The sequence below is a fragment of the Conger conger genome, chromosome 14 (assembly GCF_963514075.1).
Source record: "Conger conger chromosome 14, fConCon1.1, whole genome shotgun sequence".
NCBI classification, from domain to species: domain Eukaryota; kingdom Metazoa; phylum Chordata; class Actinopteri; order Anguilliformes; family Congridae; genus Conger; species Conger conger.
The window spans coordinates 9,043,066-9,115,154 of NC_083773.1; the positions used below are offsets into that span (position 1 = coordinate 9,043,066).

Below are 72,089 nucleotides of genomic sequence, written 5' to 3' on the forward strand. Positions count from 1 at the left end.
TGAGTTTGGCAGTGCAAGATTGCTTCAAAGACATGAATACATAATGGTTTTGAAAATTGCGCACAGACTTCTGAGATTAGCGCCAAAGTGGTTTAAAAAAACTGTAATAGGGAGCAGAGTCCCGGAAGTGTCGTTCCTGAAATATCTGCTTTACCTCCCTATGGAACAGGCAGGTTAAGGACATTCACAAGAAAATTCTAATTGGACTTTTTTAAACATGCTTTCTTGATACACTCATCCACAGCCCTCTATAAGTGTTTCAGAGAGAGGAGACAGCACAGAAGAGTGCTGGTGGGCACCAGAGTTAACATCAGCTCAGAGCTAAAATACACATTTCAGAGATCACATAACATTACCCAATTGAATGAATGTAAAACCTTTCGTTTCAGAGAAGATGCATGAGTTTCTGAATGAATGCTACAGTGCACTGCGCACCATATTAACTAGCTAGCAACCCCTCGCGCTTCCCGCCTCTCCAGTTCATTCCATTTGAAAAAACGGTCACCAGCTTGGTAAGTTAGCTACTTAGCTAACTAGCTAATTGAAGCTTCGCTGTTGGAACTTGATTTTTATATTCTTATTTGCACTATATGTATAACTGGATTGGAACATTAACCCCCTTTGCGTGATACTAGACACAGGCAGCCGAATCAAACTGAAGTAAGGTTAGCCATCTAGCTAGCTCTAGCTAATAACAGCTGGCCAACATATACTAGCTAGACAAATCATAAAACAGAACAAACTACTTCGATATAGAGTTAGATATACTTAGATGTATAAACACTTGTATAAACACTGACTAGCAGTATTCCTCTCATGTTTAACTAATGTTAGGCTACTAGTGTTCGCTAGCTTAGCCAAATGATTGAAGTGATAGTAATATTTATTTATTATAAAAGTCACATATATCATACCGTAAATTATTATTTCGGTTTTCTAACGGCTGCCCTGTACTCAAGCGCATCAAGTGCATCAATGCATATAGCTCGCGTGATGGCGCCCTAGAGTAACTGAAAACGTCTATCAGAGCTACAGTAAGTCAACGTGAATTCACATTTTTATTTTCGATTCGTATTACGTTTGATTAGAAAATAGCTACTTCATCAAAAACATTGAAATAACAGCAAAAAAATAAAAAAATAAAAATTATGCAAATAAAAAAACGATACGTTATCCGAATTCTACAATGAAGTTTGCAGGAGTTTGATTCAAGATGAAATTGCTTTATGTCATTCATGTAAAAAAAACTAAAAAACTTTATAGATGCGTTGACAGAGTACAATAATGTGACAATCAAATTGCACATCCGGCAGAATGGCTGAGGTTGGCCCAGAGACGTCGTCGGCCAGCGAGAATCAGATGCTCTGCTCGAAAAAAAAAATTCCGTTAAAATTATCACGTCACTGTATTTTCAGTGAGTAGGACTACGTCACAGTGGAAAGTAAATTTTTCAATAAATACGGGGTTTTCACAATGGCCAGATCATAAACCTACCTACTTCACGGAGCTCGTTCGTCATTCCCAGTCGATTTTATAACCTTTTAACATTCTTTTAACATTAACTTTTAGCATTCTTGATAACGGCAAATTTGTTTGGTCTCTTCTGAAATTGTAAGTCTTAAGAAATATATTTTCCATGTAGAGCGAGTAAGCTCTGTTAAGTTTTGTTTTCATCTAGCTAGAATGCCATACGAAACCCCATTGCAAGAGCAGTGTTTGATGAATGTTTGGGGAAATGTGTCGGCTATAAGGGCTAAGGAAACTTCGTTTCTGACCATGTTTGTTTAATTTTATCTCAGGTCAATTCAGTCGCGGGGGTCGCTGTTATCATTATATCGCTTGTGGTGAGTTCTTTTTTACTTAAGGTAATATGTTGTTGCGCTAACAATGTTATTTTCCGGAGCGTTATTAGGCGACATCCAAAATGTACGTTAAATGTTAATTTGCTCAAGGAAATGTAGGGTAAATTAATCATACTACATATTGTGTCAAGTTACGTTTATGGAATACATATCATGTATGTACAATTAGCCTACTTATTTTCCTTTAGCGTCTTGTTGGCTACAACGCTGCCAAAAATGATATATATTTTTCACTTTGCCCTGTGTGCACTTAAAGGGACAATAGGTAAGATTTGTGTTAAAACATTGTTACAAGACCATTGTAAATCCCTCCCTATCATTGAAAATGCTCACTGACATGTTGTCTCTGCCTGTGTTTATAGTCCTTAAATTGTAGTTTCAAAATGTACTGGGCAGCTGTGCAATAATTCAAGCTCATTGGTTGAAAAATGGTTCTAATTGCCATAGCCAATGGCGTGGGGGCTTATTCAGATTGTTCGTGTGTAGCTGCCCAATTTGCACTCCAGACAATCTATGACACTGTGTGCTATTGCTTATCATCCAAGCGAAGACTACATATCTAGTTAGAACAATAGCAGTTTTATTGGTAGCAACAAGCAAATTAGCCATAGTTAGCTCAAATGAATTTACATAGTGTGATGCAGCACATTAAAGTCAACATTTCATAAAGTCACCTGTGCAGCGAACATTTTCTTGCTAGAACTATGTATTCTTGGCTTGGATAATAAGCAATAGTATACTGAGTTTCAGTGATTGCTTGTCTGGAGTACAATCAGAAAAAGCCCCCAGAATGCCATTAGCTGTGGCTGTTGGAACCATTTTTCAACCAATGAGCTTTAATTGCTGTACAGCTGTACAATGTTTTGATGCATTTGACAGCCTGACAAATGGACACTTTGAAACCTGAATTTAAACACAGGCAGAGGGTGAGTCTACATGTGAGTGAGCCTTTTTCAATGATAGGAAGAGATTTAAAATGGTCTTGTAACTATGTTTTAACACAAAAATCTTACCTATTGCACCTTTAATTGTCCTGTCTGTGATTCATTTTTCTTCAGTTCATTCTTCCCCGGGTTAAAAACAGGAAATGCCAAAATCTTTTTTAATTTTTCTTTATTTTAGACATTAACTACCACTTTACATGACTTAGCTAGCCTACTGCCTTTTAGAATGTGATGAAATTTAATGTTTAATTTCCATTTTAACATTGCTTTCGAAGTGAGCGAGACAAGGAACAATAAGAAGATTCAGAAACTTCCGCAGGATTGCCTGCAAGAACTCTGCCTCCGAAGTTGAAGACCTTCATGAGGTCAGATCGGTTGTAGTGGGCAGTTTGGCCAGCTGATTAACAATGATGCTAACACTGTGGCACTTGGCATCTCACAACTACACATTGTGATTTTTGTGGAATCAATGGGTAGACATATTCCTAGCTATTTTGTGCTGAATGTCCTCTTTTGAACAGGAATCGTCCAGCTGTCTTGTAGAGGAGGTAACTCAAAGCGACACTGCAACATCATCCAGGCCTTGTAGAAGGAACTTTCAGCCATGAGAAATAGTTGCCCAAAAGAAGCAGCAAAGGCTGAGGAAGGACTTAAGGAAGCAGAGCTGTCAGAGATGGCCTTAAGGAAACTGATGAGATTCATGCCAAAGAAGAGGAAGGACAAGGTGCTGGCTGCTATAGCCGTAAAGGTCGAGATGGGTGAGGAGAAGCTGACAGCCATGGAGCACATCTGTCAGGCTAAGGAGGATGAACTGGCTGCTGTAAGCGAGCAGTATGAGGCCGCAATGAACAATCTGACAGCCGAGATACAGCGTGGACAGGAGAGAGGACAGAGCCTGGTGACTATGACTATGAGATGCGGGAAGAAGGAGGAGGATCTGGCTGCCATGTCAGAGCTGTGTCAGGCCAAAGAAGACAAACTGACAGACTTGAACAAGCTGTACGAGGCTACGAGGGACAACCTGGAAGCAGAGAGGCAGCTTGGAGAGGAGAGAGGGAAACACCTGGAGACTGTGGTGCAGTTATGCAGGGACAAGGAGCAGCAGCTTGGAGAGGAGAGGGGGAAACGCCTGGAGACTATGACGCAGTTATGCAGGGACAAGGAGCAGGAGCTGGCTGCCATGACTTCAAAACATGAGAAAAGCGAAGAGAAGCTGGCAACCATGTCAGAGCTGTGTCACACCACGGAGAAGACATTGACAGACTTGACCAAGCTGTATGAGGCTACGAGTGCCAACCTGGCAGCAGAGAGGCAGCTTGTAGAGGAGAAAGAAGAAGACCTGGAAATTATGGTGCAGATATACAGGAACAAGAAGCAGCAGCTTGCTGCCATGACTGCAAAGGATAAGACAAACAAAGAGAAGCTGGCAACCATGTCAGAGCTGTGTCAGAACACGGAGGAGGCAATGACAGACTTGACCTACCGGTTTAAGGCTACAAAGGACAAACTGGCAGCAGAGAAACAGCGTGGACAGGAGAGTGGAAAATGCCTGGAGACTGTGTCTCAAATGTGCAGGGACAAGGAGGAGGAGCTGGCTGCCTTGACTTCAAAACATGAGAAAAGCGAAGAGAAGCTGGCGGCCATGTCAGAGCTGTGTCAGACAGAGGAAGACAAACTGACTGTCATGACCAAGCTGTACGAGGCTACAATGGACAATCTGACTGCCGAGAAACAGCATGGACAGGAGATAAGACAAAGCCTGGAGACTATGACGCAAATATGCGGGGACAAGGAGGAGAAGCTGGCGGCCATGTCAGAGCTGTGTCAGACCATGGAGATGACACTGACAGACTTGACCTGCCAGTACGAGGCTACAAGGGACAACCTGGCAGCTGAGAAGCAGCTTGGACAGGAGAGAGTGGAAAGTGTGTCACAAATATGCAGAGACAAGGAGGAGGAGCTGGCTGCCATGACTTTGAAGTTTGAGACCGGGGAGGTGAAGTTGGCGGCTATGTCAGAGCTGTGTCAGACCGAGGAAGACAAACTGACTGCCGTGACCAAGCTGTACGAGGCTACAATGGACAATCTGACTGCCGAGAAACAGCATGGACAGGAGATAAGACAAAGCCTGGAGACTATGACGCAAATATGCGGGGACAAGGAGGAGAAGCTGGCGGCCATGTCAGAGCGGTGTCAGACCACGGAGATAGCACTGACAGACTTGATCGACCAGTACGAGGCTACAAGGGACAACCTGGCAGTAGAAAAGCATTTTGGACAAGAGAGAGGAGAAATGCTGGAGACCATGATGCAGATATGCAGGAACATGGAGCAGGAGCTGGCTGCCAGGTCAGAGCTGTGTCAGACCGAGGAAGACAAACTGACTGCCATCACCGAGCTATACGAGGCTGCAAGGGACAACCTGGCAGCAGAGAAACAGCGTGGACAGGAGAGAGGAAAATGCCTGGAGACTGTGTCTCAAATGTGCAGGGACAAGGAGGAGGAGCTAGCTGCCTTGACTTCAAAACATGAGAAAAGCGAAGAGAAGCTGGCGGTCATGTCAGAGCTGTGTCAGACCATGGAGATGACACTGACAGACTTGACCTGCCAGTACGAGGCTACAAGGGACAACCTGGCAGCTGATAAGCAGCTTGGACAGGAGAGAGTGGAAAGTGTGTCACAAATATGCAGAGACAAGGAGGAGGAGCTGGCTGCCATGACTTTGAAGTTTGAGACCGGGGAGGTGAAGTTGGCGGCTATGTCAGAGCTGTGTCAGACCGAGGAAGACAAACTGACTGCCATGACCAAGCTGTACGAGGCTACAATGGACAATCTGACTGCCGAGAAACAGCGTGGACAGGAGAGAGAGAACCACCTGGAGACTATGACGCGGTTGTGCAGGAAGAAGGAGGAGGAGCTGGCTGCCATGACTTTGAAGCAAGAGACAAGCGAAGAGAAGCTGCAAGCCATGTTAGACCTGTTCCAGACCGTTCAGAAGAAGCAGACATATTTGACCTCCCTGTATGATGCTAAAAAGGAAAAACTGGAGGCCCCGGCATGGCTTGCTCAGCAGAATATGACCAGTCTGAAGGCCGTGATGCAGCTCTTTCAGGACAAGGAGCAGGAGCTGGCTGCCATGACTTTGAAGCAAGAGACAAGCAAAGAGAAGCTGCCGGCCAAGTCAGAGCTGTTCCAGACCAAGGAAGAAACACTGACTGGTATGAATAAGCTGTACGAGGCTACAACGGACAATCTGGCAGCCGAGAAGCAGCTTGGACTTGTGCATGACACAAGCGAAGAGAAGCTGCAAGCCATGTCAGACCTGTTCCAGACCGTGCAGAAGAAACGGACAGATTTTACCTCCCTGTATGAATCTAAAAAGGACAAAGCTGCTCAGCAGAATATGATCAGTCTGAAGGCCGTGATGCAGCTCTTTCAGGACAAGGAGCAGGAGCTGGCTGCCATGACTCTGAAGCAAGAGACAAGCAAAGAGACGCTGCCAGCCATGTCAGACCTGTGGCAGAACATGACAGACTTGACCAACCTGTACGAGGCTACAAGGGACAACCTGGCAGCCGAGAAGCAAATTCTGTGATGCAGTTCTGCGATCTGCTGGCTACTGTGCATGGGACAAGTGAAGAGGGGAAATTCTTCAGCTGAGGTGGGGGGGGGGGGGGGGGGCGGAGTGGGGGGGGGGGGAGTCAGGTGAGGTAGACTGTCGAACGGGGAAGGGGGGGGGGGGGATTGGGGGCAGGGGAAGCTGGTCTGCTTATTCTTTGCATTTACATGCACTAAATAGCCGCTAGTAACAGCAGTAACAAAACAATTACTTTAATAACTTGTGTTATTAACACAAGTTATGCTGGTATTTCATGGAGTTACAATTATTAATTTACTTTCCAATGCCATGTTATTTTAAAATGGCTGTTTGTCGGATTTCTTGTTTTTTATTTTTCTGTTTAATCAATTTTCAATGCTGCTTCCTTCTACATGCGAGCTGCTGCACGCTGCCAGTCTAAACCAGGTATGTGTCAGGAGGTCAGTCCATAGTGCGGCACAGAGTGTGGGGAGTGTGGAGCACGGGTGGGGGTACCTAGCAGTGTGTGGTGTAGGGCGGCCTGTAGCGTAGTGGTTAAGGTAAATGACTGGGACACGCAAGGTCAGTGGTTCTAATCCCGGTCTAGCCACAATAAGATCCGCACAGCCGTTGGGCCCTTGAGCAAAGCCCTTAACCCTGCATTGCTCCAGGGGAGGATTGTCTCCTGCTTAGTCTAATCAACTGTACGTCGCTCTGGATAAGAGCGTCTGCCAAATGCCAATAATGTAATGTAATGTAATGTGTGGACCACGGGTGGGGGTACCTAGCAGTGTGTGGTGTAGTGGGTCGCGGTGCAGTGCGGACACTTAAACCCACTACACCCCACACTGGTAAGTACCCTGGGGGGATGGTGGGGGTACCTCGCAGTGTGTGGTGTAGTGGGTCACGGTGCAGTGCGAACACTTAAACCCACTACACCCCACACTGGTAAGTGCCCTCTCCCCCACCCCCCCGTGCTCCACACTCACTCCACTCTGTGCTCACTCTCGGACCCTCTCCTGAGCCTGCCCACACGGCACAGGCCAGCCCAGACTCAAGCACCCCAGAGGTATCAACACGCCAGGGACAGGGGGGTCCACACACACACAGACACACACACACTCTCACACATGCACATAAAAACAATCTAAGGGTGGGACACGGCCACAGGTGCCGGAACATCTTCGTGTCCCATATTAGAAAGAGCGGGACACGAGACACCTTCACACTTGCTTTTAGGAACAGAGAAAGTGAAGACAATTATGGAGCCAGAAACCAGAGATTACTTCTTCAAAGCCCAGGGGAACAATAACTATCAACACAGTGCAATCCATCACATCTGCCCAGTGTTACTTAGGGCAGTTTACCATTGGCCATTTCTTACAGAGCTTTAATAGGTTATTAATGCATGCATTTCACCTATTCATTTATGCTTAACTGTTACCGCCAGTGAACCATTGGCTGTCTCTCCTTTCAGAGCACACTAACCGTCTTCAAAATGCAGGATCTTCATTCCTCTTGTTGTCTCCAGGCCGTGGTCCAAGAGCTGCAGATGGCCCTGAAAGATCAGCCAATGGCAGCAGGCAGCCTGCGGAAGACGCGAGTATAGAAGCCAGTCAGGTCTACCTACTGTGGTTGTGGTTTTATGCTGTGCTTGTGTCTTATTTCCAGGTTCGCTGAGGCTGTTTTTCAAAAGGTTGCTGTCAAGAGACCTCCAGGCTTCACATCAAGCTCTGGTTTCACCACAAAGCAGGAGGCCCTCCGTGGGAAAAGTTAGTTCTGCAACCTTTCGGTCACACTATCTGCTACTAGCACACCTCACAATATACAGTAATAGCTATTTAAGATACATCAATGCACAAGTACAATTTTGTAAAAGGAATCTGCCGTTTTCTTATGTAGCAGAATGCAAGCAAATGTTCTTGCAATGTTTCTCTCCTGTTGAAGGAAAGGATCGGGAGCTGAAGCTGATGGAGTCCCAGAAGCAGGGCGGCCATCAGCAGCTGTAAGTGGCAAACAAGATGCCCTGTACATGGAAATGCCAGTTCTGACAGTGCCAGACAGGACATTGATTTGACTGTTCTTTTAAAAATGCCAGTAACTAACTATCGTTATGTCTAGCGATGTCATTTATATATAAATGACATCAGTGAAGTATGAGACAAGGGGATATTTGTATATGCCGCTTTTATCCAAAGCGCTGTACAATTGATGCTTCTCATTCACCTATTCATACTCACAGTCACACATACCAACGGCGATTTGCTGCCATGCAAGGCACCAACTAGCTTGTCATGAGCATTAAGGCGTTAGGTGTCTTGCCCAGGGACACTTTGGCACACCTAGGGTGGGATCAAATCTGCAACCCTTCGACTGCCAGACGACTGCTCTTATCACCTAAGCCAATTAAATGACTATGGTAATTTAAAAATACTGAATCCTCATACACATGGGTATGGTTTCACAAACTGCTCGCTGTCTCTCCCCAGATGGCCAGCAGGAGACTGGAAGAATTCAGCGTAGAGCAATTCAGGCAACGAGAGTTGGGGCACCACTTCCGGTTGTTCAGGAGGCTCCATTGCTTCCTCCCGATGCTGTTCCTCCAGGGGGAGAGCTGGATCATGTACAGGACCCCGGGCTGGGACCCACACCTCCTCATCTGGGGGCTCCCTCCGGGCGTCGCTCACCGGACAGGCACACAGGTGGGTCCACTCCTCCTGACCTCCTTCGGGCCGGAACACATACAGCGGCCGCTCCGGCTGCAGCTGGCGGACAACAACAAACTGACAGGGAGACCACCTCAGGGCCAGCTTACCTCGCTCCCGGCGCCTGAAGTTCCACACAAGCACCCGGTCCCCCAGCAATAATGGCAAGATCTTAAGCTGCTGTGAAAGCCGTTGCTATAAGCCTGGAGCAGAGTAGGCAGGCGCTCCAGCCACCGGCCCTGTTCGCCCTCCTGGGATCAAACCTGCAACCCTTCGACTGCCAGACGACTGCTCTTACCACCTAAGCCAATTAAATGACTCATTTAAAAATACTGAATCCTTTGGTGGGAAAAATATGTTTAATTGTGTTCAGCTTCAGGTTTATTTGGGGATTGAGTAGTTTTTGGAATGATAATGATGGATGAATGATGAATGTGTGTTTTGCTCTCCCTGATTTTGTTGCAGGACTATACCTCAGCAAAACAGAGAGCACAGGAGGGAAGAAAGACCCCGATGGGTGAAGGCATTTGGGAATAACCGCCCCAACCAATGGATTACTGATGGACAGGGGAACAACTATCGCTGCAGCCAGGCGCAGGTGAGGAAGCTCTGCCAACATTCATACTCTGCACTAATACCAAGTGCTGATGGTAACAGAATATAGGGAGGTAAAGCAGATAATTTTGTGTTTGTAGAACGCAAATACAGAATGCAAACGGCACACTCTTGTCCAGCGCTAATGCAGAGGTGCAGTACAATGTGCTAAATCAGAGCTAATACTGTATTATTCCTTGTGTACATTCATACACATGGGTATGGTTTCACAAACTGCTCCCTGTCTCTCCCCAGATGGCCAGCAGGAGACTGTGGACGAATACAGCATCGAGCAGGCTCCATTGCTTCCTCCCGATGCTGTTCCTCCAGGGGAAGAGCTGGCTCATGTACAGGACCCCGGTCCGGGACCCACACCTCCTCATCTGGGGGCTCCCTCCGGGCGTAGCTCACCGGACAGGCACACAGGTGGGTCCACTCCTCCTGACCTCCTTCGGGCCGGAACACATACAGCGGCCGCTCCGGCTGCAGCTGGCGGACAAGAACAAACTGACAGGGAGACCACCTCAGGGCCAGCTTACCTCGCTCCCGGCGCCTGAAGTTCCACACAAGCACCCGGTCCCCCAGCAATAATGGCAAGATCTTAAGCTGCTGTGAAAGCCGTTGTTATAAGCCTGGAGCAGAGTAGGCAGGCGCTCCAGCCACCGGCCCTGTTCGCCCTCCTGGAGAGACCCCAGGAGAGACAGCAGGGTTTGATTAAACCGCTCACAGGCTCACAGGCCCAAGGCCTGATGGTACCACTGCCAGACGCTACGTGCCACCCACAGTGGCCCATCTACCAGGGGATCTTCCAACAGGCAGTACAGGATCTTACTTGCAACTACCTTCAACCCACTCCCGCCACTACATGTGGGACTGGTCGGTTCTGCAGCGGGTACAGCAGGGGTAGGAGCGGAGGTTGGCCCCACCGGAGGATGGTAGGTGGTGGAGGGAGTGGGAGCAGTTGCGGGTAGAGGGGGGATCCTGTAATGCCGGTTGGAAGATCCCCTGGTAGATGGGCCACTGTGGGTGGCACGCAGCGTCTGGCAGTGGTACCCTCAGGCCTTGGGCCACCTGGGAGCCAACAAGGTGGAGGTTATCCTGCGTTGGCGGTTCTACTGGCTGGGTTTGGGGAACGATGTCAGGCAGTGGAGGCCGAGCCGGAGGTACAGCCCCCACTGGCCCCCCTCTCCACCTCCACTGGAGGTGGTGGCCATGGACCAGATTGGTGCAGCACTGGGGGTGCCCCAAACGGCTCCTCTCAGACCGAGGGGCAGCCTTGGTGGCGTCATTCTGTGAGCTCTTTGGGTGCACTAAGATCCGCACTATCCCCTACCACCAGCAGGGCAATGGGGCCTGCTAGCAGTTCAACCAAACTCCCCAGGAGGGCAAACAGGGTTAGGGTTAGGGTTACTGGTGGCCGGAGCTCTGCCCCAGGCTTATAACAAAAGCATTCATAGTAGCAGCAGCTTTGCTGGGGGACCGGGTGCTGGTGTGGAACAAGGTAAGCTGGTAAGAGGTGGTCTCCCTGCTCGTTCAGCTGCTGCCGGTGTATGTGTTCAGGTCTGAAGGAGGTCGGGAGGAGTGGACCCTACACTGCGTGCCTGTCCGGTGGGCAATACCTGGAAGGAGCCCCCAGATGAGGAGGAAGCCAAACGGGAACTGGAAGCATGACCGCTGACATGGGCCCTGGGATGGAACCCGGTGTGGGTCCTGTACATGTGCCAGCGTTTCCCCAAGAGGAACAGTGTCAGGAGCCGCCGGAAGTGGCAGGAATGAGGAGCAGTTTTGGGACACGGAGACGGTCCAGCAGCTGTGGCACGGGCCGAGTCGCATCCCACCCTTAGATTTGTTTGTGTGCGTGTGCCTGTGTGTGAGTGTGTGTGCCTCTGTGTATGAGTGTGTGAACCCCCCCTCTCCCCGGTGTGTTGATCCCCATGTGGCCTAGGGTTATTCAGTGGGTGGGGCCACCACACAAGCAGGGGGGTGATGGAGATGGGAGAGGGGGTTAGAGCGGGGCGGCTGCCCTGTCATGAGCGGTTTTAAAAATTGTATTAAAGACTCTGCTTACCTTATCCCTGTTCTGGTTGTTTGTGGTGGGTGGATTCCGGTACCTGTGGTAGCGGGGTAGCAGGGGAAGCTTTTGCAACTCCTGACCCTCCGACATATGCTCACTACAGACTGCTAGTCTAAACCGTGTATGCTCACTACAGACTGCTAGCCTAATCCATGTATGCTGACTACAGACTGATCGTCTAAAGCATGTATGCTGACTACAGACTGCTAGTCTAAACCATGTATGCTCACTACAGACTGCTAGCCTAAACCGTGTATTCTCACTACAGACTGCTTGTCCAAAACCCCTCCACCCATGCTCCTCCCTCATGTTTATCAGACTATCGTATATGGGCAGCACAGTGGTCCATATACGGTGGTGTGGATAGCACTGTCAGCTCACAGCAAGAACGTCCCGGATTAAAATCCGAACAAATTTTTGCTGATTCTGCCCAACAATGTTTTTTCAACAATGGTGCTAAACTCCACACTGCTATTATTTTGAACACGCCCCTTTGCAAATTGTTGTGTGATTTCAGTCTTTGACAGCCAAGAGCTAATAAACCCTACAACTACTTCTAGATATAACAGCCTCTCCATTAGCAGCCAAAGAACTGCCAGTACTGTTATTAATCCCTCTGTGCTGAATTAAATGAATTAATAATCGACCGTATTAATCAAATTAAGCCTATAGTGTGCTGGCCGAACCATAATGCCCCTAATTAGATTAGAGATTCCTAACCTCAGGTGTGTGCTGTGGGCCGAATGGAAAAAAGGAAAAACAAGATGGCACAGGACACATCCACCATTTCCACAGGTGACTCACCTGCTTGGCGCTTTCGCACATAGTTTAATTTATTAGGTTTAATGGATATAAAGGAAACAAAAGAAAACCCAATACGGTGTTAAGTCATTGTCCTACTACGTGCGGCCACTTCCCCGAGTCACTGACCGGTACCTAGGAACGACGTGCGGCAAGCATCAACTTTTTTCCCCGAAGCAGTAGGTCTGACTGTTACCATAACCCAATTTCAGTTTGCGGTCACCCTCCCTTCCACCAATTAGGAGCCCAACCTACATCACCTGTGGAACAGAGGTCTGTCCCGCAGCCTGACGTCACAGCAGCAAGTGCCAAAACTAAACGAAAACAAGGAGCGTCAGTGTGTGTAATTCCTTGTTGTGACAAAGTTCATTATCAGAATACAAGTTTGTGATACACATTTCCATGTTTTATTTCTACAGCATGTCAAAGGTGTTTCCATATTGTCTCTTTCATTTACAATATTATCAAACAATATCAGCCTTTGGACAAGATTCGTTTTTCTTGTCAGTACTAAAAGAACAAGACACTCAATAGCACTGGCTTGCTATGAAAGGAAAGCAGGAAAGTGCACTGCACTACGCTCCATGCCTGTTCCTTCTGTGTCTCATGACTGCGTTATGTGTCCGCCCTCGCCTTCTGTAGTCTGTCCATTCATTATTTCACTCATTCATTTCACCTGTGCCTTGTTTACCTGTTCCTCACACTCACACCTGCCATGTCAGTCCAATCTCCTGTCCCAGCGCTCCCTGATTTTCCACCTCCACCCTCAGTCAGCAAGCAAGGGGGTTCTGATGGGCGCCTCCTTGAACTCCACCCCTTCGATTTCAGTTTCCTGGAAGGGAACCCAACAGCTTGTGAGGGTTCTTATGGACTCGGGCGCTGACGCCAGTTTCATGTGCTCTACCCTGGTCAACCAACTCAAGATTCCCACATCACTTCTGGCCACGGCCCTCCAGACCAACGCCCTCAATGGCACCCCTCTGGCGGAAGTCAAACAACATCACCTCTCCTGTGGGGAACCTGGTCTCGGGTAAGCACCGAGAGGAGCTGTCCTTCTACGCCACAAAGTCTCCTGATGTCCTTATGGTGTTGGGCCGGCCCTGTCGCCTTATATTCCTGTGGTGTTGGGCCGGCCCTGTCGCCTTATATTCCTGTGGTGTTGGGCCAGCCCTGTCGCCTTATATTCCTGTGGTGTTGGGCCGGCCCTGGCGTCGGCAGCACAACCAGCAGGTGGACTGGGTCCGAGGGACGATCGCTGGCTGGACTGTGCAGTCTCGTTTCCTGTTTTCACTCCATTTCTTCACTTCATTTATCATTATGCCCTTGTTTGACATGGAAATATTGTCAATTAATCTTTAGCTAAATGCTTCTTTGTGCTGGGGTGGAAGTTTGTCGCGTGACTGACGTTACAAATGGACATGCAAAAAATGTAGTCAGCTTTTTTTGTCTTCAAACTACTGCAAGTAGATCCAGTAATTACATAAATATAGTGTGACTGACATTACAACTTGTCCACTTACAATAAGCAGCCAACACTTTGCATATCGCTGTTTGCAGCAAGTTAAGTATAAGAGTTCTAAATGGCATGGAACCAGTAATATTGCTTAAATTGCAAACAATATTATTCCAAACATTCATTTTCATCTTACAGCCACTGCAGCCATTACCATCAGACATCGGACACTGAGGAAACGAATCCATTGCAATTAATAACAGAAACACCACTTTTAATTACTTCAAATAAATTGCGTCACTCACCTGACAAAACATTTCAACACCAGCCCTGTCAGCTCAAATTGTTTACCTGGGGTTTTGCTTGCTATGGATAAGTTACTCATAACCTCTCATAATTATCAATGGCACAAAACAAATCATGATGAAAGGCTATGAAATAAAATGAATTGTTTTTCAAATAAATAAATGCTGTTTTTTTGTGACTGACCTTACATGACTAGAGCCATCATTGGGGCCATATACTGGAAAAATGTATTGAAATTTTCTCTTGACAGATGTAATTATGATAAAGTAATCAATTTACTGTAATCTCAAAGAAAACTTCACACTGAAGGCCAGTTTGTGTGTCGCTAAGGACCTTAGAAATATATAGGCAAATCCATTGTTTGTGATGACGTTTAAGTGGCACTTATGTGTGGGAGCCACATGGAAAATACAAGAGGCCTCTATGTTCTCCTTTTGATGGATTTGCATTCAGTGTACAGCAAAAAACAATGGATTTGGCTTTGCGGTTCCAATACTTCTGGATGGGACTGAAAGACACATTCTTACATGCATCATATGTATCAAAATGGCTTGAACCGCAGTATGTGTGCAATCTACTCGAGTCATCACAAGATGAACTTAACATAACAAATGTCATCACACTAACTAAGGATTGCGTCGTCACAATTGTATGTCATAGTTTATGAATGGACATGACACTTCATGACAGGTGTCAAAGTGTCAAAGTGTTACCAACTATTCTTTTGATATCTTGCCTGAGGAGTGAGTTCTTTTCCATGGTGATGAGCTGAGCAAGGACTCCAAAATATATGTAATATAAAACAAAGAAAAATGAAATGTGGAAGATGGAAGATGAACAAGGAAGTACTGTCAGTCTGACACTAAATATAAATTATCCTTTAAAAGTGCTTTTTATGAAGAGCTTCACTGTTATCTTTATTAGGATTATGATATAAAAGCTTTGTATTTTTGCTTTTTGCAATCTATTAGCATTCAAAATTGGGCCTTTAACACTCTTGGATAGACATTTTGATATTTTATAATCTGTAGTTAGGAGATTTATAGGTCACCAGTTCTTAAACAGCCCAAAGTGTCCCTTCTTTTACAAAAGGGAGATAACCGCTCAGAATGTCAGCCTATGTGCTCTGCACCATCCTACTGTGTCATGTGGCTGTATATTAATAAGAACATTGTATACCCACCAGCATGTTCCGGCAAAACATTTGCAGTACGTACTTTAGAATTTTGGTCATTGCATTTCTGGTGCGATAAAAACCAGTTTTAAAGTTTAAAGGTGAAATAAATGAGTAAACAAATAAGTGAAGAGTGAAGGAGGAGGACAGGAGAATACAGGGCTATATAAGGCCATGGGACAAATTAAATAATAACTGGGCACAGATGTAGAGAGCATACAGGTATGTCTTGTGGTGACAGTATTACACCAGGTTGTGGCCATAGAACCTTTTGGTTCGTTTAGTGAGCAAGTTCATAATTATTTAATCAGGATTCATACTATACTGTACGAATACTATGTTTTAAGTGGTGATAGCCACTTTGACTAAATACTATATACTTGGAGTCTATTAACTTAACACTAATTTTCTCTTTGTCTGGTGAATTATTTTATTTTCATTACAACTGCAATGAAATACCCATTACTGAGAACTGTAGTCACATGAGCAAGCAATATTGTCTCTGTAAATGTTCAGCTTCCACACTTCCATGGTTTTGCCATTTCTTGTAATATTTTAGTCTTTTTTTCTCTTTTATCTTTCAGTGATGGAGCAAAAAGGTAAAGGACAGAGTATAGAGGGAGCGGTTAAGGACTGAGAATAGAGGGAGAGAGAGGCTGAAGATGCTGTGGCTTCTACGTGGAGTGAGGCGGCGCTACTGGCTCACCTTGGCCACAGGACTGGTGGAGTGGATGTTTTTCACTGGGGTCATTTATGGGTGGGCCTCCGTGGAGTTTAACCTGAAAGACAGTGGATACTTCAGTGACCAGTGTGTGGATGCCACAGGACCCAATGGCACACAGTACATGGGTGAGTGTGACAGCTTAATATTTGATGAGAAGTACAAAAATACTTTATTCACTGTTTTATTTATTTTTTACCACTAGAAGGCAGGCAAATGAGTATCAGACACAATGAGGTTTCAAATACATTATCTTACATGTACATTTTCATTAAAGAAATTGAAAAGTTAAAGTATGCTTTGGTTAAAAAAAAAGTGTGATGTTTGTATTTTTAATCAAACATTAATGAAACATTTATTGCACAAATAATACAATTGCAATTTAAAAAATAATGTGAGAGGCAAGATAAAATAAATAGAAAATAGAAAATAGAGAGGTAGGCCTATACAAATACACTCACTGAGCACTTTATTCGGAACATTTTTACTTCTTATTCATGCGATTATCTAATCAGCCAATTGTGTGGCAGCAGTGCAGTGCATACAACATGTAGATACGGGTCAGGAGCTTCAGTTAATTTTCACATCTACCATCAGAATGGGGAAATAATGTGATGTGAAGTGGCTTTGAGCAGCAGTTCTGCAAACAGAAACCCCTTGTTAATGAGAGACATCAGAGCAGAATGGCCAGACTGGTCAAAGCTGACAGGAAGGTGACAGTAACATTACAACAGTGGTATGGAGAAGAACATCTCTGAACAGACAACGCATCATAACTCTTCAGTGGACAGGCTACAGCAGTAGACGTCTAACAAATAAGTCTGATAAATACCTAATAAAGTGCTTGGTGAGAGTACATGATAAAAGACAATGCAGATGATGACATGCAGTGAACAGAAATTGAAATGGAAGTTTTTAAAAACGCTTGTGGTGGGAACACCTCTCTTCCCTCTACTTTCCCCTGACTGTAGCAAACAGGACGAGCTCTTCTCCCTGGTTTTCACTATTGCCGCCTTCTTACAGAGTGGCCTCAGTCTTCTCAATGGATTCTTCTTTGACCACTTCGGTACCATGGCATCCAGACTGCTGGCAATGTGAGTTTCAGACGTTGTTGTGGTGTAAAGAACAGTACATGTAAGACAGGTAGCTCAAGATTTAATATGTTTTTGTACAAAAGTAGCTGGACCTGAGGTGGCATTCTGGACAAAAGAGATGGACATACTGCACATGAGCAAATCAAAATCTTCTGTGCGTGAATTAAATGGTTGTCATTGTGAACAAAGGTGATGAGAGGTCTGTGTGCAAGCAGATGAAAATTGGTCCTAGAACTGGGCAAATTACAATATGTTCAAGCAAATGGAAATGCAGGCAGGTCTATCCCTGCTGCCCACAGAACTAGCTGGATGCACTTATGCTTTCTTACACTGCAAGTTACTTTTCACAAGAGCATCTGCTAAATGAATGCAATGTATTGTCTTCTAATTGGCCTACAACTTAAGAATACGATCATAAGAAGACACAGTAACAATCCCAGGGCATTAAGCCCATTGCGGCTTGTTGTTCCCTGCTGAAAGAAAAAGTAGCTAGGTACAGTTGTGTTCGAATAAATAGCAATGCGTAAAAAAAAAAGTGAATAAAGTGCAAATTTTTGTTGAATAGCTTTTAGTTCAATATTTCAAATGTAGTGGAAACATTACACATTCAATTCCAAATCAAAGCATCAGCAAATTAAGTCACCCCTCAAGTTTTCAATGGGGTGGAGGTCGAGGGATTGAGCTGGCCACTCCATTACCTTAATCCTTTTTGTTCGGAAACAAGATGTTGCTTGCTTATTCGTGTGTTTGGGGTCATTGTGTTGTTCAAACACCCTTTTCAGGGGCATTTCCTCTTCAGCATACAGCAACATAATCTCTTCAATATTTTGATGTATTCAAACTGATCCATGATCCCTGGTATACGAACCCAACACCGAAGTATGAAAAACATCCCCATACCATGATTTTTGCGCCACCATGCTTCACTGTCTTCACAGTGTACTGTGGCTTGAATTCTGTACCCGGGGGTTGTCTAACGTACTGTCAACGACCACTAGACCCGAAAAGAACAATTTTACTCTCATCAGTCCACAGAATGTTACGTCATTTCTCTTTGGGCCAATCGATGTGTTCCTTGGGAAATTTTTACCGATTCTGCACATGCCCTTTTTTCAACAATGGTGCTTTACAGGGGCTTCTTGTGGGGGATTCTTGCTGATAGCAAACATCTTCTGACTGTAACAGCACTTACAGGTAATTGTAGATCATCTTTGATCTTTCTGGAGCTGATGAATACCTGAATCTTTGCCATTCTGACTATTCTTCAATCGGTTTTAACAGTAGTTGCTCATTTTCTTCCGCTTATTTCGGGTTTTATTGCCATTTTAAAGCATTTGAGATCATTTTAGCTGACCATCCTATAATTTGCTGCACTTCTTTATGTTTTCCTCTCTCCAATCAACTTTTTAATCAAATGATGTTGTTCCTCCGAACAATGTTTGGAATGGCTCATTTTACTTAGCAATTCAGAATGAATATTTTATAACAACGTGTGAAACATTTGCTTCCCTTCTTCCTTAATAAAGGATAATTAATGACACCTGTTTTTTCACAGAATTAATTAATTATCTAATTAAGCTCCACACTGCTGTTATTTTGAACACGCCCCTTTCAATGAATGAGTCAATTACTCAGAACAAGCAGTGTGCATGTCATGACAGTTGGGTCTGTTTCTATTACACTACTACATCTACAAGTAAAGTATTTGCCATGCAGAAATAGCACTACTACTAATAACAGTGGTTCATCAGGTTACTGATGTTGACAATGATGAACCCTTATCAAAAGGATCTCAAAAGGAACTTATCTTGTTGGGTGTTATTTAATCTATTTTTCTATTGTCAAACATTGCAAAGGTTCTTCTTGTGCTATCAAAACTTTATTTTGCTGAACTTTGCATCCCTGCATGTGTACTTATTGTTCTGATAAAACAGTTAAACACAACATGCAACCTTTACCTAAAGACAAACCCTCATAGAGATGAGCAGTGTCAATACTAAACTATGGCAGGCGTGAGCGTGTGACAGATGGAGCACCTCTGAGACACAGCAACACAATGCTCCAACCGCATCTTCCTCCGCATGTGGTCGCACTGGTGAAACAAACTTGCATGCTGGCAACCCACGCCCTCCCTCAAAGCTGTGCCAATTCACTGCTTCCTTGCTGTTCTGGGGCGACAGCGATTTGCGAGGATTTTCACTCGCAGATCGCAATATATTATCAAAATGCATTTTGTCACTTGTGAATCACAAATAAACCTGTGTCTACATACCTCTCGCAAAACCATTGTCCTCTGATAGTGCAGATAGACTGCAGATACAATTTATTCTAAGATATTCTAAAGTGGTAGGATATAGGCTACTTTAATTATTTTTAAACCATTTTGTTCTGGAAAGTACAAAGAAATTGCATTTTAAATTGATGGTTTTTACATCCATATTGGGTAAACCGTGTAGGAATTACAGCCCCTTTCATCGATAGTCCCCACTAGTTTTTATAATATAGGGCATGAAGTTAGAAAGATAACTGAACAATATTACATGCACATAACAGGCGACAATGACAACAAACGACAAGTTACATTATCCATTGTTACGGAAACAGGGAAAGACACATGGCATTGGGCCTAGTTGTGTGCACATTCACAGTGTAAAATCATTTCATTCACAATTCATATAAAACATTGAAAAATGAAGACAGGCATCGTGGATAAAACATACTTAAATCCAAAGATCAGCTTTAGCTGGCACAGACAATTGTTTAAAGGTACAATAGGTGAGATTTTTGTGTTAAAGCAGTGAGAGGATGAGGAAGTGGTCAGTGGAATGGCAGAAGCAAGTGGGGTACCACTCAGAGAGGTGGCCTTGGTCCTCGCCTTAGAGGTTGGGGGGGACGGGGACTGTGCCTTTCACTGCAGTTGAGGATTTAGCAGCTTGGCACAATATTACATTTACATTACATTATTGGCATTTGGCAGACGCTCTTATCCAGAGCGACGTACAACAAAGTGCATACCCATAACCAGGGATAAGTTCGCTGAAAGACCCTAGAGGGAAGTACAATTTCAACTGCTACCTGTACAACAAAGATAAGGACGAGGGCCTTTTTTTTTTTTTTTGAGAACAAAGAAACAAACAAACAGAGCAAAAGTGACCAAAGTTAACAATAGTTCATTTCATCCACACAATGGACCAAAAGTACCAAAACACTGCAAAATCATTCGATCAAAACACCAGCACTAGCTTTCTTCCAACAAGATTTTTTTGTCAATCATAGAACAATGATCTAAAAACACTAAACCAGTGGCATTATAATAGCTGCACTCTTTTCAGTCAGTTATTTGCAAATTGAGCTGTAGAAATGTACCGTTTTTTGGTGGTTCAGCCTGACTGAGAATTTTTTATTTTTTTGCATTGTTTGTCAAAAATGTACAGGTTGTCTACATACAGTGCTCTTGTGCTAACTGTGTAAGAAGACTCGGTATCCAAAAAAAAGCTTGTTAGCAAAACAAATATGAAACAAACGTGTTGTAATTGTAACTGTTCCCACTATTCCCTTTATTTAGAACCACAAAAAGAACCATATTGAAGCTACAGATATTGTGTGTGTGGGCGAGCTAAACAAATGTTCCTCCCAATGAGTTTGGCAGTGCAAGATTGCTTCAAAGACATGAATGCACAATGGTTTTGAAAATTGCGCACAGACTGAGATTAGCGCCAAAGTGATTTTAAAAAACTGTAATAGGGAGCATCTGTATCTGCTTTACCTCCCCATGGAACAGGCAGAAAATTCTAATTTGACTTTTTTTAAACATGCTTTCTTGATACACTCATCCAACAGCCCTCTAGAAGTGTTTCAGAGACAGGAGACAGCACAGAAGAGTGCTGGTGGGCACCAGAGTTAACATCAGCTCAGAGCTAAAATACACATCTCAGAGATCACATAACATTACCCAATTGAATGAATGTAAAACCCTTCGTTTCAGAGAAGATGCATGAGTTTCTGAATGAATGCTACAGTGCACTGCGCACCATATTAACTAGCTAGCAACCCCTCGCGCTTCCCGCCTCTCCAGTTCATTCCATTTGAAAAAACGGTCACCAGCTTGGTAAATTAGCTACTTAGCTAACTAGCTAATTGAAGCTTCGCTGTTGGAACTTGATTTTTATATTCTTATTTGCACTATATGTATAACTGGATTGGAACATTAACCCCCTTTGCGTGATACTAGACACAGGCAGCCGAATCAAAATTAAGTAAGGTTAGCCATCTAGCTAGCTCTAGCTAATAACAGCTGTAACTTAGCCGGCTAAATGCTGCTGCTGTTACTGGCCAACATATACTAGCTGGACAAATCATAAAACAGAGCAAACTACTTCGATATAGAGTTAGATATACTTAGATGTATAAACACTTGTATAAACACTTACTAGCAGTATTCCTCTCTTGTTTAACTAATGTTAGGCTACTAGTGTTCGCTAGTTTAGTCAAATGATTGAAGTGATAGTAATATTTATTTATTATAAAAGTCACATATATCATACCGTAAATTATTATTTCGGTTTTCTAATGGCTGCCCTGTACTCAAGCGCATCAAGTGCATCAATGCATATAGCTCGCGTGATGGCGCCCTAGAGTAACTGAAAACGTCTATCAGAGCTACAGTAAGTCAACGTGCATTCACATTTTTATTTTCGATTCGTATTACGTTTGATTAGAAAATAGCTACTTCATCAAAAACACTGAAATAACAGCAAAAAAATAAAAATAAATAAAAATTATGCAAATAAAAAAACGATACGTTATCCGAATTCTACAATGAAGTTTGCAGGAGTTTGATTCAAGATGAAATTGCTTTATGTCATTCATGTAAAAAAAACTAAAAAACTTTATAGATGCGTTGACAGAGTACAATAATGTGACAATCAAATTGCACATCCGGCAGAATGGCTGAGGTTGGCCCAGAGACGTCGTCGGCCAGCGAGAATCAGATGCTCTGCTCGAAAAAAAAATTTCCGTTAAAATGATCACGTCACTGTATTTTCAGTGAGTAGGACTACGTCACAGTGGAAAGTAAATTTTTCAATAAATACGGGGTTTTCACAATGGCCAGATCATAAACCTACCTACTTCACGGAGCTCGTTCGTCATTCCCAGTCGATTTTATAACCTTTTAACATTCTTTTAACATTAACTTTTAGCATTCTTGATAACGGCAAATTTTGTTTGGTCTCTTCTGAAATTGTAAGTCTTAAGAAATATATTTTCCATGTAGAGCGAGTAAGCTCTGTTAAGTTTTGTTTTCATCTAGCTAGAATGCCATACGAAACCCCATTGCAAGAGCAGTGTTTGATGAATGTTTGGGGAAATGTGTCGGCTATAAGGGCTAAGGAAACTTCGTTTCTGACCATGTTTGTTTAATTTTTTCTCAGGTCAATTGAGTCGCGGGGGTCGCTGTTATCATTATATCGCTTGTGGTGAGTTCTTTTTTACTTAAGGTAATATGTTGTTGCGCTAACAATGTTATTTTCCGGAGCGTTATTAGGCGACATCCAAAATGTACGTTAAATGTTAATTTGCTCATGGAAATGTAGGGTAAATTAATCATACTACATATTGTGTCAAGTTACGTTTATGGAATACATATCATGTATGTACAATTAGCCTACTTATTTTCCTTTAGCGTCTTGTTGGCTACAACGCTGCCAAAAATGATATATATTTTTCACTTTGCCCTGTGTGCACTTAAAGGGACAATAGGTAAGATTTGTGTTAAAACATTGTTACAAGACCATTGTAAATCCCTCCCTATCATTGAAAATGCTCACTGACATGTTGTCTCTGCCTGTGTTTATAGTCCTTAAATTGTAGTTTCAAAATGTACTGGGCAGCTGTGCAATAATTCAAGCTCATTGGTTGAAAAATGGTTCTAATTGCCATAGCCAATGGCGTGGGGGCTTATTCAGATTGTTCGTGTGTAGCTGCCCAATTTGCACTCCAGACAATCTATGACACTGTGTGCTATTGCTTATTATCCAAGCGAAGACTACATGTCTAGTTAGAACAATAGCAGTTTTATTGGTAGCAACAAGCAAATTAGCCATAGTTAGCTCAAATGAATTTACATAGTGTGATGCAGCACATTAAAGTCAACATTTCATAAAGTCACCTGTGCAGCGAACATTTTCTTGCTAGAACTATGTATTCTTGGCTTGGATAATAAGCAATAGTATACTGAGTTTCAGTGATTGCTTGTCTGGAGTACAATCAGAAAAAGCCCCCAGAATGCCATTAGCTGTGGCTGTTGGAACCATTTTTCAACCAATGAGCTTTAATTGCTGTACAGCTGTACAATGTTTTGATGCATTTGACAGCCTGACAAATGGACACTTTGAAACCTGAATTTAAACACAGGCAGAGGGTGAGTGAACATGTGAGTGAGCCTTTTTCAATGATAGGAAGAGATTTAAAATGGTCTTGTAACTATGTTTTAACACAAAAATCTTACCTATTGCACCTTTAATTGTCCTGTCTGTGATTCATTTTTCTTCAGTTCATTCTTCTCCGGGTTAAAAACAGGAAATGCCAAAATCTTTTTTAATTTTTCTTTATTTTAGACATTAACTACCACTTTACATGACTTAGCTAGCCTACTGCCTTTTAGAATGTGATGAAATTTAATGTTTAATTTCCATTTTAACATTGCTTTCGAAGTGAGCGAGACAAGGAACAATAAGAAGATTCAGAAACTTCCGCAGGAACTGATTGCCTGCAAGAACTCTGCCTCCGAAGTTGAAGACCTTCATGAGGTCAGATCGGTTGTAGTGGGCAGTTTGGCCAGCTGATTAACAATGATGCTAACACTGTGGCACTTGGCATCTCACAACTACACATTGTGATTTTTGTGGAATCAATGGGTAGACATATTCCTAGCTATTTTGTGCTGAATGTCCTCTTTTGAACAGGAATCGTCCAGCTGTCTTGAAGAGGAGGTAACTCAAAGCGACACTGCAACATCGTCCAGGCCTTGTAGAAGGAACTTTCAGCCATGAGAAATAGTTGCCCAAAAGAAGCAGCAAAGGCTGAGGAAGGACTTAAGGAAGCAGAGCTGTCAGAGATGGCCTTAAGGAAACTGATGAGATTCATGCCAAAGAAGAGGAAGGACAAGGTGCTGGCTGCTATAGCCGTAAAGGTCGAGATGGGTGAGGAGAAGCTGACAGCCATGGAGCACATCTGTCAGGCTAAGGAGGATGAACTGGCTGCTGTAAGCGAGCAGTATGAGGCCGCAATGAACAATCTGACAGCCGAGATACAGCGTGGACAGGAGAGAGGACAGAGCCTGGTGACTATGACGCAAAGATGCGGGAAGAAGGAGGAGGATCTGGCTGCCATGTCAGAGCTGTGTCAGGCCAAAGAAGACAAACTGACAGACTTGAACAAGCTGTACGAGGCTACGAGGGACAACCTGGAAGCAGAGAGGCAGCTTGGAGAGGAGAGAGGGAAACACCTGGAGACTGTGGTGCAGTTATGCAGGGACAAGGAGCAGCAGCTTGGAGAGGAGAGGGGGAAATGCCTGGAGACTATGACGCAGTTATGCAGGGACAAGGAGCAGGAGCTGGCTGCCATGACTTCAAAACATGAGAAAAGCGAAGAGAAGCTGGCAACCATGTCAGAGCTGTGTCACACCACGGAGAAGACATTGACAGACTTGACCAAGCTGTATGAGGCTACGAGTGCCAACCTGGCAGCAGAGAGGCAGCTTGTAGAGGAGAAAGAAGAAGACCTGGAAATTATGGTGCAGATATACAGGAACAAGAAGCAGCAGCTTGCTGCCATGACTGCAAAGGATAAGACAAACAAAGAGAAGCTGGCAACCATGTCAGAGCTGTGTCAGAACACGGAGGAGGCAATGACAGACTTGACCTACCGGTTTAAGGCTACAAAGGACAAACTGGCAGCAGAGAAACAGCGTGGACAGGAGAGTGGAAAATGCCTGGAGACTGTGTCTCAAATGTGCAGGGACAAGGAGGAGGAGCTAGCTGCCTTGACTTCAAAACATGAGAAAAGCGAAGAGAAGCTGGCGGCCATGTCAGAGCTGTGTCAGACAGAGGAAGACAAACTGACTGCCATGACCAAGCTGTACGAGGCTACAATGGACAATCTGACTGCCGAGAAACGGCATGGACAGGAGATGAGACAAAGCCTGGAGACTATGACGCAAATATGCGGGGACAAGGAGGAGAAGCTGGCGGCCATGTCAGAGCTGTGTCAGACCATGGAGATGACACTGACAGACTTGACCTGCCAGTACGAGGCTACAAGTGACAACCTGGCAGCTGAGAAGCAGCTTGGACAGGAGAGAGTGGAAAGTGTGTCACAAATATGCAGAGACAAGGAGGAGGAGCTGGCTGCCATGACTTTGAAGTTTGAGACCGGGGAGGTGAAGTTGGCGGCTATATCAGAGCTGTGTCAGACCGAGGAAGACAAACTGACTGCCATGACCAAGCTGTACGAGGCTACAATGGACAATCTGACTGCCGAGAAACAGCATGGACAGGAGATAAGACAAAGCCTGGAGACTATGACGCAAATATGCGGGGACAAGGAGGAGAAGCTGGCGGCCATGTCAGAGCGGTGTCAGACCACGGAGATAGCACTGACAGACTTGATCGACCAGTACGAGGCTACAAGGGACAACCTGGCAGTAGAAAAGCATTTTGGACAAGAGAGAGGAGAAATGCTGGAGACCATGATGCAGATATGCAGGAACATGGAGCAGGAGCTGGCTGCCAGGTCAGAGCTGTGTCAGACCGAGGAAGACAAACTGACTGCCATCACCGAGCTATACGAGGCTGCAAGGGACAACCTGGCAGCAGAGAAACAGCGTGGACAGGAGAGAGGAAAATGCCTGGAGACTGTGTCTCAAATGTGCAGGGACAAGGAGGAGGAGCTAGCTGCCTTGACTTCAAAACATGAGAAAAGCGAAGAGAAGCTGGCGGTCATGTCAGAGCTGTGTCAGACCATGGAGATGACACTGACAGACTTGACCTGCCAGTACGAGGCTACAAGGGACAACCTGGCAGCTGATAAGCAGCTTGGACAGGAGAGAGTGGAAAGTGTGTCACAAATATGCAGAGACAAGGAGGAGGAGCTGGCTGCCATGACTTTGAAGTTTGAGACCGGGGAGGTGAAGTTGGCGGCTATGTCAGAGCTGTGTCAGACCGAGGAAGACAAACTGACTGCCATGACCAAGCTGTACGAGGCTACAATGGACAATCTGACTGCCGAGAAACAGCGTGGACAGGAGAGAGAGAACCACCTGGAGACTATGACGCGGTTGCGCAGGAAGAAGGAGGAGGAGCTGGCTGCCATGACTTTGAAGCAAGAGACAAGCGAAGAGAAGCTGCAAGCCATGTTAGGCCTGTTCCAGACCGTGCAGAAGAAACAGACATATTTGACCTCCCTGTATGATGCTCAAAAGGAAAAACTGGAGGCCCCGGCATGGCTTGCTCAGCAGAATATGACCAGTCTGAAGGCCGTGATGCAGCTCTTTCAGGACAAGGAGCAGGAGCTGGCTGCCATGACTTTGAAGCAAGAGACAAGCAAAGAGAAGCTGCCGGCCAAGTCAGAGCTGTTCCAGACCAAGGAAGAAACACTGACTGGTATGAATAAGCTGTACGAGGCTACAACGGACAATCTGGCAGCCGAGAAGCAGCTTGGACTTGTGCATGACACAAGCGAAGAGAAGCTGCAAGCCATGTCAGACCTGTTCCAGACCGTGCAGAAGAAACGGACAGATTTTACCTCCCTGTATATTGCTAAAAAGGACAAAGCTGCTCAGCAGAATATGATCAGTCTGAAGGCCGTGATGCAGCTCTTTCAGGACAAGGAGCAGGAGCTGGCTGCCATGACTCTGAAGCAAGAGACAAGCAAAGAGACGCTGCCAGCCATGTCAGACCTGTGGCAGAACATGACAGACTTGACCAACCTGTACGAGGCTACAAGGGACAACCTGGCAGCCGAGAAGCAAATTCTGTGATGCAGTTCTGCGATCTGCTGGCTACTGTGCATGGGACAAGTGAAGAGGGGAAATTCTTCAGCTGAGGTGGTGGGGGGGGGGCCGGAGTGGGGGGAGGGGGAGTCAGGTGGAGGTAGACTGTCGAACGGGGAAGGGGGGGGGGGATTGGGGGCAGGGGAAGCTGGTCTGCTTATTCTTTGCATTTACATGCACTAAATAGCCGCTAGTCTACTGATGAATGTCGAGAAACAGCAGTAGCAAAACAATTACTTTAATGGACTGTCCATATGCTGGTATTTCATGGAGTTACAATTATTAATTTACTTTCCAATGCCATGTTATTTTAAAACCGCTGTTCGTCAGATTTCTTGTTTTTTATTTTTCTGTTTAATCAATTTTCAATGCTGCTTCCTTCTACATGCGAGCTGCTGCACGCTGCCAGTCTAAACCAGGTATGTGTCAGGAGGTCAGTCCATAGTGCGGCACAGATTGTGGGGAGTGTGGAGCACGGGTGGGGGTACCTAGCAGTGTGTGGTGTAGTGGGTTGCGGTGCAGTGCGGACACTTAAACCGACTACACCCCACACTGGTAAGTACCCTGGGGGGGATGGTGGGGTACCTCGCAGTGTGTGGTGTAGTGGGTCGCGGTGCAGTGCGAACACTTAAACCCACTACACCCCACACTGGTAAGTGCCCTCTCCCCCACCACCCCGTGCTCCACACTCACTCCACTCTGTGCTCACTCTCGGACCCTCTCCTGAGCCTGCCCACACGGCACAGGCCAGCCCAGGCTCAAGCACCCCAGAGGTATCAACCCGCCAGGGACAGGGGGGTCCACACACACACATACCCACACAGACACACACACACTCACACACACACACATACACACACTCTCACACATGCACATAAAAACAATCTAAGGGTGGGACATGGCCACAGGTGCCGGAACATCTTCGCGTCCCATATTAAAAAGAGCGGGACACGAGACACCTTCACACTTGCTTTTAGGAACAGAGAAAGTGAAGACAATTATGGAGCCAGAAAGCAGAGATTACTTCTTCAAAGCCCAGGGGAACAATAACTATCAACACAGTGCAATCCATCACATCTGCCCAGTGTTACTTAGGGCAGTTTACCATTGGCCATTTCTTACAGAGCTTTAATAGATTATTAATGCATGCATTTCACCTATTCATTTATGCTTAACTGTTACCGCCAGTGAACCATTGGCTGTCTCTCCTTTCAGAGCACACTAACCGTCTTCAAAATGCAGGATCTTCATTCCTCTTGTTGTCTCCAGGCCGTGGTCCAAGAGCTGCAGATGGCCCTGAAAGATCAGCCAATGGCAGCAGGCAGCCTGCGGAAGACGCGAGTATAGGTCTACCTACAGTGGTTGTGGTTTTATGCTGTGCTTGTGTCTTATTTCCAGGTTCGCTGAGGCTGTTTTTCAAAAGGTTGCCGTCAAGAGACCTCCAGGCTTCACATCAAGCTCTGGTTTCACCACAAAGCAGGAGGCCCTCCGTGGGAAAAGTTAGTTCTGCAACCTTTCGGTCACATTATCTGCTACTAGCACACCTCACGATATATAGTAATAGCTATTTAAGATACATCAATGCACAAGTATAATTTTGTAAAAGGAATCTGCCGTTTTCTTATGTAGCAGAATGCAAGCAAATGTTCTTGCAATGTTTCTCTCCTGTTGAAGGAAAGGATCGGGAGCTGAAGCTGATGGAGTCCCAGAAGCAGGGCGGCCATCAGCAGCTGTAAGTGGCAAACAAGATGCCCTGTACATGGTACAATTGATGCTGCTCATTCACCCAGTCATACTCACAGTCACACATACCAACGGCGATTTGCTGCCATGCAAGGCACCAACTAGCTTGTCATGAGCATTAAGACGTTAGGTGTCTTACCCAGGGACACTTTGGCACACCCAGGGTGGGATCAAATCTGCAACCCTTCGACTGCCAGACGACTGCTCTTATCACCTAAGCCAATTAAATGACGATGGTAATTTAAAAATACTGAATCCTCATACACATGGGTATGGTTTCACAAACTGCTCGCTGTCTCTCCCCAGATGGCCAGCAGGAGACTGTGGAAGAATGCAGCGTAGAGCAGTGCAGGCAACGAGAGTTGGGGCACCACTTCCGGTTGTTCAGGAGGCTCCATTGCTCCATTGCCTGATGATGTTCCTCCAGGGGAAGAGCTGGCTCACGTACAGGAACCCGGGCCGGGACCCACACCTCCTCATCTGGGGGCTCCCTCTGGGCGTCGCTCACCGGACAGGCACACAGGTGGGTCCACTCCTCCCGACACATACAGCGGCCGCTCCGGCTGCAGCTGGCGGACAACAACAAACTGACGGGGACCACCTCAGGGCCAGCTTACCTCGCTCCCGGCGCCTGAAGTTCCACACAAGCACCCAGTCCCCCGGCAATAATGGCAAGATCTTAAGCTGCTGTGAAAGCCGTTGTTATAAGCCTGGAGCAGAGTGGGCAGGCACTCCAGCCACCGGCCCTGTTCGCCCTCCTGGGATCAAACCTGCAACCCTTCGACTGCCAGACGACTGCTCTTACCACCTAAGCCAATTAAATGACTAATTTAAAAATACTGAATCCTTTGGTGGGAAAAATATGTCTAATTCTGTTCAGCTTTAGGTTTATTTGGGGATTGAGTAGTTTTTGGAATGATAATGATGGATGAATGATGAATGTGTGTTTTGCTCTCCCTGATTTTGTTGCAGGACTATACCTCAGCAAAACAGAGAGCACAGGAGGGAAGAAAGACCCCGATGGGTGAAGGCATTTGGGAATTACCGCCCCAACCAATGGATTACTGATGGACAGGGGAACAACTATCGCTGCAGCCAGGCGCAGGTGAGGAAGCTCTGCCAACATTCATACTCTGCACTAATACCAAGTGCTGATAGTAACAGAATATAGGGAGGTAAAGCAGATAATTTTGTGTTCGTAGAACGCAAATACAGAATGCAAACGGCACACTCTTGTCCAGCGCTAATGCAGAGGTGCAGTACAATGTGCTAAATCAGAGCTAATACTGTATTATTCCTTGTGTACATTCATACACATTGGTATGGTTTCACAAACTGCTCCCTGTCTCTCCCCAGATGGCCAGCAGGAGACTGTGGAAGAATACAGCATAGAGCAGGCTTCCTCCCGATGCTGTTCCTCCAGGGGAAGAGCTGGCTCACGTACAGGACCCCGGTCCGGGACCCACACCTCCTCATCTGGGGTTCCCTCCGGGCGTCGCTCACCGGACAGGCACACAAGTGGGTCCACTCCTCCTGACCTCCTTCGGGCCGGAACACATACAGCGGCTGCTCCGGCTGCAGCTGGCGGACAAGAACAAACTGACGGGGAGACCACCTCAGGGCCAGCTTACCTCGTTCCCGGCGCCTGAAGTTCCAAACAAGCACCCGGTCCCCCAGCAATAATGGCAAGATCTTAAGCTGCTGTGAAAGCCGTTGTTATAAGCCTGGAGCAGAGTGGGCAGGCGCTCCAGCCACCGGCCCTGTTCGCCCTCCTGGAGAGACCCCAGGAGAGACAGCAGGGTTTGATTAAACCGCTCACAGGCCCCATTGCCCTGCTGGTGGTAGGGGATAGTGCGGATCTTAGTGCCCCATAGAGCTCACAGAATGATGCCGCTTGGCGGACATGGCGGGCCTGTACCTCTGGCTCGGGCTCCACTGCCAGACGCTAGGTGCCACCCTCAGGGGCAAAAGCACCTGCCACATTGGCCCATCTACCAGGGGTTCACCGCCAGCGCAGGATAACCTCCACCTTGTTGGCTCCCAGGTGGCCCAAGGCCTGATGGTACCACTGCCAGACGCTGCGTGCCACCCACAGTGGCCCATCTACCAGGGGATCTTCCAACAGGCAGTACAGGATCTTACTTGCAACTACCTTCAACTCACTCCCGCCACTACATGTGGGACTGGTCGGTTCTGCAGCGGGTACAGCAGGGGTAGGAGCGGAGGTTGACCCCACCGGAGGAGGGTAGGTGGTGGAGGGAGTGGGAGCAGTTGCGGGTAGAGGGGGGATCCTGTAATGCCGGTTGGAAGATCCCCTGGTAGATGGGCCACTGTGGGTGGCACGCAGCGTCTGGCAGTGGTACCATCAGGCCTTGGGCCACCTGGGAGCCAACAAGGTGGAGGTTATCCTGCGTTGGCGGTTCTACTGGCTGGGTTTGGCGAATGATGTCAGGCAGTGGAGGCCGAGCCAGAGGTACAGCCCCCCCCTGGCCCCCCTCTCCACCTCCACTGGAGGTGGTGGCCATGGACCAGATTGGTGCAGCACTGGGGGTGCCCCAAACGGCTCCTCTCAGACCGAGGGGCAGCCTTGGTGGCGTCATTCTGTGAGCTCTTTGGGTGCACTAAGATCCGCACTATCCCCTACCACCAGCAGGGCAATGGGGCCTGCTAGCAGTTCAACCAAACTCCCCAGGAGAGCAAACAGGGTTAGGGTTAGGGTTACTGGTGGCCGGAGCTCTGCCCCAGGCTTATAACAAAAGCATTCATAGTAGCAGCAGCTTTGCTGGGGGACCGGGTGCTGGTGTGGAACAAGGTAAGCTGGCCCCGAGGTGGTCTCCCTGCTCGTTCAGCTGCTGCCGGTGTATGTGTTCAGGTCTGAAGGAGGTCGGGAGGAGTGGACCCTACACTGCGTGCCTGTCCGGTGGGCAATACCTGGAAGGAGCCCCCAGACGAGGAGGAAGCCAAACGGGAACTGGAAGCATGACCGCTGACGTGGGCCCTGGGCTGGAACCCGGTGTGGGTCCTGTACATGAGCCAGCGTTTCCCCAAGAGGAACAGTGTCAGGAGCCGCCGGAAGTGGCAGGAATGAGGAGCAGTTTTGGGACACGGAGACGGTCCAGCAGCTGTGGCACGGGCCGAGTCGCATCCCACCCTTAGATTTGTTTGTGTGCGTGTGCCTGTGTGTGAGTGTGTGTGCCTCTGTGTATGAGTGTGTGAACCCCCCCTCTCCCCGGTGTGTTGATCCCCATGTGGCCTAGGGTTATTCAGTGGGTGGGGCCACCACACAAGCAGGGGGGTGATGGAGATGGGAGAGGGGGTTAGAGCGGGGCGGCTGCCCTGTCATGAGCGGTTTTAAAAATTGTATTAAAGACTCTGCTTACCTTATCCCTGTTCTGGTTGTTTGTGGTGGGTGGATTCCGGTACCTGTGGTAGCGGGGTAGCAGGGGAAGCTTTTGCAACTCCTGACCCTCCGACATATGCTCACTACAGACTGCTAGTCTAAACCGTGTATGCTCACTACAGACTGCTAGCCTAATCCATGTATGCTGACTACAGACTGCTCGTCTAAAGCATGTATGCTGACTACAGACTGCTAGTCTAAACCATGTATGCTCACTACAGACTGCTAGCCTAAACCGTGTATGCTCACTACAGACTGCTAGTCCAAAACCCCCTTTATCAGACTATCGTATATGGGCAGCACGGTGGTCCATATACGGTGGTGTGGATAGCACTGTCAGCTCACAGCAAGAACGTCCCGGATTAAAATCCGAACAAATTTTCGCTGATTCTGCCCAACAATGTTTTTTCAACAATGGTGCTAAACTCCACACTGCTATTATTTTGAACACGCCCCTTTGCAAATTGTTGTGTGATTTCAGTCTTTGACAGCCAAGAGCTAATAAACCCTACAACTACTTCTAGATATAACAGCCTCTCCATTAGCAGCCAAAGAACTGCCAGTACTGTTATTAATCCCTCTGTGCTGAATTAAATGAATTAATAATCGACCGTATTAATCAAATTAAGCCTATAGTGTGCTGGCCGAACCATAATGCCCCTAATTAGATTAGAGATTCCTAACCTCAGGTGTGTGCTGTGGGCCAAATGGAAAAAAGGAAAAACAAGATGGCACAGGACACATCCACCATTTCCACAGGTGACTCACCTGCTTGGCGCTTTCTCACATAGTTTAATTTATTAGGTTTAATGGATATAAAGGAAACAAAAGAAAACCCAATACGGTGTTAAGTCATTGTCCTACTACGTGCGGCCACTTCCCCGAGTCACTGACCGGTACCTAGGAACGACGTGCGGCAAGCATCAACTTTTTTCCCCGAAGCAGTAGGTCTGACTGTTACCATAACCCAATTTCAGTTTGCGGTCACCCTCCCTTCCACCAATTAGGAGCCCAACCTACATCACCTGTGGAACAGAGGTCTGTCCCGCTGCCTGACGTCACAGCAGCAAGTGCCAAAACTAAACGAAAACAAGGAGCGTCAGTGTGTGTAATTCCTTGTTGTGACAAAGTTCATTATCAGAATAAAAGTTTGTGATACAAATTTCCATGTTTTATTTCTACAGCATGTCAAAGGTGTTTCCATATTGTCTCTTTCATTTACAGTATTATCAAACAATATCAGCCTTTGGACAAGATTCGTTTTTCTTGTCAGTACTATCTCCTGTCCCAGCGCTCCCTGATTTTCCACCTCCACCCTCAGTCAGCAAGCAAGGGGGTTCTGATGGGCCCCTCCTTGAACTCCACCCCTTCGATTTCAGTTTCCTGGAAGGGAACCCAACAGCTTGTGAGGGTTCTTATGGACTCGGGCACTGACGCCAGTTTCATGTGCTCTACCCTGGTCAACCAACTCAAGATTCCCACGTCACTTGTGGCCACGGCCCTCCAGACCAACGCCCTCAATGGCACCCCTCTGGCGGAAGTCAAACAACATCACCTCTCCTGTGGGGAACCTGGTCTCGGGTAAGCACCGAGAGGAGCTGTCCTTCTACGCCACAAAGTCTCCTGATGTCCTCATGGTGTTGGGCCGGCCCTGTCGCCTTATATTCCTGTGGTGTTGGGCCGGCCCTGTCGCCTTATATTCCTGTGGTGTTGGGCCAGCCCTGTCGCCTTATATTCCTGTGGTGTTGGGCCGGCCCTGGCGTCGGCAGCACAACCAGCAGGTGGACTGGGTCCGAGGGACGATCGCTGGCTGGACTGTGCAGTCTCGTTTCCTGTCTTCACTCCATTTCTTCACTTCATTTATTATTATGCCCTTGTTTGACATGGAAATATTGTCAATTAATCTTTAGCTAAATGCTTCTTTGTGCTGGGGTGGAAGTTTGTCGCTTGACTGACGTTACAAATGGACATGCAAAAATGTAGTCAGCTTTTTTTGTCTTCAAACTACTGCAAGTAGATCCAGTAATTACATAAATACAGTGTGACTGACATTACAACTTGGCCACTTACAATAAGCAGCCAACACTTTGCATATCGCTGTTTGCAGCAAGTTAAGTATAAGAGTTCTAAATGGCATGGAACCAGTAATATTGCTTAAATTGCAAACAATATTATTCCAAACATTCATTTTCATCTTACAGCCACTGCAGCCATTACCATCAGACATCGGACACTGAGGAAACGAATCCATTGCAATTAATAACAGAAACACCACTTTTAATTACTTCAAATAAATTGCGTCACTCACCTGACAAAACATTTCAACACCAGCCCTGTCAGCTCAAATTGTTTACCTGGGGTTTTGCTTGCTATGGATAAGTTACTCATAACCTCTCATAATTATCAATGGCACAAAAAAAATCATGATGAAAGGCTATGAAATAAAATGAATTGTTTTTCAAATAAATAAATGCTGTTTTTTTGTGACTGACCTTACATGACTAGAGCCATCATTGGGGCCATATACTGGAAAAATGTATTGAAATTTTCTCTTGACAGATGTAATTAATTTACTGTAATCTCAAAGAAAACTTCACACTGAAGGCCAGTTTGTGTGTCGCTAAGGACCTTAGAAATATATGGGCAAATCCATTGTTTGTGATGACGTTTAAGTGGCACTTATGTGTGGGAGCCACATGGAAAATACAAGAGGCCTCTATGTTCTCCTTTTGATGGATTTGCCCAAATGTATTCAGTGTACAGCAAAAAACAATGGATTTGGCTTTGCGGTTCCAATACTTCTGGATGGAACTGAAAGACACATTCTTACATGCATCATATGTATCAAAATGGCTTGAACCGCAGTATGTGTGCAATCTACTCGAGTCATCGCAAGATGACGTTAACAAATGTCATCACACTAACTAAGGATTGCGTCGTCACAATTGTATGTCATAGTTTATGAATGGACATGACACTTCATGACAGGTGTCAAAGTGTTACCAACTATTCTTTTGATATCTTGCCTGAGGAGTGAGTTCTTTTCCATGGTGATGAGCTGAGCAAGGACTCCAAAATATATGTAATATAAAACAAAGAAAAATGAAAGGTGGAAGATGGAAGATGAACAAGGAAGTACTGTCAGTCTGACACTAAATATAAATTATCCTTTAAAAGTGCTTTTTATGAAGAGCTTCACTGTTATCTTTATTAGGATTATGATATAAAAGCTTTGTATTTTTGCTTTTTGCAATCTATTAGCATTCAAAATTGGGCCTTTAACACTCTTGGAGAGACATTTTGATATTTTATAATCTGTAGTTATAGATTTATAGGTCACCAGTTCTTAAACAGCCCAAAGTGTCCCTTCTTTTACAAAAGGGAGATAACCGCTCAGAATGTCAGCCTATGTGCTCTGCACCATCCTACTGTGTCATGTGGCTGTATATTAATAAGAACATTGTATACCCACCAGCATGTTCCGGCAAAACATTTGCAGTACATACTTTAGAATTTTGGTCATTGCATTTCTGGTGCGATAAAAACCTGTTTTAAAGTTTAAAGGTGAAATAAATGAGTAAACAAATAAGTGAAGGGTGAAGGAGGAGGACAGGAGAATACAGGGCTATATAAGGCCATGGGACAAATGAAATAATAACTGGGCACAGATGTAGAGAGCATACAGGTATGTCTTATGGTGACAGTATTACACCAGGTTGTGGCCATAGAACCTTTTGGTTCGTTTATTGAGCAAGTTCATAATTATTTAATCAGGATTCATACTATACTGTATGAATACTATGTTTTAAGTGGTGATAGCCATTTTGACGAAATACTATATACTTGGAGTCTATTAACTAATTTTCTCTTTGTCTGGTGAATTATTTTATTTTCATTACAACTGCAATGAAATACCCATTACTGAGAACTGTAGTCACATGAGCGAGCAATATTGGCTCTGTAAATGTTCAGCTTCCACACTTCCATGGTTTTGCCATTTCTTGTAATATTTTAGTCTATTTTTCTCTTTTATCTTTCAGTGATCAGAGGAGTAAAAAGGTAAAGGACAGAAATAAGTCAGAGGTTAAGGACTGAGAATAGAGGGAGAGGTAGAGTACTGAAAAATAGAGGGAGAGAGAGGCTGAAGATGCTGTGGCTTCTACGTGGAGTGAGGCTGCGCTGCTGGCTTACCCTGGCCACAGGGCTGGTGGAGAGCCTGTTTTTTACTGGGGTTGTTTTTGGGTGGCCCTCCCTTGTGTTTATCCTGAAAGCTAGTGGGTACTTCAGCGACCAGTGTGTGAATGCCACAGGACCCAATGGCACACAGTACATGGGTGAGTGTGACTGTTTACTCCTGCACTTGAGGGCAAAGAATCTTTGATGAGAAGAACAATAAAAACCTATTTCACCGTTTTGTATATGTCTTAGCAGTAGAAAGCAGGCAAATGAGTATTGACTTAATGAGACTACGCTTTCAATTTCAATTTGTGAGATAGTATAAGTAATTATTTGAAAGCTTTATATATTTAAGAAATGTAATATAATGTTAAGATGTTTTGAAAAAGTGTGAAGTTATTAAGTAATTAAGAATTAAGTAAATGAGAATTTAGGAAATATTTATTGAAAAAAATAGATATCAATTTTTTAAAATTATGTTAAAATAAATTACATTGTAGGTAATACAGTATATTAAAAGTAGGCTAATACAAATGCATGATAACAGCAAATGCAGAAGATGATGCAGTGCACAGGAATTGAAAAGGACGTTTTTTTAAAACGCTTATGGTGTGAACACCTCTCTTCCCTCCACTTGCCCCAGACTGTAGCAAACAGAACAAGCTCTTCTCCTTGGTTTTCACCATCACCGTCATCTTACAGAACTTCCTCAGTCTTCTCAATGGATTCTTCTTTGACCGCTTCGGTACCATGGCATCCAGACTGCTGGCAATGTGAGTTTCAGACGTTGTTGTGGTGTAAAGAACACTACATGTAAGACAAGTGGCTCAAGATTTAATATGCGATTGAGCTAAAGGAGCTGGACCTGAGGTGGCATTCTGGACAAAAATAATTGTGTTGTGCTCAAGAGCAAATGAAGATCTTATGTGCATGAATTAAATGGTGTACAAAGGTGATGAGAGGTCTGTAAGCAAGCAGATAAAAATAGGTCCAACAACTGAGCAAATTGCAATACGTTCAAGCAAATGTAAATGTGCATGTCTGGCACTGTTGCTCACAGAACTAGCTGGAATAGGCCTACAACTTAAGAGTAACAATATTAGAATACCTCATGACAATCACAGGCCATTTAGCTCATTGATATCAGGCTTGTAGAACACCAGGCATAGATTTTATAGCAGTCTTTATTATAAATGAAGCAGGTCAGACATGCAGAGGTCGAGATCCAGCAAACGGAATCAGCAGGGATAAGGCAGTTTTGTAGTACAGTGTCCAAGCAATGGGTCAATGCACCAGCAAACAGGAACAGTGAGGATAATCCAAAAACAAAAACAGAATCCAAAAACAAAAGTCGAAAAGCCGAAATGGGTCGATAAACAGCAGTTCCAAACTAGACCGATGGGAAAAGCAAAAGGCGGAAGTCGGAGGCAAGACGGGTCTCTCAGATAAAACTATCAGATAAAACCGCTGAAGAGTACAATGAAGACACAACAATCAGGCGACGAGACATACAAAACGAGGGGGTTTTATAATACAGGTAACAAGAGGAAACAGCAATCAGGTGTGGGGAAACAATCAGGAAGTGAAAATGCAGCTGAAACGAATAACGATGAATGAATGAGCTGGCAGGGTGACTGCGGTGTGCACAGAGGGTATTAAAACACTTAGACAAAATACAACACAGTGAAAAACACAAAACCTGAAAATTGAGGGTTGTTGTTTACTTTGTCGACTCCAGAGAGTATCTCAACTACCTGATCAGTGAACAATTTGTTTGTTATGGCTGCACAACAGCCATGGTAAAAATAACAAAGCCAACACACACAAGTTTGCACCAAAAAATTATGTTTTATTAATTTCAGTTTGTGCAAAAGAAAATACACCAAACACAGTCAACCATCCAGTCAACATCCAAACAACCATGAGCCCCATGAAGGCCTTATGTAGGTAAACTTCTCCAAAGCAAATCCTTACATCCTTTTACATACAATGATTAAACTCATTTGTGTGTTTGTTTTGTTTTTTTCTTTTCCCAGAATACTGAACACCACTGGTACCTTGTTGATTGCTTTTTCACATCCAGGTAAAGTGTTCTGGGCCTTTAACTGACACTTACCCTGACACAGTGGCAGTTTTCCATGTAGGCTTCTGTGTCAGTGTATGCTTAGCCTTGAGTAACCCTTTCTCAGTTTCCCTATCTCTTTATCTCTCCCTTTCTCCTGCAGAGATATCCAATATACTGTTTCCGGGTCTGGCCTGCATCGCATTTGGAAGCAGCATGTTATTGCTCACAAATATGCAGGTGTGTCCTCATTCTCACTGTTCAATCATATTCAATAACACGTCAAACACGAGATTGCTGCTTCGAGAAATGCTCATGATGTAATGCCTGGCACTATCTGTTCAGAGTTGTGATTGTACTTTCTCATCCAGGTGGGGAGCCTCTTTGACACCCATCATTCCACCGTCATCACTTTGTATACCGGAGCCTACAGCTCCTCTGCCATCACCTTCCTCATCATCAAGGTAAAAGCAGTTAAGTAGTGTACATGTGGGTCTCACCAAAAAGGTGTGCAAATAACACTTTTGACAGTGCTGATAGAGTCGAATTTGATTTGAAGTGTTAGAAATCACTCACACTATGCAAGAAAGGTGTCACATCCCATCGAAGCGGGGCAACATCGTACCCCTGAACTGAAGATGCGGAAAACCATATGAAGTCGAGTGCGCTACATTTCTTAATTTCCCCAGAGGCTTTTTCAGACAAACTCATGCCTTTTATCTATTACTACTATTACTATCTAATTACTCTTAAGGGTTACAGTCATATTACAGTCATAACACAGTTATGCTCATTAAATAGTATATAAGAATAAGAATTAGCTAAATGTGTGCTAAATGCACCTAAAAACATCTCTCCGGTTGCTTTTTATCACTTGAGGAATATTTCTAAAATTCGGAAAATACTGTCCTTACATAATGCAGAAAAGCTAGTCTATGCTTTTGTTACCTCAAGATTAGATTACTGCAATGCTCTTTTGTCTGGATGTTCAAATTCCTTTCTGAAAGGGCTCCAGCTAATTCAAAATGCAGCAGCTCGTATTTTTACTAGAACAAGGAGATTTGAGCACATCAGCCCAGTGTTAGCTTTACTTCACTGGTTGCCTGTTAAATTCCGATTAGATTATAATATTCTACTTCTGACCTTTAAGGACTTACATGGGCTTGCTCCTCTATATTTAAATGATTTACTTTATTCCTTATACTCCCTTAACCAAACATGGTCTGGTGGTGACTGCCCTCATCAAGCCTGCACCCATGGCTGTGCTGGCCACTGCTTCTGTTTCCCTTAGCTATGCTGCTATAGCCTTATTCTGCCTGGGTTTACCTTATCGCATGCAGACACCTCTCTTTCTCCTGCTGTGATTGACCAATTACCATCTGAACCCCTAAACAATGTCACTTTCCTCTTCTCCCCACTCTGGACACCTGGAGCTCTAGCCCAACTTTTCCTGAGCACCCTCTCCAGGCCCCGGAGCTCCAGCCCAAGACCAGCTGTGCACCTCCCTCCTGCCACTGCTGATTCAGCTGTGCACCTCCCTCCTGCCACTGCTGATTCAGCTGGAGCACCTCCCTCCTGCCACTGCTGATTCAGCTGTGCACCTCTCTCCTGCCACTGCTGATTCAGCTGCGCACCTCCCTCCTGCCACTGCTGATTCAGCTGTAGCACCTCCCTCCTGCCACTGCTGATTCAGCTGTGCACCTCCCTCCTGCCACTGCTGATTCAGCTATAGCACCTCCCTCCTGCCACTGCTGATTCAGCTATAGCACCTCCCTCCTGCCACTGCTGATTCAGCTGTGCACCTCCCTCCTGCCACTGCTGATTCAGCTGTAGCACCAAGCCTGTCCCCTTGCATCTTCTCTGCTTGGACTTAATTTATTCAGATTTATTCAGATTTCACAAAGGTATTCAATCCAGGTTTCTGTTACAGGATGAACTGTAGTCAGATCAAGTGCAACCGCTGTTGTCTCACAAAAAAAGCACAGAGAGACAACACAGAGCCTGTGCAGGGAGAGGAAGGGATAGGGAATGCAACATCTGAACAAGGAAACCCCCAGCAGACCCCACAGACAGGTACGGCTCTGTCATGCAGTGTTACAGTGATAGAGCACACTACAAAATAAAGCACACTACTTCACAGGTTAGAAAACAAAGCTTAAGTCAATAAGCTTTTTTTAAGTTTAAGGTGCCATTAATTCTGAAGCCCACTGTCATGACATGAGTGACTTTTAAGTAAAAATCCAAAAAGAAACATGTAAGAACTTAATATTTGAACCTTAAGAATCTTACTAGATATTTGTAGGTTTTGTGCTCATGGGATGTTATTCACTTTAAAATCTGTATCTGCCCCTCTGTCCTTCTCGATCTCTCTCTTCACCCTCTCCCTGTAGACAGTTTTAAGCAGTGTGTGCTCAGTTGGTTGTTTCTGTGGCACCTGGTGTGGGTGTCAGTCACGGCTCTGCGGCACCTCCTGTTCATTGGCACCCTGAACCCCATGCTGACCCTGCTGGCTCACGGAGATACAGCCCAAGGTAATCCTCAGGTTGTCTGCTGCTCAGATGTATACGCACTCAGTCAAGACGTCACATGTTTGTGTGTCTTCTTTTTCCATCATAAGCACGCTTTGGAACGTTAGGCAACAGCATGCTGTATTATATGCAGTGGTTTAGTGGCACAATCAGGGAGTCCTGTGGGAAAACAATCGCAATAGTCCAGCATCAGAGCAACAGGGCATGGGGCGAGGATGGCGCATTCTTCAGATTTTGTATAGAAAGAAACTGGAAAGAATCTGCATATCCGGGCTTTCTAAATTGAAAAGATCAGATTCACAAACTGGAAGATGACACTGGAACGCGACAGAGATCTACAAAAGCATACATCAAGGGTCATTGGCAAGCTACTTAATGGGTGCAATGTCATAATAGGCAGGAGAGTGAAACTATTCCATCTTTATTTGGTCCCCAACAAATTGAGAAGAATTGTTACTATGTGAAAATTATAGTGTTGAAGTCCCACCCACCGCAAAAGCATGTTGTCAAAGATCTGATGCTGATACCTTGATGGGGAGCAGGCTGATGTTAGTGTTAGGACTGATCAGTTTAATTTCCTGTCTTTTGAGGCTTTCAGCAAATGCAAACACTTCACTTAAAACGTGTGATTAATTAATCAATTATAGCAGTTGATCACACAGTTAACTCACCAGATACCTGGGTCTCAACAAGGTGAAAACAAAAACCCAGTAGCTTCCCAATAGGCTAGCAAGGTTAGATGTCATGATTTGTGTTTTCTGTATCAGTATTCTCTCTACAAGTCCCCAGAGTTTTGCCTTTTATTTCCCTTTGTGACCACCGTAGTTCTGTTTTCTGTTCATTCATTTCACCTGTGTCTCACTTACTGATTATCGTGCACACCTGATTCTCGTTTCCCCTTGTTGTATTTAAACCTGTCTGTTTTGTTTGCTCAGTGCCAGATTGTAATGTGCTCCTGCCATTCTCTCCAGTGATTTCTGTCTGATTTACCTGTGTTCTGACCTGTTCTGTTTTCCTTGACTACCACCTTTTGGATTCTCCTTCTGTTTGTGTACGACCTGCTGTCATTGGTCTTTGTTTGGATTCCTGGTTTGTGCTTTTAGTGAGACGGGTACGTGGGGGTTGGACCCAAAATGCACGACTCAGAAACAATGGGTAGATAAAGTCCCGTCAGGGCTTTATTCGGGACGAATCCCAGGAGAGTGGTCAAAACAAGCAAAGTCCAGACACGAAGATCCAGCCAAACAAATAGTAAACAAACAAAAAGCATGGTGCCGAGGGAAGAGTCGAACTCGTAGTCGGTAGACGTGCAGGGAGGTCCGGTAGCAGGAGAGCTGTCAGCGAGGCAGAAGTACAGGCGGACGGCAGGCAGAGGCGTAGTCGAAGGCGAAGCAGAAGTCGAAACCATAAAACAAACAGCGAGGCAAAGGTACAACATCGGTAGGCGAGGACGTGGTAAAAAACAAACGATGGTCAGCAAAACAGAAATCAATAATCGGTGGTCGGTAAACAGGCTTGGATCGTAACGTGTAATCAATAACGGTAAATGCTCAGGAGTTGCGTAGATAAACCAGAGGCAGACAATTTTGCGAAGAGCAGTAGTGCGACTGGGCTATAAATGCGGGTGTAGACAGGTGTAGACAATTAGTTAGAGAGCAGCAAGGAAATGAAAAACAGGTGCTGTTTTAACAAGGTAATTAGTAATCGTTAGTAATAAACCTATCCTGCCCTAGCATTAGTAAATTAGTAAATGACATGCACGAGAAACGTAAGGTAACATGAACACATGATTAGTTTGTTAGTTCTACCCAATCCTGATCTAGCGTTAGTAGTTTTAGTAAATAGACAAATGGAAACAATTAGGGTGTGAATGACAGAAAGAGAGAGAGAGAAAAGGCGGAACGCAAGGTTTGCGGAAAGACATGTAAGAGTGTATGTTTAAACAGTAACCAGTCTACGTAACAATAAACATAAATCAAAACATCACACAAAACGAAACTAAGACGATAACCACTCAACATAACAAGGTAATATAATCGTAACGAAACATAACTAGACATGACGAGAAAATAAATCGTAACAAGAAATAAACTAAACAACATGACAAACCTAGACTAACATAATACATGATAAGACAATACGTGACTAAGACAAATTGAATAAACATAAAACATGGCAAGACAGACCTGAAACGTGACATTTAGACTTCGTTCGATTTCCTGTGCTTTGTCTGCTTGCCCCGTTGACAAACCCTTGCTTGGATTATTGACCACCAACTTCTTTGCCTGCTGTGTTACTGTTTGCCAGCTATCGACCTTGGCCTGTTTAACCTGCCCAATAAAGTATTTTATTGGAAATGATGTGAGCGACTGTGTCCATTGTTCTGAAGCCTGACAGTTGGAGACCATTGTTAGAGGCTATGTGCATGTTATCCTGCAAACCACAGATTACCCTTAACCTAGGGTTGAGCAGGTTTGGGTTTAAGACTCTTTTGCCCCGGTAACATGTCTTCCTAAACAGTGAGCTGGCTAAGTAAAACCGAAAATCCTGACTTCCAAACTGTCTTGGATGCTGGATGAGTCTCTTTGAATCACATCTGCGCAAGCCCAACAGACTTAACTGCATTGCTTTTAGAAGCAGCAATTGACAACACAAATTAGGACACATGGTTGTCTGTGCTTTCCTGGCCTGAGGATGGATTTTGCAGCACTGGATGCTGATAGATACCATTTTTTTGTGCTTTTCAGTGTGAGATAAAGAGCAGAAGAGAGGCAGGCTGAGGAGCTGTAGTAGTGTGTGAGGCCATGCTATGGTGTGCTGCTGTATGCTAATCCTCTGCTCTGCTCTCCCTCTGTCTCAGTGAGCCACTACACCAACGCCTTCGCCTACACACAGTTATGTGGGATACTGTGCGCCATCTGGAATGGCCTGATCATTGACAGATACAAGGGCAAGCTACGGGCCGAAGGCAGGTACCCGTGTTACCTGCCCACAGGTGTGCTGCCGCAGGGCATGCAAATACAGCAGTGTCATGAGACATGGAAATCGTGTCTGGTACTAGCTAATTATAGACCTGACAGACCTGCATGGTGATGTGATTAAGCACTAATTAAGCACAGATTATTATTCACAGCAACATTCCCCCACTGTCATGTGCTGCTTTCAGTGCATAGAACCACGTACAGTACATATTGTCAACACTTTTAGTGTTGACTAGTTTTTTTCCCTCAAAACAAAATATAGAGAAGGTTAAAGCACAAAAAATGATGTGGTATAGCAATGACCCTGTTTGCAGCAGTGTATGGTAATAGAAAATGCAAATAAAAAATGAAAGCCTCAGCAAAGTATCGCCCCTTTTCTTGACACTTGAAAACTTGAAAATGACATACCCAAAATAAAACGGTTACTATTCTTGAATCCTCCCGACTACTGGTATAACTCTGGTAACCCTTTGTAGTTTGTTTTCCAAAAATGACTCAAAATATTACTACAGCAAAGTTACAGAAGCCCAAACACAGTGAAAGAGGAAGCTTTTATTCTCATGAAAAGATTTTCTGTTCCTGAATGGACAGATTATTGTGGCAGTGGCTGATGCAATTAGAAACACAATGGAGCCAGGCTGAAAAATAACTGACTATTTGGCGTAAAGAATCTAAGTACAGCATGTACTTAGGGCCTGTGACCGTAACCCTGTAACCAGCATGATCAGGACATTGCGGCAGGTTCAGTTTTTAGTGGCTGCCTCTAACTCTGCTAACCCAGCTCTTGCCTCTGCCATAGGAGAGACAGAGGAGGAGGGTAGCCTGCGCTCTGTGGTGCTCTCCCTCTTCCTCACTGCCCTGCAGTGCCTCTTATTCTCCATCTGCGCCACCATACCTGTGCTCCCGCTGCAGTACCTGACTTTTGTCCTGCAAGTGGTCAACCGTGCCTTCTCGTTTGGAGGGAATGCAGCCTTCATCAGCATTGCGTGAGTGACCATGTTGTGACTAAATTCAGATTCTCTCATTCCGCAGTCTAGAGGGATATATCCAGAGGCACACATTCCAGAACTTCTTATGATGACAGTGTGTTCCCAGCCTGGGGCCAATCTCAGAATAACTGTTGTTTCTGATTGTCATGATTATTATGAGTAGCAGTGCTGCCATGTCTCCTGCATTCTTTCTCATCCTCCTCCATTTTACCCCTCTTCTTTCCCCTTTTACCCCTATCCTATCATTCAACTGTCCTCTATCCATCTGCTTTCTTCTAATCTTACTCTCCTCTTGTCTCTACAGTTTTACAGTCTGTCACTTTGGTAAGCTAATCGGTGTGGTTAACGCTGTAGTGTCTGCGGTGTTGCTCCTGCAATTCCCCTGCATCATCCTGGTGAATGAGGTGTTGAATGGAGACCCCTTATATGTGAGTACTGCACCACTATGCTCCGCACCTACACACCAAACATCCACTCACAGGAGAATCATAACATGAATCACTCTTCACTTGGCGGCCGTTGATGATATTTGTACCATTCAGTTGTGAATATTTTCCATTGGAATTAGCAAATGTAATTGTGACACGTTAGGCAGACCTGGTCGCAGCTGGTTTGATTCCCTGCCCTGGAACTTTCTGTGCTGTGATCCCATCTCTATGTACATCCATTCTGCTTTCCTCCATAAGTGGGTTAGGCTGCCTGCTCTCCTTATATCTGGCATTAAAGACTGTGGCCCCTCTTAAAAAAGAGCAAACTGGACACTCCCATACTAAGCAATTACATACCCATTTCAAATCTCCCATTCATAAGTAAGATTATTGAAAAAGCTGTTTATAATAAACTTAGTAACTTCTTAACCTTAAATGGCTAGTTTGATCAATTTCAGTCAGGTGTCCAATCCCACCATAGTACTTATAAAAGTAATAAATTATATTCATCTGAATACCGATTCAAGTGTTACTGGATCTTAGTGCAGCTGATTATTATTTAATACTGATTATGCATCCGAGCGAACAACCATGACATATAGAATCCGCAAAGGCTCAATTATTGGGCCTCTGTTATTCAATCTCTATATGGTCCCATCCATCCATCCATCCATTATCTTAACCCGCTTATCCTGAACAGGGTCGCAGGGGGGCTGGAGCCTATCCCAGCATACATTGGGCGAAAGGCAGGAATACACCCTGGACAGGTTGCCAGTCCATCGCAGGGCACACACACCATTCACTCACACACTCATACCTATGGGCAATTTAGACTCTCCAATCAGCCTAACCTGCATGTCTTTGGACTGTGGGAGGAAACCAGAGCACCCGGAGGAAACCCACGCAGACACGGGGAGAACATGCAAACTCCGCACAGAAAGGCCCTGGCCGACGGGGATTCGAACCCAGGACCTCCTTGCTGAGGCGGCAGTGCTACCCACTGCACCATCCGTGCCACCTGCACCCATATTAAAGCAATAAAAAATAATAACAAATAACAAAGAGAGTTACTATCACTTTTAATTTATATTTTCTTTCGGAGCTTTAGAATTTCTTCAATCTGTCTTTTCGTAGCCCTTTTTATTATCTGTTCAGAGAAATCCTAATTTAAGATTACTCTCATTATTGGCCTAAATTTTTTTTAAATGTAATTGACTTGCTTGACCAAGGCTAATTAGTTTTCTAATATTATTTCATTTGTTTAATGGCAAAAAATGACAAATACTGGTCATACCCATTTAAGAGTAATTTACATTTACATTTACATTTTTGTCATTTGGCAGACGCTTTTAATCCAAAGCGATTTACAAATGCATAGGTTCTACCACAAGTCAAAGCATCACATCCAGAACTAGGAAAATACACATGGAATGCTGTTCGAAACATATAGTCATCATAAGTGCAAAAACATTTTTTGGGGGGGGGTTAGACAAGGATAGGGATATCAGAAAGGGGGGGCGGGGGAAATCAGGAGGGAGGACTAAGGTAGAGTTTGAAAAGGTGGGTTTTCAGTTTGCATCGAAATAGGGGGAGGGATTCTGCTGTCCTGACAGTGGTAGGCAAGTCATTCCACCACTGAGGAACCAGAACGGAAAACAGGCGTGAACGTGCAGCTCGACCGCCAGGTGCACATAGAGAGGGAACCGTAAGGCAACCAGAGCTGGCAGACCGGAGTGGTCTAGCTGGGGAGTAGGGAGTGATCAAGGATTGTATGTAAGGTGGGGCAGTCCCCTTAGCAGCCTGAAATGCCAACACTAGGGCCTTGAAACGGATGCGTGCGGCAATAGGAAGCCAGTGGAGGCCAATGAGAAGCGGAGTGACATGAGCCGACCTAGGCTGAATGGTGATCAGGTGGGCTGCAGCATTCTGGACCAGCTGGAGGGGCTTGATAGCACACGCTGGGAGATAGGCTAGGAGGGAGTTGCAGTAATCCAGGCGGGAAATGATGAGCACCTGGACTAGGAGCTGGGTGGCTTTCTCCGTCAGGAGATGACGGATACGGCGTATATTATACAGAAAGAACCTGCAGGTTCTGGCAGTGGAGGATACTTGTGGAGCCAGGGTGAGGCAGTTATCAAGATAATAATTGCCTTATTAAAAGTATTAACAGGTTGTACCAATTGAAAAAATCATTTTAATCTATCTCAACCACAGCTAGCTTAATCTGCTCTGGAGAATCCAAACAATCCTCCTCAGATTGAATTTGTATAGTGTCATGAGAATGAAAATTCCCCAAATTCCAGGAACATTGCAGACAATTTCAGAAAATTCTGTAGGTCTCCAAGTTTCCTGGAAAATTCCCTTCCTGTACAACTCTAGTTTTGACAAATACATGCAAATGAGTGTTCCAGTCTCTTCTCTTACTCCCTCTGCAGATAAACATAGCCCTGTGCATCCTGTGCCTGGCCACGTTCATTCACCCGGCCTATGTCTATATCCGCTGGCGCAGACTGGCCAATCAGAGAAGAAGCTCCGCCCAGCCACCTCCCAACGATGAGAACGCCTTCTCTGGAGACAATGAAGACCAACCCCAGGATGCCCCAGGCTCCTCTTAGACACCCCCAAAATGAACACTCACAATGCCTCAGGCCTACTGTTTTATGAGGGTCCATTCTTTCCCCCACTGAGTGGTTCATGAAAATATTGGTCATGTTTGTTAAATAATAAAACAAACATGACAAGCCATGTTGGCTTCTTCTTTCCTGCTTCTGTCTTTGTGACATATGTTCTTTACGAATATCATTTATTCTATATAACAGTGGCGGCTGGTGGTGATACTGGATACGGGGGCATAAAAACTAAAAGTCTGATCACTATCCATAGCTCACACTCCAGCATTGCATTTGAATGCTATTTGATGAATACTTTTATTCGAAGCACCATACAATACCATGAGCTCATACATTTTTCAGGACGGCTGGCACCAGTGGGTGCCATGCGCTACCAGTTGAGCAACAGGACTACAATATATGCCACTACTCTGTTCGAGCAATAGTGGTCAGTGGAATGGCAGAAGCAAGTGGGGGACCACTCAGAGAGGTGGCCTTGGTCCTCGCCTTGGAGGCCGGGGGAGGACAGTGCCTTTCACTGCAGTTGAGGATTTAGCAGCTTGGCACAATAGTTGATTTCATCCACACAATGGACCAAAAGTACCAAAACACTGCAAAATCATTCGATCAAAACACCAGCACTAGCTTTCTTCCAACAAGATTTTTTGGTCAATCATCTAAAAAACACTAAACCAGTGGCATTATAATAGCTGCACTCTTTTCTGTCAGTTATTTGCAAATTTGGCTGTAGAAATGTACCGTTTTTTGGTGGTTCAACCTGACTGAGAAAGTTTGTCAAAAAGTAATTCACAGGTTGGTCTACAAAAGCTTGTGAGCAAAACAAATATGAAACAAACGTGTTGTAATTGTAACTGTTCCCACTATTCCCTTTATTTAGAACCAAAAAAAAGAACCATATTGAAGCTATAGGTATCGTGTGTGTGGGCGAGCTAAACAAATGTTCCTCCCAATGAGTTTGGCAGTGCAAGATTGCTTCAAAGACATGAATACACAATGGTTTTGAAAATTGCGCACAGACTTCTGAGATTAGCGCCAAAGTGGTTTAAAAAAACTGTAATAGGGAGCAGAGTCCCGGAAGTGTCGTTCCTGAAATATCTGCTTTACCTCCCTATGGAACAGGCAGGTTAAGGACATTCACAAGAAAATTCTAATTGGACTTTTTTAAACATGCTTTCTTGATACACTCATCCACAGCCCTCTATAAGTGTTTCAGAGAGAGGAGACAGCACAGAAGAGTGCTAGTGGGCACCAGAGTTAACATCAGCTCAGAGCTAAAATACACATTTCAGAGATCACATAACATTACCCAATTGAATGAATGTAAAACCTTTCGTTTCAGAGAAGATGCATGAGTTTCTGAATGAATGCTACAGTGCACTGCGCACCATATTAACTAGCTAGCAACCCCTCGCGCTTCCCGCCTCTCCAGTTCATTCCATTTGAAAAAACGGTCACCAGCTTGGTAAGTTAGCTACTTAGCTAACTAGCTAATTGAAGCTTCGCTGTTGGAACTTGATTTTTATATTCGTATTTGCACTATATGTATAACTGGATTGGAACATTAACCCCCTTTGCGTGATACTAGACACAGGCAGCCGAATCAAACTGAAGTAAGGTTAGCCATCTAGCTAGCTCTAGCTAATAACAGCTGGCCAACATATACTAGCTAGACAAATCATAAAACAGAGCAAACTACTTCGATATAGAGTTAGATATACTTAGATGTATAAACACTTGTATAAACACTGACTAGCAGTATTCCTCTCATGTTTAACTAATGTTAGGCTACTAGTGTTCGCTAGCTTAGCCAAATGATTGAAGTAATAGTAATATTTATTTATTATTACATTACATTACATTATTGGCATTTGGCAGACGCTCTTATCCAGAGCGACGTACAGTTGATTAGATGAAGCAGGAGACAATCCTCCCCTGGAGCAATGCAGGGTTAAGGGCCTTGCTCAAGGGCCCAATGGCCCAATGGCTGGACGGATCTTATTGTGGCTACATTGGGATTAGAACCACCGACCTTGCATGTCCCAGTCCTTTACCTTAACCACTACGCTACAGGCCACCCTGTCACACCCTGTCACCCTGTCATAATAAAAGTCACATATATCATACCGTAAATTATTATTTCGGTTTTCTAAAAAAATTTCCGTAAAAATTATCACGTCACTGTATTTTCAGTGAGTAGGACTACGTCACAGTGGAAAGTAAATTTTTCAATAAATACGGGGTTTTCACAATGGCCAGATCATAAACCTACCTACTTCACGGAGCTCGTTCGTCATTCCCAGTCGATTTTATAACCTTTTAACATTCTTTTAACATTAACTTTTAGCATTCTTGATAACGGCAAATTTGTTTGGTCTCTTCTGAAATTGTAAGTCTTAAGAAATATATTTTCCATGTAGAGCGAGTAAGCTCTGTTAAGTTTTGTTTTCATCTAGCTAGAATGCCATACGAAACCCCATTGCAAGAGCAGTGTTTGATGAATGTTTGGGGAAATGTGTCGGCTATAAGGGCTAAGGAAACTTCGTTTCTGACCATGTTTGTTTAATTTTTTCTCAGGTCAATTGAGTCGCGGGGGTCGCTGTTATCATTATATCGCTTGTGGTGAGTTCTTTTTTACTTAAGGTAATATGTTGTTGCGCTAACAATGTTATTTTCCGGAGCGTTATTAGGCGACATCCAAAATGTACGTTAAATGTTAATTTGCTCATGGAAATGTAGGGTAAATTAATCATACTACATATTGTGTCAAGTTACGTTTATGGAATACATATCATGTATGTACAATTAGCCTACTTATTTTCCTTTAGCGTCTTGTTGGCTACAACGCTGCCAAAAATGATACATATTTTTCACTTTGCCCTGTGTGCACTTAAAGGGACAATAGGTAAGATTTGTGTTAAAACATTGTTACAAGACCATTGTAAATCCCTCCCTATCATTGAAAATGCTCACTGACATGTTGTCTCTGCCTGTGTTTATAGTCCTTAAATTGTAGTTTCAAAATGTACTGGGCAGCTGTGCAATAATTCAAGCTCATTGGTTGAAAAATGGTTCTAATTGCCATAGCCAATGGCGTGGGGGCTTATTCAGATTGTTCGTGTGTAGCTGCCCAATTTGCACTCCAGACAATCTATGACACTGTGTGCTATTGCTTATTATCCAAGCGAAGACTACATATCTAGTTAGAACAATAGCAGTTTTATTGGTAGCAACAAGCAAATTAGCCATAGTTAGCTCAAATGAATTTACATAGTGTGATGCAGCACATTAAAGTCAACATTTCATAAAGTCACCTGTGCAGCGAACATTTTCTTGCTAGAACTATGTATTCTTGGCTTGGATAATAAGCAATAGTATACTGAGTTTCAGTGATTGCTTGTCTGGAGTACAATCAGAAAAAGCCCCCAGAATGCCATTAGCTGTGGCTGTTGGAACCATTTTTCAACCAATGAGCTTTAATTGCTGTACAGCTGTACAATGTTTTGATGCATTTGACAGCCTGACAAATGGACACTTTGAAACCTGAATTTAAACACAGGCAGAGGGTGAGTGAACATGTGAGTGAGCCTTTTTCAATGATAGGAAGAGATTTAAAATGGTCTTGTAACTATGTTTTAACACAAAAATCTTACCTATTGCACCTTTAATTGTCCTGTCTGTGATTCATTTTTCTTCAGTTCATTCTTCTCCGGGTTAAAAACAGGAAATGCCAAAATCTTTTTTAATTTTTCTTTATTTTAGACATTAACTACCACTTTACATGACTTAGCTAGCCTACTGCCTTTTAGAATGTGATGAAATTTAATGTTTAATTTCCATTTTAACATTGCTTTCGAAGTGAGCGAGACAAGGAACAATAAGAAGATTCAGAAACTTCCGCAGGAACTGATTGCCTGCAAGAACTCTGCCTCCGAAGTTGAAGACCTTCATGAGGTCAGATCGGTTGTAGTGGGCAGTTCGGCCAGCTGATTAACAATGATGCTAACACTGTGGCACTTGGCATCTCACAACTACACATTGTGATTTTTGTGGAATCAATGGGTAGACATATTCCTAGCTATTTTGTGCTGAATGTCCTCTTTTGAACAGGAATCGTCCAGCTGTCTTGTAGAGGAGGTAACTCAAAGCGACACTGCAACATCATCCAGGCCTTGTAGAAGGAACTTTCAGCCATGAGAAATAGCCCAAAAGAAGCAGCAAAGGCTGAGGAAGGACTTAAGGAAGCAGAGCTGTCAGAGATGGCCTTAAGGAAACTGATGAGATTCATGCCAAAGAAGAGGAAGGACAAGGTGCTGGCTGCTATAGCCGTAAAGGTCGAGATGGGTGAGGAGAAGCTGACAGCCATGGAGCACATCTGTCAGGCTAAGGAGGATGAACTGGCTGCTGTAAGCGAGCAGTATGAGGCCGCAATGAACAATCTGACAGCCGAGATACAGCGTGGACAGGAGAGAGGACAGAGCCTGGTGACTATGACGCAAAGATGCGGGAAGAAGGAGGAGGATCTGGCTGCCATGTCAGAGCTGTGTCAGGCCAAAGAAGACAAACTGACAGACTTGAACAAGCTGTACGAGGCTACGAGGGACAACCTGGAAGCAGAGAGGCAGCTTGGAGAGGAGAGAGGGAAACACCTGGAGACTGTGGTGCAGTTATGCAGGGACAAGGAGCAGCAGCTTGGAGAGGAGAGGGAGAAACGCCTGGAGACTATGACGCAGTTATGCAGGGACAAGGAGCAGGAGCTGGCTGCCATGACTTCAAAACATGAGAAAAGCGAAGAGAAGCTGGCAACCATGTCAGAGCTGTGTCACACCACGGAGAAGACATTGACAGACTTGACCAAGCTGTATGAGGCTACGAGTGCCAACCTGGCAGCAGAGAGGCAGCTTGTAGAGGAGAAAGAAGAAGACCTGGAAATTATGGTGCAGATATACAGGAACAAGAAGCAGCAGCTTGCTGCCATGACTGCAAAGGATAAGACAAACAAAGAGAAGCTGGCAACCATGTCAGAGCTGTGTCAGAACACGGAGGAGGCAATGACAGACTTGACCTACCGGTTTAAGGCTACAAAGGACAAACTGGCAGCAGAGAAACAGCGTGGACAGGAGAGTGGAAAATGCCTGGAGACTGTGTCTCAAATGTGCAGGGACAAGGAGGAGGAGCTGGCTGCCTTGACTTCAAAACATGAGAAAAGCGAAGAGAAGCTGGCGGCCATGTCAGAGCTGTGTCAGACAGAGGAAGACAAACTGACTGCCATGACCAAGCTGTACGAGGCTACAATGGACAATCTGACTGCCGAGAAACGGCATGGACAGGAGATGAGACAAAGCCTGGAGACTATGACGCAAATATGCGGGGACAAGGAGGAGAAGCTGGCGGCCATGTCAGAGCTGTGTCAGACCATGGAGATGACACTGACAGACTTGACCTGCCAGTACGAGGCTACAAGTGACAACCTGGCAGCTGAGAAGCAGCTTGGACAGGAGAGAGTGGAAAGTGTGTCACAAATATGCAGAGACAAGGAGGAGGAGCTGGCTGCCATGACTTTGAAGTTTGAGACCGGGGAGGTGAAGTTGGCGGCTATGTCAGAGCTGTGTCAGACCGAGGAAGACAAACTGACTGCCATGACCAAGCTGTACGAGGCTACAATGGACAATCTGACTGCCGAGAAACAGCATGGACAGGAGATAAGACAAAGCCTGGAGACTATGACGCAAATATGCGGGGACAAGGAGGAGAAGCTGGCGGCCATGTCAGAGCGGTGTCAGACCACGGAGATAGCACTGACAGACTTGATCGACCAGTACGAGGCTACAAGGGACAACCTGGCAGTAGAAAAGCATTTTGGACAAGAGAGAGGAGAAATGCTGGAGACCATGATGCAGATATGCAGGAACATGGAGCAGGAGCTGGCTGCCAGGTCAGAGCTGTGTCAGACCGAGGAAGACAAACTGACTGCCATCACCGAGCTATACGAGGCTGCAAGGGACAACCTGGCAGCAGAGAAACAGCGTGGACAGGAGAGAGGAAAATGCCTGGAGACTGTGTCTCAAATGTGCAGGGACAAGGAGGAGGAGCTGGCTGCCTTGACTTCAAAACATGAGAAAAGCGAAGAGAAGCTGGCGGCCATGTCAGAGCTGTGTCAGACCATGGAGATGACACTGACTGACTTGACCTGCCAGTACGAGGCTACAAGGGACAACCTGGCAGCTGAGAAGCAGCTTGGACAGGAGAGAGTGGAAAGTGTGTCACAAATATGCAGAGACAAGGAGGAGGAGCTGGCTGCCATGACTTTGAAGTTTGATACCGGGGAGGTGAAGTTGGCGGCTATGTCAGAGCTGTGTCAGACCGAGGAAGACAAACTGACTGTCATGACCAAGCTGTACGAGGCTACAATGGACAATCTGACTGCCGAGAAACAGCGTGGACAGGAGAGAGAGAACCACCTGGAGAATGTGACGCGGTTGTGCAGGAAGAAGATGGAGGAGCTGGCTGCCATGACTTTGAAGCAAGAGACAAGCGAAGAGAAGCTGCAAGCCATGTTAGGCCTGTTCCAGACCGTGCAGAAGAAACAGACATATTTGACCTCCCTGTATGATGCTAAAAAGGAAAAACTGGAGGCCCCGGCATGGCTTGCTCAGCAGAATATGACCAGTCTGAAGGCCGTGATGCAGCTCTTTCAGGACAAGGAGCAGGAGCTGGCTGCCATGACTTTGAAGCAAGAGACAAGCAAAGAGAAGCTGCCGGCCAAGTCAGAGCTGTTCCAGACCAAGGAAGAAACACTGACTGGTATGAATAAGCTGTACGAGGCTACAACGGACAATCTGGCAGCCGAGAAGCAGCTTGGACTTGTGCATGACACAAGCGAAGAGAAGCTGCAAGCCATGTCAGACCTGTTCCAGACCGTGCAGAAGAAACGGACAGATTTTACCTCCCTGTATGATGCTGAAAAGGACAAAGCTGCTCAGCAGAATATGATCAGTCTGAAGGCCGTGATGCAGCTCTTTCAGGACAAGGAGCAGGAGCTGGCTGCCATGACTCTGAAGCAAGAGACAAGCAAAGAGACGCTGCCAGCCATGTCAGACCTGTGGCAGAACATGACAGACTTGACCAACCTGTACGAGGCTACAAGGGACAACCTGGCAGCCGAGAAGCAAATTCTGTGATGCAGTTCTGCGATCTGCTGGCTACTGTGCATGGGACAAGTGAAGAGGGGAAATTCTTCAGCTGAGGTGGTGGGGGGGGGGGCCGGAGTGGGGGGAGGGGGAGTCAGGTGGAGGTAGACTGTCGAACGGGGAAGGGGGGGGGGGATTGGGGGCAGGGGAAGCTGGTCTGCTTATTCTTTGCATTTACATGCACTAAATAGCCGCTAGTCTACTGATGAATGTCGAGAAACAGCAGTAGCAAAACAATTACTTTAATGGACTGTCCATACGCTGGTATTTCATGGAGTTACAATTATTAATTTACTTTCCAATGCCATGTTATTTTAAAACCTCTGTTCGTCGGATTTCTTGTTTTTTATTTTTCTGTTTAATCAATTTTCAATGCTGCTTCCTTCTACATGCGAGCTGCTGCACGCTGCCAGTCTAAACCAGGTATGTGTCAGGAGGTCAGTCCATAGTGCGGCACAGATTGTGGGGAGTGTGGAGCACGGGTGGGGGTACCTAGCAGTGTGTGGTGTAGTGGGTTGCGGTGCAGTGCGGACACTTAAACCCACTACACCCCACACTGGTAAGTACCCTGGGGGGGATGGTGGGGGTCCCTCGCAGTGTGTGGTGTAGTGGGTCGCGGTGCAGTGCGAACACTTAAACCCACTACACCCCACACTGGTAAGTGCCCTCTCCCCCACGCCCCCGTGCTCCACACTCACTCCACTCTGTGCTCACTCTCGGACCCTCTCCTGAGCCTGCCCACACGGCACAGGCCAGCCCAGGCTCAAGCACCCCAGAGGTATCAACCCGCCAGGGACAGGGGGGTCCACACACACACATACCCACACAGACACACACACACTCACACACACACACATACACACACTCTCACACATGCACATAAAAACAATCTAAGGGTGGGACATGGCCACAGGTGCCGGAACATCTTCGCGTCCCATATTAAAAAGAGCGGGACACGAGACACCTTCACACTTGCTTTTAGGAACAGAGAAAGTGAAGACAATTATGGAGCCAGAAACCAGAGATTACTTCTTCAAAGCCCAGGGGAACAATAACTATCAACACAGTGCAATCCATCACATCTGCCCAGTGTTACTTAGAGCAGTTTACCATTGGCCATTTCTTACAGAGCTTTAATAGATTATTAATGCATGCATTTCACCTATTCATTTATGCTTAACTGTTACCGCCAGTGAACCATTGGCTGTCTCTCCTTTCAGAGCACACTAACCGTCTTCAAAATGCAGGCTCTTCATTCCTCTTGTTGTCTCCAGGCCGTGGTCCAAGAGCTGCAGATGGCCCTGAAAGATCAGCCAATGGCAGCAGGCAGCCTGCGGAAGACGCGAGTATAGGTCTACCTACAGTGGTTGTGGTTTTATGCTGTGCTTGTGTCTTTATTTCCAGGTTCGCTGAGGCTGTTTTTCAAAAGGTTGCCGTCAAGAGACCTCCAGGCTTCACATCAAGCTCTGGTTTCACCACAAAGCAGGAGGCCCTCCGTGGGAAAAGTTAGTTCTGCAACCTTTCGGTCACATTATCTGCTACTAGCACACCTCACGATATACAGTAATAGCTATTTAAGATACATCAATGCACAAGTATAATTTTGTAAAAGGAATCTGCCGTTTTCTTATGTAGCAGAATGCAAGCAAATGTTCTTGCAATGTTTCTCTCCTGTTGAAGGAAAGGATCGGGAGCTGAAGCTGATGGAGTCCCAGAAGCAGGGCGGCCATCAGCAGCTGTAAGTGGCAAACAAGATGCCCTGTACATGGTACAATTGATACTGCTCATTCACCCAGTCATACTCACAGTCACACATACCAACGGCGATTTGCTGCCATGCAAGGCACCAACTAGCTTGTCATGAGCATTAAGACGTTAGGTGTCTTACCCAGGGACACTTTGGCACACCCAGGGTGGGATCAAATCTGCAACCCTTCGACTGCCAGACGACTGCTCTTATCACCTAAGCCAATTAAATGACTATGGTAATTTAAAAATACTGAATCCTCATACACATGGGTATGGTTTCACAAACTGCTCGCTGTCTCTCCCCAGATGGCCAGCAGGAGACTGTGGAAGAATGCAGCGTAGAGCAGTTCAGGCAACGAGAGTTGGGGCACCACTTCCGGTTGTTCAGGAGGCTCCATTGCTCCATTGCCTGATGATGTTCCTCCAGGGGAAGAGCTGGCTCACGTACATGACCCCGGGCCGGGACCCACACCTCCTCATCTGGGAGCTCCCTCCGGGCGTCGCTCACCGGACAGGCACACAGGTGGGTCCACTCCTCCCGACACATACAGCGGCCGCTCCGGCTGCAGCTGGCGGACAAGAACAAACTGACAGGGAGACCACCTCAGGGCCAGCTTACCTCGCTCCCGGCGCCTGAAGTTCCACACAAGCACCCAGTCCCCCAGCAATAATGGCAAGATCTTAAGCTGCTGTGAAAGCCGTTGTTATAAGCCTGGAGCAGAGTAGGCAGGCGCTCCAGCCACCGGCCCTGTTCGCCCTCCTGGGATCAAACCTGCAACCCTTCGACTGCCAGACGACTGCTCTTACCACCTAAGCCAATTAAATGACTAATTTAAAAATACTGAATCCTTTGGTGGGAAAAATATGTCTAATTCTGTTCAGCTTTAGTTTTATTTGGGGATTGAGTAGTTTTTGGAATGATAATGATGGATGAATGATGAATGTGTGTTTTGCTCTCCCTGATTTTGTTGCAGGACTATACCTCAGCAAAACAGAGAGCACAGGAGGGAAGAAAGACCCCGATGGGTGAAGGCATTTGGGAATTACCGCCCCAACCAATGGATTACTGATGGACAGGGGAACAACTATCACTGCAGCCAGGCGCAGGTGAGGAAGCTCTGCCAACATTCATACTCTGCACTAATACCAAGTGCTGATAGTAACAGAATATAGGGAGGTAAAGCAGATAATTTTGTGTTTGTAGAACGCAAATACAGAATGCAAACGGCACACTCTTGTCCAGCGCTAATGCAGAGGTGCAGTACAATGTGCTAAATCAGAGCTAATACTGTATTATTCCTTGTGTACATTCATACACATGGGTATGGTTTCACAAACTGCTCCCTGTCTCTCCCCAGATGGCCAGCAGGAGACTGTGGAAGAATACAGCATAGAGCAGGCTCCATTGCTTCCTCCCGATGCTGTTCCTCCAGGGGAAGAGCTGGCTCACGTACATGACCCCGGTCCGGGACTCACACTTCCTCATCTGGGGGCTCCCTCCGGGCGTCGCTCACCGGACAGGCACACAGGTGGGTCCACTCCTCCTGACCTCCTTCGGGCCGGAACACATACAGCGGCCGCTCCGGCTGCAGCTGGCGGACAAGAACAAACTGACGGGGAGACCACCTCAGGGCCAGCTTACCTCGCTCCCAGCGCCTGAAGTTCCACACAAGCACCCGGTCCCCCAGCAATAATGGCAAGATCTTAAGCTGCTGTGAAAGCCGTTGTTATAAGCCTGGAGCAGAGTGGGCAGGCGCTCCAGCCACCGGCCCTGTTCGCCCTCCTGGAGAGACCCCAGGAGAGACAGCAGGGTTTGATTAAACCGCTCACAGGCCCCATTGCCCTGCTGGTGGTAGGGGATAGTGCGGATCTTAGTGCCCCATAGAGCTCACAGAATGATGCCGCTTGGCGGACATGGCGGGCCTGTACCTCTGGCTCGGGCTCCACTGCCAGACGCTAGGTGCCACCCTCAGGGGCAAAAGCACCTGCCACATTGGCCCATCTACCAGGGGTTCACCGCCAGCGCAGGATAACCTCCACCTTGTTGGCTCCCAGGTGGCCCAAGGCCTGATGGTACCACTGCCAGACGCTGCGTGCCACCCACAGTGGCCCATCTACCAGGGGATCTTCCAACAGGCAGTACAGGATCTTACTTGCAACTACCTTCAACCCACTCCCGCCACTACATGTGGGACTGGTCGGATCTGCAGCGGGTACAGCAGGGGTAGGAGCAGAGGTTGGTAGGTGGTGGAGGGAGTGGGAGCAGTTGCGGGTAGAGGGGGGATCCTGTACTGCCTGTTGGAAGATCCCCTGGTAGATGGGCCACTGTGGGTGGCACGCAGCGTCTGGCAGTGGTACCATCAGGCCTTGGGCCACCTGGGAGCCAACAAGGTGGAGGTTATCCTGCGTTGGCGGTTCTACTGGCTGGGTTCGGGGAACGATGTCAGGCAGTGGAGGCCGAGCCAGAGGTACAGCCCCCCCCTGGCCCCCCTCTCCACCTCCACTGGAGGTGGTGGCCATGGACCAGATTGGTGCAGCACTGGGGGTGCCCCAAACGGCTCCTCTCAGACCGAGGGGCAGCCTTGGTGGCGTCATTCTGTGAGCTCTTTGGGTGCACTAAGATCTGCACTATCCCCTACCACCAGCAGGGCAATGGGGCCTGCTAGCAGTTCAACCAAACTCCCCAGGAGGGCAAACAGGGTTAGGGTTAGGGTTACTGGTGGCCGGAGCTCTGCCCCAGGCTTATAACAAAAGCATTCATAGTAGCAGCAGCTTTGCTGGGGGACCGGGTGCTGGTGTGGAACAAGGTAAGCTGGCCCCGAGGTGGTCTCCCTGCTCGTTCAGCTGCCGCCGGTGTATGTGTTCAGGTCTGAAGGAGGTCGGGAGGAGTGGACCCTACACTGCGTGCCTGTCCGGTGGGCAATACCTGGAAGGAGCCCCCAGACGAGGAGGAAGCCAAACGGGAACTGGAAGCATGACCGCTGACGTGGGCCCTGGGCTGGAACCCGGTGTGGGTCCTGTACATGAACCAGCGTTTCCCCAAGAGGAACAGTGTCAGGAGCAGCCGGAAGTGGCAGGAATGAGGAGCAGTTTTGGGACACGGAGACGGTCCAGCAGCTGTGGCACGGGCCGAGTCGCATCCCACCCTTAGATTTGTTTGTGTGCGTGTGCCTGTGTGTGAGTGTGTGTGCCTCTGTGTATGAGTGTGTGAACCCCCCCTCTCCCCGGTGTGTTGATCCCCATGTGGCCTAGGGTTATTCAGTGGGTGGGGCCACCACACAAGCAGGGGGGTGATGGAGATGGGAGAGGGGGTTAGAGCGGGGCGGCTGCCCTGTCATGAGCGGTTTTAAAAATTGTATTAAAGACTCTGCTTACCTTATCCCTGTTCTGGTTGTTTGTGGTGGGTGGATTCCGGTACCTGTGGTAGCGGGGTAGCAGGGGAAGCTTTTGCAACTCCTGACCCTCCGACATATGCTCACTACAGACTGCTAGTCTAAACCGTGTATGCTCACTACAGACTGCTAGCCTAATCCATGTATGCTGACTACAGACTGCTCGTCTAAAGCATGTATGCTCACTACAGACTGCTAGCCTAAACCGTGTATTCTCACTACAGACTGCTAGCCTAAACCGTGTATGCTCACTACAGACTGCTAGTCCAAAACCCCTCCACCCATGCTCCTCCCTCATGTTTATCAGACTATCGTAGATGGGCAGCACAGTGGTCCATATACGGTGGTGTGGATAGCACTGTCAGCTCACAGCAAGAACGTCCCGGATTAAAATCCGAACAAATTTTCGCTGATTCTGCCCAACAATGTTTTTTCAACAATGGTGCTAAACTCCACACTGCTATTATTTTGAACACGCCCCTTTGCAAATTGTTGTGTGATTTCAGTCTTTGACAGCCAAGAGCTAATAAACCCTACAACTACTTCTAGATATAACAGCCTCTCCATTAGCAGCCAAAGAACTGCCAGTACTGTTATTAATCCCTCTGTGCTGAATTAAATGAATGAATAATCGACCGTATTAATCAAATTAAGCCTATAGTGTGCTGGCCGAACCATAATGCCCCTAATTAGATTAGAGATTCCTAACCTCAGGTGTGTGCTGTGGGCCGAATGGAAAAAAGGAAAAACAAGATGGCACAGGACACATCCACCATTTCCACAGGTGACTCACCTGCTTGGCGCTTTCGCACATAGTTTAATTCATTAGGTTTAATGGATATAAAAGAAACAAAAGAAAACCCAATACGGTGTTAAGTCATTGTCCTACTACGTGCGGCCACTTCCCCGAGTCACTGACCGGTACCTAGGAACGACGTGCGGCAAGCATCAACTTTTTTCCCCGAAGCAGTAGGTCTGACTGTTACCATAACCCAATTTCAGTTTGCGGTCACCCTCCCTTCCACCAATTAGGAGCCCAACCTACATCACCTGTGGAACAGGGGTCTGTCCCGCTGCCTGACGTCACAGCAGCAAGTGCCAAAACTAAACGAAAACAAGGAGCATCAGTGTGTGTAATTCCTTGTGACAAAGTTCATTATCAGAATACAAGTTTGTGATACACATTTCCATGTTTTATTTCTACAGCATGTCAAAGGTGTTTCCATATTGTCTCTTTCATTTACAATATTATCAAACAATATCAGCCTTTGGACAAGATTCGTTTTTCTTGTCAGTAATAAAAGAACAAGACACTCAATAGCACTGGCTTGCTATGAAAGGAAAGCAGGAAAGTGCACTGCACTACGCTCCATGCCTGTTCCTTCTGTGTCTCATGACTGCGTTATGTGTCCACCCTCGCCTTCTGTAGTCTGTCCATTCATTATTTCACTCATTCATTTCACCTGTGCCTTGTTTACCTGTTCCTCACACTCACACCTGCCATGTCAGTCCAATCTCCTGTCCCAGCGCTCCCTGATTTTCCACCTCCACCCTCAGTCAGCAGGCAAGGGGGTTCTGATGGGCGCCTCCTTGAACTCCACCCCTTCGATTTCAGTTTCCTGGAAAGGAACCCAACAGCTTGTGAGGGTTCTTATGGACTCGGGCGCTGACGCCAGTTTCATGTGCTCTACCCTGGTCAACCAACTCAAGATTCCCACGTCACTTCTGGCCACGGCCCTCCAGACCAACGCCCTCAATGGCACCCCTCTGGCGGAAGTCAAACAACATCACCTCTCCAGTGGGGACCCTGGTCTCGGGTAAGCACCGAGAGGAGCTGTCCTTCTACGCCACAAAGTCTCCTGATGTCCTCATGGTGTTGGGCCGGCCCTGTCGCCTTATATTCCTGTGGTGTTGGGCCAGCCCTGTCGCCTTATATTCCTGTGGTGTTGGGCCGGCCCTGGCGTCGGCAGCACAACCAGCAGGTGGACTGGGTCCGAGGGACGATCGCTGGCTGGACTGTGCAGTCTCGTTTCCTGTCTTCACTCCATTTCTTCACTTCATTTATTATTATGCCCTTGTTTGACATGGAAATATTGTCAATTAATCTTTAGCTAAATGCTTCTTTGTGCTGGGGTGGAAGTTTGTCGCTCGACTGACGTTATAAATGGACATGCAAAAATGTAGTCAGCTTTTTTTGTCTTCAAACTACTGCAAGTAGATCCAGTAATTACATAAATATAGTGTGACTGACATTACAACTTGTCCACTTACAATAAGCAGCCAACACTTTGCATATCGCTGTTTGCAGCAAGTTAAGTATAAGAGTTCTAAATGGCATGGAACCAGTAATATTGCTTAAATTGCAAACAATATTATTCCAAACATTCATTTTCATCTTACAGCCACTGCAGCCATTACCATCAGACATCGGACACTAAGGAAACGAATCCATTGCAATTAATAACAGAAACACCACTTTTAATTAATTAAAATAAATTGCGTCACTCACCTGACAAAACATTTCAACACCAGCCCTGTCAGCTCAAATTGTTTACCTGGGGTTTTGCTTGCTATGGATAAGTTACTCATAACCTCTCATAATTATCAATGGCACAAAAAAAATCATGATGAAAGGCTATGAAATAAAATGAATTGTTTTTCAAATAAATAAATGCTGTTTTTTTGTGACTGACCTTACATGACTAGAGCCATCATTGGGGCCATATACTGGAAAAATGTATTGAAATTTTCTCTTGACAGATGTAATTATGATAAAGTAATCAATTTACTGTAATCTCAAAGAAAACGTCACACTGAAGGCCAGTTTGTGTGTCGCTAAGGACCTTAGAAATATATAGGCAAATCCATTGTTTGTGATGACGTTTAAGTGGCACTTATGTGTGGGAGCCACATGGAAAATACAAGAGGCCTCTATGTTCTCCTTTTGATGGATTTGCCCAAATGTATTCAGTGTACAGCAAAAAACAATGGATTTGGCTTTGCGGTTCCAATACTTCTGGATGGGACTGAAAGACACATTCTTACATGCATCATATGTATCAAAATGACTTGAACCGCAGTATGTGTGCAATCTACTCGAGTCATCACAAGATGAACTTAACATAACAAATGTCATCACACTAAGGATTGCGTCGTCACAATTGTATGTCATAGTTTATGAATGGACATGACACTTCATGACAGGTGTCAAAGTGTCAAAGTGTTACCAACTATTCTTTTGATATCTTGCCTGAGGAGTGAGTTCTTTTCCATGGTGATGAGCTGAGCAAGGACTCCAAAATATATGTAATATAAAACAAAGAAAAATGAAATGTGGAAGATGGAAGATGAACAAGGAAGTACTGTCAGTCTGACACTAAATAATTTATCCTTTAAAAGTGCTTTTTATGAAGAGCTTCACTGTTATCTTTATTAGGATTATGATATAAAAGCTTTGTATTTTTGCTTTTTGCAATCTATTAGCATTCAAAATTGGGCCTTTAACACTCTTGGAGAGACATTTTGATATTTTATAATCTGTAGTTAGGAGATTTATAGGTCACCAGTTCTTGAACAGCCCAAAGTGTCCCTTCTTTTACAAAAGGGAGATAACCGCTCAGAATGTCAGCCTATGTGCTCTGCACCATCCTACTGTGTCATGTGGCTGTATATTAATAAGAACATTGTATACCCACCAGCATGTTCCGGCAAAACATTTGCAGTACATACTTTAGAATTTTGGTCATTGCATTTCTGGTGCGATAAAAACCTGTTTTAAAGTTTAAAGGTGAAATAAATGAGTAAACAAATAAGTGAAGGGTGAAGGAGGAGGACAGGAGAATACAGGGCTATATAAGGCCGTGGGACAAATGAAATAATAACTGGGCACAGATGTAGAGAGCATACAGCAGTGGAGGCTGGTGACTTCCAGAATTGAGGAGGCCATTTTTTTCCGCTTGCTCACTTCACTCGCGATGGAATGTTCCCTGTTCTCTTATCTGCTGGCCAAAGGCATACTATTTGGAGTGTAAGCTACAGTCAGAAAGTTCTGGCTGATGAAATTCATTGTGCAGAGCTTAGCCTTGTGCCTTCCTGAAGAAATGACATTGCTGTAAGTCTATGAGCCTGCCTGATAATTAAGCTGAGAAATGACATTTGGATGTAATATAAATGCCAAGTGAACATGTGTAAAAGGCAGGAATTTTAATTATGTAGTTAAAAACAATTTTGTTTAGCTTACATTTTTCATTCTTCTACAGCTTCAACATGTAATCACCAATTTAATCAAGTTTAGCATATAAAAAAGATAAGATAACACTTTCTTTATCATATGTAGTTTTATTCAATATATTTAATATAAAATATGTAAAAATATGGTTCCAGTTGGCTTTATCTAACGTTAACGTTATCCACTAGAGGGCAGCACTCTATTCGTATTTAGAGTGAATTTCCTCACAGAGCAACAATTCGGTAATTTGATATGGAAGATTATTAAATTGACTTGTAATAAAACGAAATGGACTACATTAAAAATAAAACTGTTCAATAAATCCCAAATGGTGTCTAACATGACCTATTGAATGTCATTCTCACTCCCTAGTATCTGGAATCTGCATATCTCCAGCCCAAGATCTCAAATTGCGCTAGAATCTCGCCGACTTCCGAGGTAGTTTTAAGCAAAAGTGTTTGGCCAAATGAGCTATAAACTCCAGGGGTGTTCTCTAAATTTCCTGAAAAGCACAAGTTGATAGGACACTCGTAGCCACTATGGCGAGTGTTTGTTTGACTGAAGTGACTAGCGAATTCTCAAAATGGCTTCTGTGTTGAATAGGAAAGGAAAGGATAGTTGATTCCAAATGAACCAGTAGCATGTGATTGGACGAACAAAATGTCAATCTTTCAGCCCTGGACACAATGCATGGTGAGGCCAGGCCTCCGTTGCCCACCCATTTTCAGTGATCTGGCCAATCACATATTGGCATGAAAAAAAATGCATTACATTGACTTCTATGAGAATCTCATTTCCTAGGGGAGGCCTGGCCTGGCCTGGCCTCCCTTAATACAAACTGATAGGGAAATCTGGCCTGTTGCTTTACAATTGCAATATTGGGTTTTAGCCATGGGAAAATTTAGATTTATGAACAAAACTAAAATAATATGAATATAAAAAATAAAAAATATGTTTTTTGTTAAAATAAATAAATAAAATAAATATATTTATTGTTTTTTTTAAATCTCTCTCTTCTCTCAAATTATTGGGGAGGCCAGGCCTCCTCCACCTCTATGGAGGAGCCTCCACTGGCATACAGGTATGTCTTATGGTGACAGTATTACACCAGGTTGTGGCCATAGAACCTTTTGGTTCGATTAGTGAGCAAGTTCATAATTATTTAATCAGGATTCATACTATACTGTATGAATACTATGTTTTAAGTGGTGATAGCCACTTTGACGAAATACTATATACTTGGAGTCTATTAACTAATTTTCTCTTTGTCTGGTGAATTATTTTATTTTCATTACAACTGCAATGAAATACCCATTACTGAGAACTGTAGTCACATGAGCGAGCAATATTGGCTCTGTAAATGTTCAGCTTCCACACTTCCATGGTTTTGCCATTTCTTGTAATATTTTAGTCTTTTTTTCTCTTTTATCTTTCAGTGATCAGAGGAGTAAAAAGGTAAAGGACAGAAATAAGTCAGAGGTTAAGGACTGAGAATAGAGAGAGAGGTAGAGTACTGAAAAATAGAGGGAGAGAGAGGCTGAAGATGCTGTGGCTTCTACGTGGAGTGAGGCTGCGCTGCTGGCTTACCCTGGCCACAGGGCTGGTGGAGAGCCTGTTTTTTACTGGGGTTGTTTTTGGGTGGCCCTCCCTTGTGTTTATCCTGAAAGCTAGTGGGTACTTCAGCGACCAGTGTGTGAATGCCACAGGACCCAATGGCACACAGTACATGGGTGAGTGTGACTGTTTACTCCTGCACTTGAGGGCAAAGAATCTTTGATGAGAAGAACAATAAAAACCAATTTCACCGTTTTGTATATGTCTTAGCAGTAGAAAGCAGGCAAATGAGTATTGACTTAATGAGACTACGCTTTCAATTTCAATTTGTGAGATAGTATAAGTAATTATTTGAAACGCTTTATATATTTAAGAAATGTAATATAATGTTAAGATGTTTTGAAAAAGTGTGAAGTTATTAAGTAATTAAGAATTAAGTAAATAAGAATTTAGGAAATATTTATTGAAAAAAATAGATATACATTTTTTTAAATTATGTTAAAATAAATTACATTGTAGGTAATACAGTATATTAAAAGTAGGCTAATACAAATGCATGATAACAGCAAATGCAGAAGATGATGCAGTGCACAGGAATTGAAAAGGACGTTTTTTTTAAACGCTTATGGTGTGAACACCTCTCTTCCCTCCACTTGCCCCAGACTGTAGCAAACAGAACAAGCTCTTCTCCTTGGTTTTCACCATCACCGTCATCTTACAGAACTTCCTCAGTCTTCTCAATGGATTCTTCTTTGACCGCTTCGGTACCATGGCATCCAGACTGCTGGCAATGTGAGTTTCAGACGTTGTTGTGGTGTAAAGAACACTACATGTAAGACAAGTGGCTCAAGATTTAATATGCGATTGAGCTAAAGGAGCTGGACCTGAGGTGGCATTCTGGACAAAAATAATTGTGTTGTGCTCAAGAGCAAATGAAGATCTTATGTGCATGAATTAAATGGTGTACAAAGGTGATGAGAGGTCTGTAAGCAAGCAGATAAAAATAGGTCCAACAACTGAGCAAATTGCAATACGTTCAAGCAAATGTAAATGTGCATGTCTGGCACTGTTGCTCACAGAACTAGCTGGAATAGGCCTACAACTTAAGAGTAACAATATTAGAATACCTCATGACAATCACAGGCCATTTAGCTCATTGATATCAGGCTTGTAGAACACCAGGCATAGATTTTATAGCAGTCTTTATTATAAATGAAGCAGGTCAGACAGGCAGAGGTCGAGATCCAGCAAACGGAATCAGCAGGGATAAGGCAGTTTTGTAGTACAGTGTCCAAGCAATGGGTCAATGCACCAGCAAACAGGAACAGTGAGGATAATCCAAAAACAAAAACAGAATCCAAAAACAAAAGTCGAAAAGCCGAAATGGGTCGATAAACAGCAGTTCCAAACTCGACCGATGGGAAAAGCAAAAGGCGGAAGTCGGAGGCAAGACGGGTCTCTCAGATAAAACTATCAGATAAAACTGCTGAAGAGTACAATGAAGACACAACAATCAGGCGACGAGACATACAAAACGAGGGGGTTTTATAATACAGGTAACAAGAGGAAACAGCAATCAGGTGTGGGGAAACAATCAGGAAGTGAAAATGCAGCTGAAACGAATAACGATGAATGAATGAGCTGGCAGGGTGACTGCGGTGTGCACAGAGGGTATTAAAACACTTAGACAAAATACAACACAGTGAAAAACACAAAACCTGAAAATTGAGGGTTGTTGTTTACTTTGTCTACTCCAGAGAGTATCTCAACTACCTGATCAGTGAACAATTTGTTTGTTATGGCTGCACAACAGCCATGGTAAAAAATAACAAAGCCAACACACACAAGTTTGCACCAAAAAATTATGTTTTATTAATTTCAGTTTGTGCAAAAGAAAATACACCAAACACAGTCAACCATCCAGTCAACATCCAAACAACCATGAGCCCCATGAAGGCCTTATGTAGGTAAACTTCTCCAAAGCAAATCCTTACATCCTTTTACATACAATGATTAAACTCATTTGTGTGTTTGTTTTGTTTTTTTCTTTTCCCAGAATACTGAACACCACTGGTACCTTGTTGATTGCTTTTTCACATCCAGGTAAAGTGTTCTGGGCCTTTAACTGACACTTACCCTGACACAGTGGCAGTTTTCCATGTAGGCTTCTGTGTCAGTGTATGCTTAGCCTTGAGTAACCCTTTCTCAGTTTCCCTATCGCTTTATCTCTCCCTTTCTCCTGCAGAGATATCCAATATACTGTTTCCGGGTCTGGCCTGCATCGCATTTGGAAGCAGCATGTTATTGCTCACAAATATGCAGGTGTGTCCTCATTCTCACTGTTCAATCATATTCAATAACACGTCAAACACGAGATTGCTGCTTCGAGAAATGCTCATGATGTAATGCCTGGCACTATCTGTTCAGAGTTGTGATTGTACTTTCTCATCCAGGTGGGGAGCCTCTTTGACACCCATCATTCCACCGTCATCACTTTGTATACCGGAGCCTACAGCTCCTCTGCCATCACCTTCCTCATCATCAAGGTAAAAGCAGTTAAGTAGTGTACATGTGGGTCTCACCAAAAAGGTGTGCAAATAACACTTTTGACAGTGCTGATAGAGTCGAATTTGATTTGAAGTGTTAGAAATCACTCACACTATGCAAGAAAGGTGTCACATCCCATCGAAGCGGGGCAACATCGTACCCCTGAACTGAAGATGCGGAAAACCATATGAAGTCGAGTGCGCTACATTTCTTAATTTCCCCAGAGGCTTTTTCAGACAAACTCATGCCTTTTATCTATTACTACTATTACTATCTAATTACTCTTAAGGGTTACAGTCATATTACAGTCATAACACAGTTATGCTCATTAAATAGTATATAAGAATAAGAATTAGCTAAATGTGTGCTAAATGCACCTAAAAACATCTCTCCGGTTGCTTTTTATCACTTGAGGAATATTTCTAAAATTCGGAAAATACTGTCCTTACATAATGCAGAAAAGCTAGTCTATACTTTTGTTACCTCAAGATTAGATTACTGCAATGCTCTTTTGTCTGGATGTTCAAATTCCTTTCTGAAAGGGCTCCAGCTAATTCAAAATGCAGCAGCTCGTATTTTTACTAGAACAAGGAGATTTGAGCACATCAGCCCAGTGTTAGCTTTACTTCACTGGTTGCCTGTTAAATTCCGATTAGATTATAATATTCTACTTCTGACCTTTAAGGACTTACATGGGCTTGCTCCTCTATATTTAAATGATTTACTTTATTCCTTATACTCCCTTAACCAAACATGGTCTGGTGGTGACTGCCCTCATCAAGCCTGCACCCATGGCTGTGCTGGCCACTGCTTCTGTTTCCCTTAGCTATGCTGCTATAGCCTTATTCTGCCTGGGTTTACCTTATCGCATGCAGACACCTCTCTTTCTCCTGCTGTGATTGACCAATTACCATCTGAACCCCTAAACAATGTCACTTTCCTCTTCTCCCCACTCTGGACACCTGGAGCTCTAGCCCAACTTTTCCTGAGCACCCTCTCCAGGCCCCGGAGCTCCAGCCCAAGACCAGCTGTGCACCTCCCTCCTGCCACTGCTGATTCAGCTGTGCACCTCCCTCCTGCCACTGCTGATTCAGCTGGAGCACCTCCCTCCTGCCACTGCTGATTCAGCTGTGCACCTCTCTCCTGCCACTGCTGATTCAGCTGCGCACCTCCCTCCTGCCACTGCTGATTCAGCTGTAGCACCTCCCTCCTGCCACTGCTGATTCAGCTGTGCACCTCCCTCCTGCCACTGCTGATTCAGCTGTAGCACCTCCCTCCTGCCACTGCTGATTCAGCTGTGCACCTCCCTCCTGCCACTGCTGATTCAGCTGTAGCACCAAGCCTGTCCCCTTGCATCTTCTCTGCTTGGACTTAATTTATTCAGATTTATTCAGATTTCACAAAGGTATTAAATCCAGGTTTCTGTTACAGGATGAACTGTAGTCAGATCAAGTGCAACCGCTGTTGTCTCACAAAAAAAGCACAGAGAGACAACACAGAGCCTGTGCAGGGAGAGGAAGGGATAGGGAATGCAACATCTGAACAAGGAAACCCCCAGCAGACCCCACAGACAGGTACGGCTCTGTCATGCAGTGTTACAGTGATAGAGCACACTACAAAATAAAGCACACTACTTCACAGGTTAGAAAACAAAGCTTAAGTCAATAAGCTTTTTTTAAGTTTAAGGTGCCATTAATTCTGAAGCCCACTGTCATGACATGAGTGACTTTTAAGTAAAAATCCAAAAAGAAACATGTAAGAAGTTAATATTTGAACCTTAAGAATCTTACTAGATATTTGTAGGTTTTGTGCTCATGGGATGTTATTCACTTTAAAATCTGTATCTGCCCCTCTGTCCTTCTCGATCTCTCTCTTCACCCTCTCCCTGTAGACAGTTTTAAGCAGTGTGTGCTCAGTTGGTTGTTTCTGTGGCACCTGGTGTGGGTGTCAGTCACGGCTCTGCGGCACCTCCTGTTCATTGGCACCCTGAACCCCATGCTGACCCTGCTGGCTCACGGAGACACAGCCCAAGGTAATCCTCAGGTTGTCTGCTGCTCAGATGTATACGCACTCAGTCAAGACGTCACATGTTTGTGTGTCTTCTTTTTCCATCATAAGCACGCTTTGGAACGTTAGGCAACAGCATGCTGTATTATATGTGGGAAAACAATCGCAATAGTCCAGCATCAGAGCAACAGGGCATGGGGCGAGGATGGCGCATTCTTCAGATTTTGTATAGAAAGAAACTGGAAAGAATCTGCATATCCGGGCTTTCTAAATTGAAAAGATCAGATTCACAAACTGGAAGATGACACTGGAACGCGACAGAGATCTACAAAAGCATACATCAAGGGTCATTGGCAAGCTACTTAATGGGTGCAATGTCATAGTAGGCAGGAGAGTGAAACTGTTCCATCTTTATTTGGTCCCCAACAAATTGAGAAGAATTGTTACTATGTGAAAATTATAGTGTTGAAGTCCCACCCACCGCAAAAGCATGTTGTCAAAGATCTGATGCTGATACCTTGATGGGGAGCAGGCTGATGTTAGTGTTAGGACTGATCAGTTTAATTTCCTGTCTTTTGAGGCTTTCAGCAAATGCAAACACTTCACTTAAAACGTGTGATCCATCCATCCATCCATCCATCGTCACCCGCTTATCCGGAGTCGGGTCGCGGGGGCAGTAGGCAAAGCCGGGTATTCCAGGCGTCCCTCTCCCCAGCAACGCATTCTAGCTCCTCCTGGGGGATCCCGAGGCGTTCCCTGGCCAGGAGAGATATATAATCTCTCCAGCGGGCTCTGGGTCTCCCTCGGGGTCTCCGCCCAGTTGGACGAGCCTGGAAAACCTCCAAAGGGAGGCGCCCGGGAGGCATCCTGATGAGATGCCCGAACCACCTCAATTGGCTCCTTTCGATGCGAAGGAGCAGCGGCTCTACTCCGAGCTCCCTCCGGATGTCCGAGCTCCTCACCCTATCTCTAAGGCTGAGCCCGGCCACCCTACAGAGGAAGCTCATTTCGGCCGCTTGTATACGCGATCTCGTTCTTTCGGTCACTACCCAAAGCTCGTGACCATAGGTGAGGGTTGGGACGTAGATCGACCAGTAAATCGAGAGCTTCGCCTTCCGGCTCAGCTCCTTCT

General features: G+C 45.2%; 2 protein-coding genes across 2 annotated transcripts in view; both read left to right on the forward strand.

Annotated features, from left to right (window-relative positions):
- Nucleotides 1–33,858: 33,858 nt before the first annotated feature.
- Nucleotides 33,859–48,278, forward strand: LOC133110140 (equilibrative nucleobase transporter 1-like). Its single transcript, XM_061220024.1, has 12 exons — nucleotides 33,859–34,080; nucleotides 36,540–36,833; nucleotides 37,319–37,448; nucleotides 38,712–38,758; nucleotides 38,901–38,977; nucleotides 39,109–39,201; nucleotides 40,621–40,810; nucleotides 41,128–41,268; nucleotides 44,126–44,233; nucleotides 45,046–45,232; nucleotides 45,540–45,663; nucleotides 48,099–48,278. Exons 2-12 carry the CDS (start codon nucleotides 36,647–36,649, stop codon nucleotides 48,276–48,278), a joined length of 1,464 nt encoding a protein of 487 aa, XP_061076008.1. The 5' UTR covers nucleotides 33,859–34,080; nucleotides 36,540–36,646.
- A 13,852-nt stretch (nucleotides 48,279–62,130) lies between these two features.
- The window catches only part of LOC133110143 (equilibrative nucleobase transporter 1-like), a 21,525-nt gene continuing 11,566 nt past the window's right edge, over nucleotides 62,131–72,089 (forward strand). Inside the window, exons 1-8 of the mRNA XM_061220032.1 lie at nucleotides 62,131–62,438; nucleotides 66,286–66,579; nucleotides 67,066–67,195; nucleotides 68,460–68,506; nucleotides 68,649–68,725; nucleotides 68,857–68,963; nucleotides 70,382–70,524; nucleotides 70,842–70,982. Coding sequence (XP_061076016.1) covers nucleotides 66,393–66,579; nucleotides 67,066–67,195; nucleotides 68,460–68,506; nucleotides 68,649–68,725; nucleotides 68,857–68,963; nucleotides 70,382–70,524; nucleotides 70,842–70,982 — 832 coding nt within the window. The 5' untranslated portion in view covers nucleotides 62,131–62,438; nucleotides 66,286–66,392. The remainder of the gene's footprint in view (nucleotides 62,439–66,285; nucleotides 66,580–67,065; nucleotides 67,196–68,459; nucleotides 68,507–68,648; nucleotides 68,726–68,856; nucleotides 68,964–70,381; nucleotides 70,525–70,841; nucleotides 70,983–72,089) is intronic.

What these genes read in the sequence shown, in the direction of transcription:
- LOC133110140 (XM_061220024.1), top strand. Translation starts at nt 36,647, where the DNA reads ATGCTGTGGCTTCTACGTGGAGTGAGGCTGCGCTGCTGGCTTACCCTG. An exon ending in CAATGGCACACAGTACATGG is followed by an intron (nt 36,834 to 37,318) that starts GTGAGTGTGACT and finishes CACTTGCCCCAG; the next exon opens with ACTGTAGCAAACAGAACAAG. An exon ending in CCAGCAGACCCCACAGACAG is followed by an intron (nt 40,811 to 41,127) that starts GTACGGCTCTGT and finishes CTCTCCCTGTAG; the next exon opens with ACAGTTTTAAGCAGTGTGTG.